A 72,089-nucleotide genomic window follows, 5' to 3' on the forward strand; every position below is an offset into this window, starting at 1 on the left:
TACAAACTCATTGCGTCATCTGGTTTATGGGGTAAGATCTTGTTTTAAAATGATTGATTGCTTTTTATTGAGTTCGATAAAAAAATTCAATGCATAATGCGTCTTGCAGAACAATTAACATTTCTTTAAGTCATATGGTTATAATTGAGCCGTTGCTTACTGGAACCTAGGGGGCGCTGTGTTAAGCCTATTGGAATTAGGGCGTGTTTATGCTCAACTTTTTCTGGCCAGAATCAGGCATCTGTTACGCGTTTAGTTTAAAACACGGTTGCGTCCTTTCTCACTTTTGTAGAATCACCGAAAAACGGCGATCCCGATCGCCGATCGTAAACTCACAAAAAGGTGCGTTTACAATTTGTAAACGCGTTTAAATGGGGTCAACGCACTGACCTCTAGTAGGGTCTACGTAGCATGCACAGTGAAGGTTTGCGAATCCAGCTGCAAGGCCAATTAAGGCCACCCAGAGAGAATTACCTGGAGGAGCCACAGAAGTGAGCATAAACAGTACACCGTGGAACTGCGATTACGATGAGTGTTTACGATGTGCGTTTCAAATCGCTCATTCTGCCTTCAAAATTGAGCTCAAACGCACCCTTAGATAATTCAGTAGCCAATGGGTTAATCCTGCATCATTCTAATTAATGACATGAAAGAGTGTGCTGTAAATCATTACCTACAGTAATGAAAAGTGAACCTCTTTAAAAGCTGGGCTTGAAGAAATGTATTCCAGAGAATATTGACAGTTCTACCATTCGAACGGGGGAGGAGTGCAGTCCCGTGCCGCCCCTGCCAAGAACTCCTAATAATATAGTAATGATAGCATTACTATTCAAGTGATGTTACGGTTAAAAGTGGCGGTACGTGGATCTAAAAAATAGGAGCGGGGCCTAAAAGAGAGAAACTTACATTTTGAGAGCCTAGACTGCTGGTTGAGATTATTTGTGTATGGATAATGCATTTTTATACTTGATCTTGGCTTCCACGGAGCGTGAAAGACAAGTGGCTGTTTTGGTGAAACGCGACCTGATTTTGCACAAAATTGCAAGCGATGAATGTCTGAGAACAACAAAAATATGATGAAACAAATAACTACACGTAATTCGAGCTTTGATGTAAATGAAGGTACAGACGTAATCCGTTTGCACAGCCGCAATGTATTGACGCGAGCGGAGAAGGTCCTACACCAACATTTCAGGTGATGTACAACAATGCGTCAGTTGATATCTTCTTTGAAAACGAAAACATTCCACAGTTTATCATGGTTAAAGGAAAATATCAACGTAAGGCCATGCTATTGATATGAGCTAATAAATATCTGTAGATTGAGTAAATTAGACCTGTGAAAAAAGAATGCGTCTGTTCTTATAGAGTCGTTGTCTATATCTAGATAAACAGGAATGTTGAATGTCCCGTGACTGGCGCGCTCAATTAAAACTTCTTTCTTCGATTGCGTTATCAACTGCGCTAATTGAGCTCAGAGAGGCAATCATTGTGAATCATTGTTTGCATCGGTAAGCCTTTGCACTGTTCATTTTGCATACACATTGTGTGCGATCTCAGCTCACTCACTCTCACGTGGCGCATCTAAAGTATGTGCCAGCCGCTGACTGACGCAGTTCTGCCTCAGCAAAGGGCGCTTTGTGTGCAACATGCATAAGGTAGCTAGTTGTTGAGATGGTATGGCCATGTGTTTAGGAGAAAGGAAAGCCATTAGCTTCAGAGAGCAATCAAAATCCAGGTTGCGGGATCAAAACCCATTGGCAGACCTCGGTAGACCTGGAAGGAGACACTAGAAGAAGTCTTGAGAGTAACTGGCCCCATCCGTGCGGATGCTGAAGACCAGAAGGTTTGGAGAAGGGCCATCAGGGAAGTGTGACGTCCAACCACACGCTAAACGATGGCGATGATGATGATGATGATTGTTGACTGATACCTCATCTTCTTGTCGTCAATTCAATATTTGGTTGCAGCTTTATTCTTTTTTATTCAGAAATTCGAGTATAAGCGACAACAAAACGGCACAGGTAAGAATAAGGACAAGCGTGAATACCATTTTGTCGACCACCCTCGCTAAAAGCCTCCATTCCTCAATGACTACATCCCGCTTGAAACTAGCAGACTGACGCCTTCTCCCATTAGACTGAAGTGTTCTTTTCTCTTTTGTCTTTGTCTGACTCTCCAGTTCAGCATTATTCTCATTGTCGACATCCGACTTATTAATCTGGGTCTCCTCCACGTCCGCATCTTCTTTCGACGCCGATGACGTGTTATCGCTCTTGTGTTCTGATTGGCCGTTGTGGGATAAGCGCATCGCGCGCATGGTGCTGACGCGGTGCAGGAGTCTGCGATGCGCGACTGGATGCGAGAGGAGAATGAGCTTTCGTAAGCAAGCGGGAACCGGCTTCTCGCCTTTCTTGTTGTAGAGTTGCAAGCTGAGAATACTGAAGGCGATCGAGAAACAGCTGCACATTACCATGAAGAGAAAGAAGATTCCTGTGGTAATAAATGAAATAAAATGTAAAAGAAATGAGTGAGTGGGAGAGGGCCGTGGGAGAGATAAAGCGAATGTTTATAAGCTTCACGGATAAATTAATTATAGAACATTGGCCAATTTTTCAAACATCTGTAATGAGTAATGTACTTCAAGGAGGAAAATCCATTTACTAATGCTGAGCTGGTCCTGCAATTACCCAGAGGGTCTCAGTCAAATATTAAAAAAGTGACCAAGAAAACGCGTATATATAAAGGGGGGGGGGTGGAGGGGTTTATAGTGGACGCGCTCCTCGCGATCCCGTGTAAAGGGGTTTAAAAAAACCGTAAAATTTCAAGAAAAAGGGTAGTTTTTCAAAATCCTGCTGTATGCGTTAATTTTTTTCTTCTAGATCCCGACTCCGAATTGAAAACTGGTCGGGAAGCCGGTAGTCTATAACTTTCGGTTACGTCAGCTTGCTCATGTAAAACCACATAAAGAAGCCCTATACTTTGCGTACCAGCATGTGAATTGTTTTTTTACGACCAGGGTTTCAATACGGCGACGACGAAATGAAATTCTGTTTTTTCAAAGAAAGGAATTATGACGGCTGTGTATTGTACTAATATGGAAGTGTACAGGTTGATGCTATTGCTTTTCTATTGAAATATAGTTTTACATTGTGAATTTCACTTCAGAAACGCAATTTGATTTATTTTAAATTGTCAACAACTTAAATGGCAATCCCTATATAGCACTTCAAAATCCTCAAGGGGCTACAAATATCCGTTTAGGGTGTGAATTTGGGAAAAAAACACTCGAAATCTTCAATAAGGTTTTATTTTGGCTGCAGAAGAAATGCTTATTTAGGGGGTGTCCGGAAAACCTGTGGTCAAGCATGCTTTCAGTATTTCTACATGACTGAGACCCTGGGGGAATTACGTTCCTACGAAAGAAATGTGGCACTTATTATATTTAGTGTGAAGTCACAGCTCACTTTGCATCTAAAATGTCATTGATTCATCCTAGACAGGGATTAATGATGAACCGTCATATCAGTTTCCCTTTGAGGTTTGAAATTAAAATGACAGCATTGAAACATTGTTGGTGTTCTAAACCCATCTAAAAAATGCCCATTGCACACACTGCTTTTCTGTAATGACATCTTAAAACTTTGTATAAAAAATGAACAGTGCAAATATTACAGTGATTATTGGCGCATGACCTATTTGCTTTGGTAGGCTGGACATATGGCTCCGTTTAGTCTCATTTCACAACGCCACCTATCGTCAGAGCATGGTCAGATTCAGCAGCCTAACATGTTAGCCTATGGACGTTTTTTTTTTAAATCGTTAAAAATTCATTTTTTGTTTAAACGAAAAGCACATCCATCCCGACGTACGTTATCACTAGCTCTTTCATTGGAGCCCTCATGTCTCATTGACTTTTGAAAGTTCACCCACCGTAATTTTTCAAAATAGGTTGCAAGCTCGTCATTGCCTATAATACACATGTGAAACAAGTCTAACTTTGTACTCAGTTGAAGATTATAGGTCGAGCACACGAAACATAAAAAGCATGAATTATCATAGATCACTTCTGCCCATTTCGTTTTGTCCATTTCATCCAACCCCCCACCGTAATTTTTCCATTTAGTAAAAGCAAACATTTTGCCGAGTTTAGCAAAAACATGAATATTCATGAACGGTCAGACAATACAGCCTTTCAGTACGTAACGTATAGTGAATGGGAATGTGCGATGATCCATGTAGGAGGTAGAGGTCAGTGGTTTGTGCTGGCAATGTTCACGCGAGCGAAAATGAGACAATCGGAGCAATATGTTCGTGCAGGTCACAGCGACGCATCGTGACGCAACCTGCACAGTGTGTTAGCAATGTTTGCATTGTTCATTTTGCATTCATTCATATTTTGTACGATACCAATCTGACATGGCGTATCAAAGATCGCGCCAGTCACTGACGCAGTCGTGCGTTAGGCAAATGACGCCTCGCGCGCATAGGGCATATTGCAGTACTCCGCACAACCATACGAAGCTCTTACCTAACAGCGGGAGCTCATCACCCAAGGGCGGCATGGTGGTGGCTATGAGCTGCTGGAACAAGATGGAGGCCAGGAGGTTGCTGACGGCAAACTGGACCTTCTCACCCGACTCCGGAGGAATAAGGTACACCAGGGTGTTGGTCAAACAGAGGGTAATACTTGGGATGATCATGTTGAAGAGATAGAAGGCATAGGTCCGAGTTAGCACAATGGTGTAGACGACCGACATATATTGGGCTGGACAGCAGTCGTATTTGTGGAACTTCTGCGTCCGGAGTACCTTGGCCAGGTTCCAGACGCCATTACCCATGAAAATATTCTTTAAAAAGAGAGAGAGAGAGAGAGAGAGAGAGAGAGAGAAAGTGTTATCGTCAAATTGATTACACGGACCTAATGGAACCGTCGAATCCAAAGCGATCCAGGGAAAAAGCTAAGAAAGATAATATTGAGCAGCTGACCCGAGCCAAGAACAATTACCTAGGGCCATACAAATTAACTGTGCATCCTTTTACAATATAAGCGTGGGTGTTATTCCCTGTTGCAGCCTTACCAGGTTAACTGGCAGATTTGGAAGCAAAACCGGCCCGTGCCTTCCTTTTTAAAACTCATTGTCAGATCTTAAAAACAAAAAAGAAAAAGAAATGTGGCCATTCTAGTTGTGTTTTAATAATTGTGTCCCCAGTCACAAAATTTAGAGCCCAAAAGGCTCCTCTCCTCCTTCCTCTTTCTCTCCCCTCTCTGTCTCTCACACACAAACACACACACATACACACCCATACACGTCCCCTTCTACTTCTCTCTTTCTGTCTCCCCTCTCACCCTTTCCCCTCCCACAGACCAACCTGAGTAGCTTCCGTTTTGTTGGAGAGGTACAGCTTCATTTGGTCCATGGTGTACACCCAGGAGCTGAAGGAGAGGTTGCACTTCTGGGTGTCGAAGGGGAAGTACCTGACATTAACACGGCAGGAACTTGTCGAGATCATCGGCGCGTACCACGTCACATAGCCCTCGTGATCTACCAGAAGCTTCGTCTCTGACAATCGAAGGAATTCCTTGTTGACGCTGTTACGAGATCAAAGAGAAAATGCAAATTAAGAGTGAGGAAAAAAACATATCTTGAGCATCGTATCGTTCAGTTTTCGCGTTATCACTTGGTAATATTTCATTAGAGAATACAGATTTATTTCTTTACCATTCTTTATTCCGAAGATGGGTATCCGTAGGGACAACTGCACCCTTGACAATAAACGCTCTACATTTACACACTAGGAAAATTCACCCGGAAAAAATGTCCTTCACAGATTAGAAAACAACAACGGGAGAAGTTGTCCTCAAGGGTACATGTAGTTGTCCAAGTGGACAGTTTTCCAAGTGGATAGCTTTTGGTTAGTTTTCCATGGGGCAATTATTCCAGGGTACTTGTCTATGAGAGTAGTGTTTTTTTAAAAGTATAGTGGTCTTAGGGGTAGATTCCAGAGAGTATAGTTGTCCCCAATGGAAGTTATATCTGGGCAGTTGTACGGGGTTTATTGTCCGGGGTCATTGGCTCATGGGGTATTTGTCATGAGGATACCTGTCCAGGGTGATAGTCCGTGAAAATGGTTGTTATACTAGTTACAATAAAGAATATGCTTTCATAATAATACAAATATTAACGGCATACGTACTTTTCATATAGTTGGATATCGGGCTTCCAAATTATCGCTTCGGGAATCTCTAACTTTGTGACGTCAGAATAGTTCTTTGGATCCCATACCAAGAATTCATCTCTCCAATCCTGTGTGGAGAAAATGAATAAAAGGCACATAACAAATAATAACAAAATAAGCTCTCAAAGACTTTAGAGAAATGGACTTGAGGGAAATTTCAATAACCCCGTTGAAAATATACTACACAAATCATGTTTGGATAATTTAATAACTCAATGTAATGTTCGCAAAGGTTATAGACAAGGTTACTGAAAATGATGAGCTTGATTTTTCGAAAAGTCTCTGCGACATTTTTGTAAGTAGTAGACCTATTCCTACGGCACACTTACTGATATAACGATACTCAGGGGCGGCGATTCCTATTCATGACCCGTTGGGGGGGGGGGGGGACGAAATGCGAGATTTTCTACAAAATGACTTATACATAATGAAGGATGTAATGCAAGGGATCGTAGCAACCGAGCGAAAAGATTTTTGTATTAATATAAACGCTGCACTCTTGGCCCTCCAGAGCCTAAACGTGTGTTGCAGTCTTTAGTCAGTATTTGCCGGGGGGGGGGGGGGGGGGAGGGGTGAGACGATAACACATTAAGCACTTTACTATTATTAAACCGTCATTAGCCGAGCTGCCCTGATAAGGCGCACTAGCATTCGAGATGTATTCTTTCTACCGGGTACCAATTTACATCACCTTGATAAAGAGTGACAAATCCAGTTTAATGTTTTTCCGAAGGACATTGTAGTGCCGCGGCGGGACTCGAACCGCGGACCATGTGATCCATAGTCCGTTGACGTATCCGCTAGACCGCGACACGTCTACCATCTCTACCACCGAATGAGCCCCGAAGCAGTACACTTCTGTACAATTCTAGAAAGAGAGCTTCTTTTTGTTGTAACCCGGTCATTATTTCCGTTGTTTCTATATACAAGGGCACACAAACAAACAGAAAAAATATTCCGAATTTTGTTTCACATGCATGACCTACCGGAGCTTGTCCTTGACGATAACTTTCAAAACGGTTCTTCTACTAAACTGCTACCCGACGACACATTAAATGCACTTGGTAATGTTAAATCAAACTTGACATCCAGACTATACTAATGAAGGAAAATCGGTTATGCACTTACTCTAGGGAAATCAAAAAGGGTCAATATATTATCACATGAACACGTGATAGTAAGAGCGATCATGTGACAATTTCGACGTCAGGCCACGGGGGAATAACAAATTATACACGAGTAACATGATGTCAAAATGATGATTTGATTGTCTGCTGTTTTTTTATTCTTCAAAATTAACGATATTGATTTTAATCTACTTTCTATATTCCTTATCAGATAATCACTAAAATGACGGGTCCAGAGAGTTGAAGGGATCACACGCCCTCCCCGCGAAACCATCGGGTCGGGAGGAGAATGTTACACGGTCTAGCAGCATAATGTCCGCTCTGTCTTCGCCTACGAGCTGACTCTGCTATGTTCTACAGCACACCTGAATGACAAAGCTTGTCGCCCTGTTTCCACGCATACCGGCCCCCTTTTTGTAAAGAGCGGGGGGGGGGGGGGTGGGGGGCTCGTACTTTTTCTTTAAAGACCTGTGCCCTCAAATACTGGATCTGCTAACGGCGCCTTTATATACATCCTTGGTCATCGATATCGAGATAATATGTAATGTTCCATTTGTACCTCCTCTCGCTTACATTATGTATTTTTGTCAATTACCAGAATAACTGGTTTCGGAAATTTCAATTTTGTCTCTAAAGTCCTCAGAATTATGGGGAAGAAAACCCAAAAGGAAGTTGATAAAATGTTGCCCCTTTAAATGTATATCACACAGCACAGTACAAGAGGTAAATATGGCGGCATAAATATCCCAAGAAAAACAGATTTACAAACTGTTTAAATCATATTGCTTTCTCCTTCTCTTCCAATTTTCTTACTCTCTCGTTCTAATTCGGGGAGGATATTGAACTATATTCACACTATATATGTCCAAGCCCAAAACTCAATCCAAACTCAATCCTTTATAATGCCAACCAGAAATGTGGTATGAGTTGTCAAGGTCTGGCAATAAAATGAAGTTGATATATCATGCTAGTATGCATATGCTATATCTAACTGTGGAGTTGAACATTGTCAAATATTATTAACAGGACATGTTTACATGCTACAATTTAGTGTCTTCAACAAATGGCCATGCTGTTAGAGACTTCAAATGAGCTATGCACACGTATATTTTCCATCTGTAAATTGATATATATATATATTAGATAGCTTAGACAGATACCGAGATGTGATTGGTCCAGAGCTCGTCACGTGATATCAATTGCGAGGATCCAAATTGTTATATTTTCCTGGCCGGTCACTTTTCAGTGTTATATTATACCGGCTGGTGAAATGAATATATTTTTAATCAATGCATGTCGCCCTCTTGAGGACTGTATGTCACCAACTACATACATTACACCATTATCGAGGGCCATTTTATTTTTTCAATATTTTTTTTTTCATGAATTTTTTTCCCCCCAAAAAATGCTTTTTTTCCCCCAAAAAAATGCTTTTTTGGGTAATTTTTTTTTTTAATAATTTTTTTTGTTTCCCGAAAAATGCTTTTTTGGGTAAGAATTTTTTTTTTTCCCCCAAATTCTTTTTAATTTTTTTTAATTTTTTTTTTAAAGGTAATCTCGACAAATTATTTTTCCGTAATTTTGATTGTCCCCGAAAAAAAAAATAAAAAATTTCGGGCTAAAAAAAAATATGGACCCCCCCCCCCCCCCCCACAAAAAAAAAAAACCAAGGCTATCTAATATAACAGTTATTGACTGGCAGGGGGTATATAACATTCTTTGGACCTGAAGGGAGTTATATTTTCCCTCGTGACCATATTTTCCCTCAGCGCTGCGCGCTTCGGGAAAATATAACCACTTGGGAAATATAACTCCCTTCAGCGGTCCAAATAATGTTATATTACACCCCCTGCCAGTCAATAACTGTATAATATGAAGAAAATAACAGGAAATCTAGGGTGAGTTTAACTGATGAATGTATTTGAAGGAAAAATGTGTCCAGGATGTACTTAAGCGCTGGGGAATGGAAAACGAAAGGTAGTTTGCCACATCAAGCATGTTCTATATAATAGGCCCTAGTTTCTATTTATCAATTTAATTGTCTTCCATTAGACATGAACAACTATGATATTAGTTTTCCATTAGGAGCTCTCTAGGTTCTATTTCCATCTCACCTTTCAAGAGTGAATCTGCATGGTTACGTGCGACAGTGTTTGCTATGTCTGACTATGACGCCGATATCAGAAAACAGTTCCTCACGAAACATTTCATATCAAAGTACTCTGAAATGTATCCATTACAAACTGCTTGGAGGAATCTCAGATTTCAGATTGGTATGGAGAAACATGGCTCTCCATACGTAGACAAAACTATTGTAGTCTGGAAAAGCATTTATAAAATGATATCTATCGTCCTTTTTTCACAAAATGATATGGCCAATGTAGTTATATTTTGTTTAACCTCCACAGTACAAAATGTTGCAATTAAGTTTAAATTATACTTTAAAGGTTCCGAATACAGAAGCGTGGCAACGGGGGGGGGGGGGGGGGGAGGGGGCACGGGCATGACGAGAAAAAAAAAGAAAAAAAGGGAAACAAAAAGAAAGAAAAAAGTGCAAGGGGAATCACAATTTGCTCCTTACACCAAAATATATTAGAGCATGTAGAAGAAACAGCGAATCATTTTATTTCAAAAGAGCCGAAAGAGTAAAGAAGAAGAGGAAGAAGAAGATTAAGAAGAAGAAGAAGAAGAAGAAGAAGAAGAAGAAGAAGAAGAAGAAGAAGAAGAAGAAGAAGAAGAAGAAGAAGAAGAAACCAACCAGAAAACAGACTTAAGATGTCAAGGTCGTAGGTTCGAGCACCAGCGCGGCACTGGTGTCCTTTGACAAGACAATAATCTACATCTGCCCCTCTCTTCCCAAGTGTTAAATGGCTACCGCAGCACAAGTCCGATCTTTAAACATGTTTTAAAAAACAGAAAATTCTACTCGTCTTAAAAGTGAAAGAAAAGACCATTTAATAGAGAGACTAGGAACTATATGAAGATTATGAAAAAGGTGGGGGTTTTTTCTTTAGGAGAGACTGATGATAGAGGTAACATAAAATCATTATGAATATGTCTTCTTCTAAAGATCGAGTTTACTAGGGTGGAGACAAAAAATAATTTGACATATATACAGTGCGACCCAGAAAAAACGAAACCGAGAATTGTCGATGTTTTATCATAACTTAGTCACATTTATAATTGATAAATGACACATATTTGTAAAGCTGAGATCCTCTTCTTTCATTTGATGCAACTCATATGATGCATATTTCACGCATGAGTGATTAAAATGAATTAGAAGACAGGAAACCAAAAAGTCATTTGGCGGATGTTATCTGAATTTCAAAGAGAAAATCACATTTCCAGAAATTTGAGTTTCTGCCCTTTCATATGACACCTCAATCAGGAAAAATGAGCCAGGAATAACAAAGTTATGTTTGTTTAAAGTAGTGCTTGCATTTCCATACTTTTAAACGAATTCGTTTTCACTGGCTGCCTTTCGTAGCAACAAACGGAATTAACAAAAGACTTAACTCCGTTTCGTTGACAATCAGCCGTAGACGAAGGACTTCATGCATGGCTGATTGTCAACGAAACGGAGTTTAGTCTTTTGTCAACGGTTCACATGTACTTTTGATAACATGTTTTTGTTATACTGGTAGTACATCCATTATATTTAATTATCAATGCCCCTATTAATTTTGCATGGTCAGCTAGAACAAACACATGCACCCGACATGTGACACAACTATATCCCAGCCTGACGATAAATATAACAATTTTATAGATAAAATTCTACGAGCTGCTGGAAAAAAATTATGGATATTAATGGAGGCAATCAATTAGCAGACTAAACCACGATATATGTATGAAACACGGTGGGGAGTTGTACTCCTGAAGGCCGAAATCGCAGTAGACATAAAGAATAACTCACGCTATAATGGTCCGTCATACACTAGAATTTTAACATGATACTGGGTTTAAAGCCCCACTGCAATACTTATAGCTACTTGCGCCCTCTATATAGCAAGCAATGACTAATCGGTGCCTGTTGGTTCCCCATGATTCCTTTTTCTTATGTTAATTGAGAGCTGATTTGATGCAATAACAACCTATCAGTGACCTTGCAGGGAGATCTAATCCCCCTGGCCAAACTAGTACAGACGGGCTTTCAGTAGAGTTTGATACAACAGGAGATAGACCGAGGTCTAAGTGTTTATCTTTGTTCAGCAAAACTTCGTCCCTGTGCTTTAGACCCGCTCGGCAAGCATTATGACAAGATTATTGAAAATATGGTCGAGTTTCTATACATAAATCATTAGAGCAACGTGTGACGTACAGGTACCTGTGCAGTATATCCATATAACAATGACGAAACACATAAGTATATGGACGATTTGCACAATACAGCCCTACATGAACATATTAATGAGCTATACCCATGAACAGCTCTCTCATCTGTATAGTGTCAGTAATGCTATGGTCACAAATCTGAGCAGCGACCGACCGATCAGTAGCCTGCTCGGTCGCTGCTCGAATTTAGGCATCGCCCAGCAATTAGGTCGGTGCCCGGGCGGCGACCGCCCAGGCACCGAGCGTATTTTGGGCGGCGAGTGAAAAGTGAGCAGGCGCCGCCCAAATTTGAACTCCGCCCTAAAACTTCAGCGGCGACCGAGCGATGCCCTAAAAACGAGCGGTGACTGGGCGGCCGCCGCTTGGTGGCCGGGCAGCCGCCGGGCAGAATTGGTTAAAAACTCGCCGCTCGGCCGCCGAGCAGGCTACTTTTGGGTTATGTGACCATAGCACTAGAGAGGGTCGGGAAGAGAATGTAGGCATTATTTAATCAGTTATAGATGCATGTTTCTAAAGAATAGCACTAACGTAATGTAGCTAATTTGCACACAATGTTTTGCATACACTGTGCGGCAGGTATGGTTAGGGTTAGGGCTGGGGTTACGTTAGTAGCTATGTTAGAACCTGCCTCTGCGACTGATTCAATAATGCTACCGTTGGGAGTGGGGGGGGGGGGTGGTTCTTAGTCGTGAATAGATATGCGCAGTGAGAGTTCTGCTGTACACGTCTTTGAAATGCCGCCAATTTCACTCTATCTGCATTTGAATGTAATGATCGATTTCAATCATGCTCGCCTCTGAGGAAAAATGACGTCATAATGATAATTCGCTGGTAAAGAAGTTCGCGGTGGCAAATGACAAGAAATGGGAGAAAATATAGGAATTGCATGAGGGAGATAAAAAGAGAAAGAAAGAGAGAGAAGAGGAGGGGAGGCAAACTTGAAGAAAAGGTGAACGATCCTTCCCGCACACTCCCCCTATAAATCGAAGACATTCTTTTATCGCATAAGAAGGTCGCCCCCCTCCCCATAGTGCCCCATCGATGACTCAAACCAGGTACCCCACGCCTATGACCGTGTTGGCCTGAGTAATATATACTGAGTAAGATCACTCCCCACCCTTCGCCCCTCATGGTTCTAGTTTCCCCTCAAAACCTGCTTGTCCTCCAAACCATGTATTCATATCAATGAATTATTGGTCATAAACTTCCATAGCTTTTTTCGTATAATATGTAATTAGGGGGTGATGTAAGGGTAAGGGTTGGTTGGAAGATTACGTTAAACTTAATTTCAAACCCCTCACAGTTCCTCAACATGCAGAACAAAATATATATCCCCCTATAAATCGAAGACATTCTTTTATCGCATATCAGGAAATAATTATTGTAGCGCAGAAAAAATGCTTCCTTGTTTTCACGAAGTGACGGTAGTGAGAAAAATCGTCATGCAAAGTGAAAGCAATTTTTTTTTCACTACCGTCACTTCGTGAAAACAGCGACGAATGATGTGAAGATGCAATAAGAGAGGTCCAAATGAAATTCGAGGAAAACAGTAATCACCTATTCCCATGACTGACCCTAAGACGATTTGTTAATTACAGGGTGGTAGTGATGCGAGTCTGTCCGAGCTAAGAAAACAATAATAGAAATAGCAATTCACAGCAATTTAGAAATGACTTTGAAGGAGGGAGAAATGGCAGAAGTTATGAATGATTATTACGTGCGCTGACCCTTACCATCGACTGGTTCCGTATGATGTAGTCTCAGGACGTTGTTTTGTAAGACCATGGATAGTGATGACAAGGGTCATTAAAGATACTATGTCCTTTTTGCAGCCAACACCAAATTCTGTAGAATTTTGCAGGAATTATGAACATGTCACGTACTGTGGTATGTCCTATCTGTGAAATTTAAACGTTAGCAGTCTCCTAGTATTCAAATTATGCAAGGAAACCCGTTTACCTTCTAGGCATCACTGTCAGACACTATTGAGTGACTGATTGACCTTTTTTGTGGAAATAACAAACATAAAATGAGCTGTTAAGTGTACATGAGCATTTGTCTGCATCAATAACCCAATTCTTGTAATGGCCCAAATCAAACTGATTGAATCTTTGCGCAGCACAAAACGTACGAACATTCGGTACAAGGGTCCGAAAATCAAGACTATTACTTCAATGATTGCAATCACTAAAGTCGATTTGACAAGTAATGGTCGTTATTTTCCCACTAAAAGACATTTTTTAAGCCCTTTCGTATTGAGAAAATTTCTAATTTAGTATTATCTTTCAAATGCCGTTGGAATTTAACCATTTCCTTTTTTGTTGGCCTGCAAATGAGATATAGTACCTCTAAATAATCGGCTGACAGCCAGAAGGGCTTTAGGTTATCAAACTTCCACCCTTCTGGCACTCAGTGGGCACTACGCAAGGATATACCATGTGAACCTATTTATCTTTTGGACAACTTCCTCAATGACTTTTATTTAAAATCCACTTTGGAAAGATAATCAAAACAGGGGTTACGAAAAACAAAAATAAAGCATTAGCCATTAGCTAATTGGGGTTTTCGTGTATTGGATAATAATCTTAAGTACACAGTTGCGATTAATTTTAAGTTGCAATCAATTTGAATCAATCGCAACTCTCTTTATAAAACAGGTCTCTTAATTTACAATTGAAATTAATAAATCTTCGAATTCTCCCAGATGACAAGATGAAATTATGATGCTTTATGTAATTCTAGTCCCGAGTGTGTCCGGAGAAAATGACTTCAACTTTTTAAAACCGAATACGAATAACGAGGTCGTCATAGAGATTGCAGGTATTCGTTCTCCCCCAAGTGGAAGGAGATTTATCTGTGTCACGCTCCCTTCAAGATTAATTATTGATGACCTACATCCTTACCTCAGATCAAAGGCGTATCCAGATTTTTTTTTTTAAGGGGGGGGGGGGGTAACATTTCCAAAAAATGTACCTTTTTACTCCACTTTTCCTCTCCAAAAATTCAATGACAAGTATTTGGGTTTCGGGGGAGGGGGCACGACCAGCCTTACCCCCTGTTTTGCCATTGATCTGATAGAATGGGGTAACACGTTTGAAACATGCGAAAGTCCGCGATATCTGGGTATAGCGCAACTTACAGAGCGTCTGTGTAATTTCTTATTTTTGTGTCGGTAGGGGGAGGGGGTGGGCATTTTTTCCTCTGGGTAGATTTATCTATGCCATGGATTGAATACACACTACTATATGGCGTCGCGGAATATAACATAATCTACTGCTTCATCTAAACAAGACCGCAAAGTGAGCAAAGGATAACAAAAATGTAAAATGATCTTCTAGTACAGTACTGTGATTAATATACAAGTAGTGGTATAGCCCACATGAAATCACAGTGAAAAACACAAAATATTTCTAGCTCACTTCAGTATAGAGTGCATCTTAGTTTTCAATTCATCATTCCTTTCGAGAGCTTTGCGCGTGGGAACAAACCGAATTCCCATTTGTAAATATTCTTTGCGGCTTGTTTTCCCGCTTGTTTTGCAATAGCTCATCTTTAAGTAGTACATTGTCACATTATGACGAGTAATTAAGTGTCCATCCTATTGTCAGCATGCAAAAAAATTCAAGAAATAGACGAAAAAGCCTACATCATAAGATTGAAAATGATTGAAGACCATTCTTTAGAAGTTATTTTTATGAGGGTATTTTTCTGCACATAGTTTGGAGACATTGTATCAGTTGTTTTTAATTTAATATTCTTATTTAATTCCACAACACCTTTGTTCTACCTTACTTTTTCTTTTTCGCCAAAATATTGATATCAGAGCTTGCCAATTTTGCCACCATTAACCTGTCAAGTCTCAACAGGCTCTCATATTACAGATGCCCCCCCCCTTTTTTTCTTACTTTATATGAATTTATTTGGTATACGTTGTATTTTATCTGTAAAGTTAAAGACCAGTTCTGGCCATGCGATTGCATTGTGAAAGAAACGTTGTGGAATCGATCAGAAAAGGTTGATCATCTAGTATATAAGGTTCTGGAATCAAAAATTATAAGAAATTTAGCCAAGTCTTGGTAAAGTTACAAGCACTGTACACAGAAAGATGTATCAACACGTGCGCGATATCTATCAGGTCCAAATAGATATAATAATTCACCAAATAAATCAATTAGTAGGCGGTTTCCCGGCAAAATTTGTATCATCACGTATTAGTCAAAACATATTCTTTCACATGATTGGTAATAAGAGCTTCTATTTTATTTTTTGAGAAGGGGTAGTTTTCAAGGGGGTCTTTACCTTTAAATGCTTTGTGTATATTTTAATTTTTGCATGTTTTTTAAACTGAAGATTGAAAAAAAAAATGAACTGAGCTGCATTGAACATGTCTAAAACAAACAAATATATCCATTTACAAATTGACGACCCGTATGTGTATGCAAATATTCATTGTATTAAAGCTATAGAGACAGTTACACTTGAACGTAATTAGATCTATCAAGGACCATTAGGAAGTTTTTTTCCCTAAATAAACAGAAACGACCATATTTTCAGTGAATTACGGCCTCATATAAATTCAAAGAGCTACATCTGTTTCAATTAACATTAATTTTGTGAACCTGATATTCTGTTAGTGCTACTACAAACATGAATATCACTACGCGAACAAAGAGATAATTCACTTAGTACTCTTGTCTGACATTGATATTCTTATTTTAAGTTTGAGCCTATTTCTGGTTCAATTTTAATAAATTTGCCAACCAAATAATTTTCCATCACTCTAAAAAACATGACGGTCATTACAAGCAAATGAAGACAGGAAAGTAATTCAATGAAATACTTTTGTTTCAGTCGTGCGTCTGTGTGAACCATGATGTTTGAGCCTAAATGAATAAAAAGTCAAGGGTACTCTACTTGTTTCCATTCATGGTAAATGCAAACCAAATATCTTGCTATTACGACGCAGACATGGATATCTGTAAGCAAACAAAGAGTAAACTCAATTAGTTCTCTTTTTTGTAACGATCTCCAGTAGATATGAACATGTAAGACCAGCGTTTTCAACCTTTTTCAGTCACGGCTCCCTTTTAAGAAATAAAAAGTTTCACGTCACCTTTATCACAGACTCATCACAAAATATTACTTGTACATCACTCTGAAACTCGTCAAACACTTGTGCATACTCGTTGCTAACTTTTGAGAGAGAGCGAAGCGAGCGACCCCAAAAATGACATTATTAATATGTTGAAAAAATATTTTGTCATCAAGGCACTAGATAAGATATGAAATAATGTATGCGGGCACCCCGCCGCCGAATATTAATGAACATGAGGATATTCGGCCGATATTTGTTGCCTGAACTTATCTCGTTAGAGAGTGATAGCAATTTGTTCGAAAGTCGGGTCGCAAGATGTGTATAGTTGTATGTATATATATGACATCCTTCACGATATCGAGGATGTTATTGAATTAAATTAATTTGAACAAGTGCCCTATGCATTGCATGATTACCTTTGGCATTGAAGTATGATGATTTTTTTCATATGAAATATGCCTGACTGCCTGCCCCCACTACTGTGTAGGCCTATATAAGCCTATTTAATTATTAACAAGGCTCTCCTGTGCACGGTACGAGCACGGTGACTTAAGTATTTCAATATATTTCATTTCATTCATCTCTCTCTCTCTCTCTCTCTCTCTCTCTCTTTCAGTCTTTTGTTGGCCAACCGCTCTTCCATTAAGCATTGTTTATATATCATGTATATAATATTTTTATATAATTATTATATGAACATTATCATTTTACTTATGACAAGGTCGTTAGCTCAAGCTGCGCTAATGACGACCCCTTTTGTCTATGTATGACTGAATGTGACATATATAAGTTCATATATTTGTGATGAAATATATGGAAAATAAATAAAAAATCAAACAAATATCAACCAAGTTTTTATTTTTGCGCTGTGGTTGATTATGCAGACCATAATGGCGCCTCATAGCCACTGTTGAATGCGCATGTGGCTCGACTGTCGGACAAGACATATGGAAATGAATTTCTGCTTTTAAAAGTACGCTATAGCATTGCATAAAGTAGCATTTCATAACAGGAATTTTGTAAAAAGTACATAGGTTTTATAGTCCTTCAACTGGCAACACTTTGAGAAGGTAAACAATTTTCTTTTTCGATTAAAACTGGCATTTTGTCAACTTTAAGACCCTAACCCACATCGCATTTTATTACAACAATGTAGCATTACAAGAAATATCTAATTGTGGCCAGTTTGAAGAACATTAAGTGAGTAATGTAGCCCTTAAAAAAGCCCTATCCTGAAACGGTAAAGCAAAATGTGTAGCAGGCATCAACTATTACCAGTTATACTATCAGACTAAAAGCACTTTCAGACCAAGGATGTTCGTGATTACTCTAAAGATATCACTATCTAGGTCATATCCTCCCCGCCTCACTAATCGAAATAATTACTCCTATGACACGAGATCGTATAGTTGGGATTCGGGGATGTACTTAGCTTCGGGGATAGTTATTGCAATTTTCAAATAGTCTTTCGTGATCATGATTATCTTTTGGGTTAGTAAATGTACCTTTATAATCAACTTTTGACAAAACCCTTCCCTGTGTACATGACTGTTATAGAATAATGTAGCATCACAAGAAATTGTTGCCAATTTGAAAAACATTGTGTGTTTAATTTAGCCCTTAAAAAACACCTATCCTGAAAGGGTTAAGCAAAAATGTGTAGCAGGTATCACATATTACCAGTTACTATCAAGGTAAAAGCGCTTTCAGACCAAGGATGTTCGTGATTACTCTAAAGATATCACTTTCTATAGGCGTAAGTTTCCCCGCTTCAATAATCGTAATAATTACTCCAATGACATGAAATCGTTTGATTGGGATTCGGGGATGTACTTAGGTTTCGGGAATAATTATTGCAATTTTCAGATAGTCTTTCGTGATCACGATTTTTAGTGTTTTGGGTAAATTGGTCTATGGCTGGGTAGTCATTAAATGTAATATGTGTACCCCCTGCCCCCGCTCCCCACCCCCAGCCTAACCCCGCCCACCTCATCCATCCACATCTAGTTCTCATTAAACCATTCTATTCCCTCTTTCATCTCTTCAGCGAATATCTTCACCGGACTCACATGCACTCCTCTTTGTCTGGATATAAAATGTGAGATAACCTATTTTTTTTTAAATCCTCGACATCAGGTAAACTTCTATATTTTTGCGAGAAATCCGTTGTTTGAGATGGGTTTGTTATTTTGTACTTGTACTTTGTAATGTTACAATATTTTGTCAAATTTGGGATATGAATATATGGAATGTACTTTATGTTTCTGTCATAATTTAAAAACAAAATATCATTAACTTGAATCGTATCAAATAGTGTGCCAGGATGATGTACATGAAATCGACTTCTTTAGATCTTTAATCCTAAAATAAGTCAATTATAACTAATCTTCAATTCATTTATTTCCAATTCTCGTTAAAAACACATTCAACAATACATTATACATATAAGCAAATATATAAACAATACAAAGAATATACAAAATGCCTTCTTTAATTGAAGATTTTTTTCTTACACATGTGCTTTTAGCAACGCGTGTGTCGTGTTTGTCTACTCGCGTAAATAACATAGAAAACTAAAAAGGCTCGGATTTTTAGCTGTTAATAATTTATAAAGATGAGAGATGGGCTGGAGAGCGCAATTAATTATTCATTCTGGGGTAGCGAGGAAGACATTATGATGACAGAAGGTTACCACTTAATGTCTTTAATTATATTGAATGATTTACGCTTGCTGCGGAGAGACAGCGATTGTACGTCCCTGGGGGAAAGCGACGAAAGCTTTCAAGTGTTCTGCGATTCTAAAGCGAGCGACATTATGTTTCATTTTGGAAAAAAGGACGTTTTATGTTCAATTTTCCTGTCAACTCTGTTATGTTTTTCATTTCATGTGATACGTCCTTCACACTACATTTTTCTAAAAATAATCCAGACTTACTCTGTATTTTTTTGTTCCGTATCTATTAAATCCCCACTGCACTAGTTTAGACAGGAGGGATTAGACCTCCCTGTATGGTCTCTGACAGGTGGTTATCTCATCAAATCAGCTCTCAATTAACATAAGAAAAAGAGGATCATGGGGGACCAATGGATACCGATTAGGCACTGTTTGCTATATAGAGGGCGCAAGTATATAGCTATTAGTAGTGCAGTGGGAATTTAAAGATGGTTCATCTCTGGAATGCAGGGGTATAACCTAAGGTCACGTCTGCTAAAGGAGGGGCAATGTTACCTCTGGAAGGAAAGTTATTCACATTAACTTCTTCTTGATTTCAGAAGGTGCCGGGTATTTGAAAGTCTGTATTTGGGGGTGTGTACTTTCAAGAAAGGAAAGGGGCAAAGTGGATAGGACTGATTTTCCTCATACAGACTTGTAATCTGGAACAACAATATCACACGAGGATCATGAGGAAGCAGAGGTTTGCATACAGCAAGGGTAACTATGAGCCTAAGACGGTGCATATAATTATGCAGCCTGGACGAATCCTGTATTTAGGACGGGTACAACAATAACGAGCGAACAACCACAAGCATGTCAAGAGGGGGCAAATGGGTACCTAGAGGGGGTCAAAATCTAGTTGAACCCTGAAATGTTTCAATCATATCCCTCTTATTTAGAATCAAATTGTGTTCATTTCTCAATGTTTATTACTACATTTTCGCGCACTGATGCACTATCATTCTCTGAAAGCAAAAATTAAGGAACTTAACATTTGTACTCCATGTTGACACTTAAAGGAGATCTGCACTAGTTTGGCCAGAATGGATTAGACCTCCCTGCATGGTCACCGACAGGTAGTTATCTCATCAAATCAGCTCTCAATTAACATGAGAAAAAGGGGACCATGAGGGATCAACGGTTCCGCTTAGGCATTGTTTGCTATATAGAGGGCGCAAGTAGCTATAAGTAGTGCAGTGGGGACTTAAACAAAAAATAGCTCAAGGGACCAGACAGAATGAACATACATGTCTTTATGACGGAGGAGAAGAATACATCTTTATGACTTTTATCTAAAGAGCAGCTGTTCACAGATGAGTTCTTCATCAAGATCAAGAACATGTGAGATTTTGTGGGTCCAAACACTGTAAGCTTTACAACACCGGCACGAAGATGAAAGAGCCCGCGTTAAAGATTTACATTTTTCGTCATCAAAAGAGCGGGATAAAGAGGATCAGGTGGACTTACCATACGTTGCCAGGAACTCAACGTTAATGTTTGTAGTGGCTCATCCTGTACACCAGAAGACATCAGAAGATGAGGAGGAATACAGACGGGAAGCGAGAGAGAGAGAGAGAGAGTGAGAGAGGGAGAGAGAGAGAAAAAAAAGTAAGAGAGGAGATAGACAGACAGGAAAAAAAATGAGAGAGAGAAAAGGGAGAGGGGAAAGAGCGAGAGAGGTGGAAAGGGAGGAGACAAAGGAGAGAAAGAGGAAGAGAGAGAGAGAGAGAGAGAGAGAGAGGGAGATAGAGAGGAGGAGATGAAAGAGTAAGAGTAGGAGGATATGGAAAGGCTTGAATTTGATAAGTGATTGGAAGAGGGCGGGGGAGGGGGTAACGGGAGAGAAAAAATAGAGGAAGGTTAATGTTTGAAGGATATGGAACACAAAATGAATAAGCATTGGAAACAATGATTCTTTTGAAACATTATTTTTTAACTCATTAACTTGGTGGCTCGTTATGAACATGGTTTGATATCATTTTTCTCGGCAATTCTGTTTTTCATTTTTCAATTCACAAATTGAATAAAAAAGATACGTCTATCAATATCGGTCACAATGTAACTTGCAGGTACTATAATTTACCGTTAATACACAATATATCATTTGAATAATACATACCAAATAAGTATAGTGAAATATATGTCTATATTGACCTGTACAAAATTCGTCACACACAGAGTAAGGGGCAGGGGGAGATGAGAGAGTGAGGGGGGGGGGGGGGTACTCACAGAATCGATAATTTGTGAGATAAGAAGATGGCGATAGACAGTAGTTGGTCGTAAAATGTTAGATATGATTTTGTTTTCTATCTATTTTTGCTTTACAGAGCAAAACATTAAAAAATCAATCCCGTCAGAGAGAGGAAGAGAAAGAGAGGGAGAGAGAGGGGCGGAGGGGGAGACCTGTATAGAATCTGATACATGAACAAATCTGTGATTTAAGATAGTTGTTGTAGTATTTGAGAGAGAGAGAGAGAGAGAAAGAGAAAGAGAATAAAGAGAGAAAAAGAAAGAAAGAGAGAGAGAGAGAAGTAGAAATCGGGCAGAGGGGAGGGTTCGAGAGTGGGTGGTACTTACAAAATCGATTATTTGTGAGATGAGAAGCCGGTGAGAGCCTACGGTTGGATGTGATAGGTTAACGACAGGTCGGATAGCCGGAGAACCGTAGTCATCCATTAACTTCTGATAAAGCAGCTTCGACGGATTTGTCAGCGGGTCCGCCAAGGCTTAAGGGTGAATTAGAAGAAAGGAAATGATTTGGTTGCTCTCTCTATATATAATCCCTTAATCCTTGTGCAGCTCAATTTCATTTCATTATAAAATCACGACATTATGTAATTGACTTTTCTCTAGTTTGTTTTCTAATGGACAGGTTAACAACATGAAAACTAAAACAGGAGGAACATTGTGGCACCATATCATGGGGGCTCATGGCTAAATTTATTTTTGTGGCGGAAATGCTTAATTCATATACATTTGTTCGTGTAGTCGCGATGGGGTGACATAGATTATAAGTTATACTAATAGATCATGAGATTTATAGATCAAGATATTATGACTTTAAATCTTGAGATTGATGCTTGTCAGTCTAAACCCGTTCTGAACTATTTGTACCTCGTTCCCAATACGTCCAACCCATTCTAACTAGTTCGCAACTAGTTCTAGCTAGTTTGTAACCCAACCACTCCGTTCAGAGACGGTTCAACTCGTCCTCATCTCGTTCTTATTGCGTTCGAACGCGCTCCTTTAGTGCGTGTGCAATCCCGTCCTGGCTCGAGGGCTAAATAACCCTACGCGTTCTTGCTCATTGATGCTAGATCATGTCACGTTGTAACACGTTTCTAGTATCATCGAAGTACGTCCATCTCGTTTTAAGTACGTTGTCACTCCGTGTAATTGCAGGACGGGGAACATTTTGAACAGGCTCAAAATTCTAGAGCACCCTTCCCGTCCAGGCCGGTCCGAGCACGTCTATGAAGTTCTAATACAGATCGTAAACAGTTGCTACTACGTTCACTCCGTTCGCACACAGTTTTCATTTTTCAGAACGTAGTGAGAACCAGTTTGGTGTGATGGGGGCTTTAACCAAGAATTATCTGAATCATGAGGTTTAAATCATGATTTCAAATCTGAGATTTTGACCGTAGGAATTTTTAATCCGAGATCTTTATCATTAGATTCAAATCCAATTTAAATCTCATTTGAATCTCACGATTTGATAAAGATATTTAACTCGTGATTTAAACAATTCCAAATTAAATCTCAGAGCTTATTCTGGGATCTAATCACGAGATTTAAATCATGAGTTCATACCATGATCTCAAACATCACCCGATCCTCCCACCCTCCAGTGTGAGTCATAACAGTGAATCAAAACGGGAGACAGTGACCACTTCGGAAGGGTTTCAAGGAGCAACAGTGCTTCTACAGGAGATGCGAACGGTAGCTTGATTATCATGCAGCCATCATGCATGTCGAATCGATTAGCACATTAGCTAACTAAGCTATTGTCTATGCCCTATTGCCCTTTGATATGAGGAGGGGTAGACAGGGGTCTGATTGAGATGACTCGGATCATCACGACTGGTATAGAATTGGATGATAATTATAATAACTGGAGTACTGGTGGTAGCGCTTGGGTCCTGTTGCCCCCGTCCTATGCCCCCTCCTCCTGCCAAAGTTTCACGAACACAAAGGAGGAAGAAAGAGGGAAAAGGAAACAGAAAGCAAGATCAAAAGAGGAAGAGAAGGATTCTTTTCCACATTATTTTGTTTTACTTCGCGACCTCGTAAAATAAAATACATTATTTACCAAGGGTGCATTAAGATACAAACTTATTATTACTGAAAACAAATTATTCAGGCTTCTTATGGGGGAGGATTGAAACAAGAATTGTGTCAAAGTGTTCCTATAGTGCTTTAGCAAATATTCAAATTCTTACTGGCTCAGCCCCCTCAAAAATGTTGAGTAATTAGGCCGGTCGACCAGATCCATGTCAAAAAATCTCATTTTGTATTCATTCTCACACGAGCAGAAACGTGACTGTTTCAAGTTTACATTTCACCACGCTACAGGTATTACATTTTACTGATGGGTGATGTCATAGAAACGAATATTAGAGAATGGGAAGAGAGAGGGAGAGAGAGAGAGAGAGAGAGAGAGAGGGAGAGATAGAGAGAGAGAGAGAGAGAGATAGAGATAGAGAGAGAGATGGAGAGAGAGAGATAGAGAGAGAGAGATAGAGAGAGAGAGAGAGAGAAAGAGAGATAGAGATAGAGAGAGAGAGAGAGAGAGAGAGAGAGATGGCGAAAGTGGGTGCAGATTAAATGGGTGGCAGGGAGAAGTTGAAGGACAGGGAGAGGACATATAACAGAGGGTGAAAAGAGAAAGACAAACAATAAAGCGCACAAATGAAGATAAAGAGATGAGGGAGAAAGGGGAGAGGTATGGAGAAAGAAAGAAATAAGGACACAATCATGTAGAAACCGAAGATAGAGGTAGGAATGGGGATGGACACATGAGAAAAAAAGATATAGACATAGAAAGAGAGAGAGAGAGAGAGAGAGAGAGAGGGTAGGGGGAGGGAAACATATGTGTGTGCTCGTGCGTAAGTGGATGTGTGTGTTTGTGTAAGAGAAAGAGATAAAGAGGGAGAGAGAAAATGAGAGAGAGAGAGAGAGAGAGGAGAGAGAGAGAGGGAGATAAACTGGAGAAAAAGGAGAGAGATTCAAAGGGAGATAAAAAAATAAAAAAAGTTACAGATAGAGATAGAGTGAGGGGCTAAGAGAGGGAATGGACAGAGGAAGGTGAGATATGCGTACCTAGGTGCGGGTGGGTGTGTTTGTGTAAGAGAGAGAGAGGAGGGAAGCAGAGGGTTTTCAACTGGCTCGATAAAAGCCCGCAAGCCAAATGAATTCACTCTGAGAACATAATTTAAAACCGAAGGACATTCGTAGCGATGATAAAAGAAAAACAAGGTAGGCAACGCTGACTAGATAGTCAATCACAAATTCGAAAAAAAAAGCCTTTAGAAAAATTACATGTAAATTTGATTCACCGAGGCGGCAGTAAATACAAGTAAAACATGCGTGCACAGGAGAAATGAGCTAAATTGAATTAGATTTTCTTATCAACTTAATGAAATTCAAATAATTCCATCCTTTGTCAGCTTTCCATGTTTGACAGATTGAAATATGAAATTAGAATGAGGGAACACTAGATGTAACAGTGTAGTACAAACGAGCTTTCTAGAGACTCTGTAACAACAAAGTGAATGACATCGGAACTTTTTGCATTTGTTATTAACAAGAATGTTAGAATAAAGTATCAGAGTTCAATTTCATCGAAATTATTGCATTAGTATGTTTTAGTCAAACAAATTAGGTATACCAGAAGATTGAGAGAGGGAACTTTGATTCAACGATTAGTGGATATCGTTTATTATTTTGTTTACTTACTTTTACTTTAAAAAAAAAGTAATACATAATGCAACCTGTTTTCCCCCACCTGCCTTAAAAACCATCTGTCTATAAAGACCATATTTTTCGTTTCCCTTGAACATCGTTCAAATATAATCAATCTGTACCCGAAGACCACCTGACTACAAAAACAACTTCTCTTGTCTCGTTTGATCGATCTTTCTACTTCTTGCATTGCTATAATTCACGAATATGACGTACCCCTAGATATATTGGCTAAAGCTTTGATACATCTAGTGCCCTCTTGGATGGACAAGCTTCAACTGAAGTAATATGTTGGAAAGTTACCGATCATTTAAGGTAATAATTACTTAGCAAAATATTTACTCCTAAAACATGACAAAAACAAACTTTCAAAATGATGTTGCATATATAGTAAAGTGGCCTCATAAGATACATTTTACCCATTATTTAAAGAATAACAGCTGAGAAAGAAGGTTAGACGTCTAAGGTTTGGTGAATCTCGAATTTCCCAAATGACATAAAGAGCTGTCTAATAATATTATTTAATGCGACACATTACCAGCATTTGTTTGTGGGGCTCTGCCTATGGTCCCATTGAATTTTAATAGCAACCAAGGCTAAAAAAAAATATTAAAAAATACAGTTTCCCTTCCAAATCGCAAACACCCCCACACTAAGAACCAACGGAAAACGCATGTGACCTGTAATGGGACATGACTATAGCTTTCGCTTTTTTTTGGCTCCATTAATTTTGCTAATAAATGAAATAGATGAAATGGAAACTTTTAAAGTAATTGAGGCGTCTTTTGTTTGACTTAGAACTAGATCAGTGACTCCTCCTGTCTTTGATGAGCCATGAACGAGTAGTGATTTCGTACACGGATTGATATAGTCTAGAATAAATCAGTGATGTCGTATCGAGTGATTAAGCACTTGACTTAAAAGGCAAATGTCGTGGGTACAATCCCAGACCTGTTAAGTGCTTTGAGACGGCATTTCGTATAAAGAGCTATGTAAATGCAGACTGTTATCATTAGAATGAACAGTGCAAACACTGCGTTGAATCACGAATGTCTATTGCCCTAGCAGTCGTGGTTAGCGGAGGTAATAGGGACTTTTAGATTTGCACGACGAGAACGTGGACTGCTATGTGTGACATCCTTTTAAGGCACTGCCGAGCACTGCCAGTGCCCTTTTTAAAAAAAAAGACGTCACATTGCCTTAAAAGGATGTCACGCGTGGCAGCCCACGTTCTCGTCGTGTAAATCTCAAAGTCCCTTATGACGGAACCGCAATGACGCCTCATGTGCAATAAGCACGATATTTGGGTATGAAGCGCTATTTTTTTTATTAGTATATCCGGTATTTCTGATAAAAGATTGAGAAGTCCATCTATCCCATCTGAAGATGATGCAAATAAGATAATGCGTAACATGGTATTTTATGGACATAGTTTCTGATGAGGAAGCCTTTGATTATTAGTCAACTGAATAAACAATTTTATCAATCTATTTTTTCATAAGTTATTTATGCATCTGTTTATTTATATATTCATCTATTAATTCATGTATATATTCATTCATTCATTTATTCATTCATTCATAAATTCACTCAGAATACTTTAAACAAGGTAACCTCACAACTTGGCTTTCATAACTCGTCTAACCAAAGACAATAGAATATGGGGCACATCATCTAACAGAAGGGTAACAAACTGGTCAGTTGCTTGGAAAACGGATGGGAAGAAAACAAGAAGATAATGTATCAAATACACAGGTTATTTAGGATTAAGTGGTAATGGAGAACTGCCAGCAAATTGAAATCACCAGATATCACACCTGGATTGCCATTCAGCCTTGATCGTCTTACCTGTTGTACATGTATGTGCAATGAAGCAGGGTACCTATATGTATCAGCATTCATAAAGATAGAAAAGGTACACCATTTCACACCTAGGAATATCAATTTGACGCCATCTTAATCTCTTAATAGGGACTTTTAGATTGAGTGGGCGAGAACACGACGAACGCCGACTGATCATGCGTGTTGACGTACTCAACTGCCCATGTTGACTACAATTAGAAATCTTTTAGATTGCTTTCGACGATATACATGCATGCAGGAAGTAACACTATGAACATGTCAGAAAAAGAAAGAGGACAAAATATACAGTTCCTCATTCTACCCTTAACAATAGGCCATTTTCGTAATGTAACCAAATTTAATGCATAGGTCTTTGTGAAGTGCACAATACAAATTATTTCATTCACCTGATAGGAATAATAGTATTTCAATAGTCAGAATGCAACTGCATATATTAAGTGTTGCTAGGTAGGTCAAGCCATAATGTTTGTCCAACCTGGAAACAACTAATGTATGCAGTTAGGATTCTGTCTATTGAAATACTATTATTCTTATCAGGTGAATGAAATAGTTTGTATTGAGGCACTTCACAAAGACCTATGCATTCAATTTGGTTACATTACGAAAATGGCATATTGCTGTGGTAGAACATTCCTTCACTGCTATTATGTAACAATGTGTAGAACAGGTGGATAGCAGGGAAGGGATGTTCCTTTGTCTACCTGAGGAACTGTATATTTTATGCGCACGTGGCATATATACTAGTACCGTACTAGATTTAGGAAAATCAAGGTTGACGCATTTTCGATCGCTGACTGAGACGACGTGACGCATGCGCAGTGCCTTAAAATGACGTCACACGTTGCAGTCAAAGCTGTCAACGTGCAAATCTAAAAGTCCCTAATAACGCCTCATGTACAACGTCAACGGGCTTAAACATTGAACAATGTACACATTTGTCCATAACATTAGAATATATTTAACTTTAATACCCCTTTTCAAGAAATGATTGTAACACTTGTTGATATCTTTTCAGAAACCTCATAAATCAATCTCTACGAATTGATCATTAAAATGAGTATGTGTAGAATGTGCTGTATGCATATATTTGTACCGGTCTTAATTAAAATCTTTGAAGAAGGATTCCAGGTACAAAATTATCCAGCTGTCTTCTCCCCGTCTCAATCTTCAAGAGAAAATTAGCGCTTTCGTGACGGTGAAAGATAATTAATGCGCTTTCTGACGTGGAAGATTATTGTTATAGAAATATCCTTAAAGAAAGTGAATGCTCTTGAAGTTGAAGTGCTCTTATATATTAAATAGAACTTGAAATGGTTCAAAACTTTTAACCAACGTCATATGTCACAGGTTCGTGTACTCCCATGCACGTATATGACAATGATTTTCAACAATATTTTGCTCAACCTGTTCCTACTTAATACATAATCAACCACTCCGGATAACTCTAAACTGCTTATTTCACAGTGAAATCCACCAGCTCTCAATATCACCTCTAATCTTTGAAGGATACGATCAGTAATAAATTCCAGCGCACACGATGAATCGTTCTGATATACAAATGTATCTTCATATCACATGTATTTACACTTAACTCTAAATATAATACTTTTGTTCTTTCCATTTAGATTTATGGGAAAATCCAGGGTATTTGCTCTTTCTGAGCTTTATACGTTAACAAGTATCATGAAATTTAAGAACAAAACGACGTGTAATACATACGTTCACATGTTTTTAAAATGATGGAAGTAAATCATATCAATATCATGAATAACGTAATTTAAAATGCTTTTTAGAACAATGTGAAATTTAGCCTACTGACATTACGATTGCAACCATTAGAGCCCTTCACTTAAAACGTGAAAAACCAGATCATGTACTAAAGTAACACATGTAGTCATTATCTAAGACTGAGTCATCACAATTGTGTAGCTAATTAAACCTTAATCTGGGAATTGTATTTTGTATCACGGTTTTTTTTTTTAATTCAACGTTTGCTCATAGTATGATCATAGTATTGCTTCCAACTAACCGTATGATATATTTTGTTCATATTTGCGACTAGATGTCCATTTTTTGCCACCCTATATAATATATATGCAGAGTTTGACTAAGTGTGATTAAAATTGTACATAATTTCAGTAAATGTATGAAGACGACCGTGAAAAATCTCTCCAATCTGATAAGCTAGATTAAATTTGAAAGTTATTTCTTACCTCGGCATGATGGCGTTGGGTTAAGGATAGTCCACAAGAAACAGGCGACGGATACCATACGTACTGGATAAGAAATTTGTTCCATTCTGCTCCGCTGCTTTCCCGCCACTAGTTGGCAAAAGGAAACAAATTGAATGATCGAAAACAAAAAGCGTTCCGCACCGGCAAAATTCCAGGTTGTCAACACAAGCTCTGGGTTTTAAAATCGATGGATTGAAGCGTATTCATGTCTCGAGTATGTAGTTATGTATGGTTAGTATTTCAGGTTTTGTTCGAGCACAATTTGCGAAATCTCCGTGTAGTTTCATTTATTATTCACGGTACAGACTTGGGTAGACGGGAGTAATGACATGCACAGAAGTATTGAGGGTTGGTGAACATGTAGAGTGGATGTATGGAGAGAGAGAGAGAGAGAGAGAGAGAGAGAGATGGCGCTGTTGACAACAAGCAGGAGCAAGATGTTGAGCTGATCCCTGAAAATATACCCCATTGGGAGCAACTTGTAAATAGGTGAGAGGGACGAAGACAGATGGAGAGAGAGGGGGTGGGTCGTGGAGACAGAGGGGAAAGGAAATGAGAAACAAAGAATGAGATAGGTGGTAGAGAGAGCTAGATAGTTGGAGAGGGAAAGAGAGAGAGGGAAGAGAGAGAGGGAGGGAGAGAGAGAGGGGTGAGGGAGAGAGTGAGAGAGTGAGAGAGAGAGAGAGAGAGAGAGAGAGAGAGAAGGGGTAGAAGAAAGAATGTGAGGGTAATACTAGGAGAAAAATAAGAATGAGAGAGATTTAGAGACAGAGAGTAAGAGTGGGTGATATGGAAATAGAGAGTAAGATAGAGTAAAGGAAAGACGAAAATAGATAACGGAGAGAGAGGAGGTTGAATATGACAAAGGGGGATCGAGTGGGAAAAGAGAGAAAGTGAGAGATAGAGAGAGAGAGAGAGAGAGAGAGAGAGAGAGAGAGAGAGAGAGAGAGGCGGAAAGTGAGAGAGAGAGAGAGAGAGAGAGAGAGAGAGAGAGGGTGGACGAGTAATAGATTAAATGATTTAAAAAAATGATATATACTTGCAAATTATTTCATTAAATTATAAAAAATTACTCCTTCTAGGTACAGAGACAATCCAAAATATAACCAGAACGTGAATAGTATTGCTATTTTATAGATACTCGAAAATAGTATTGTATTACGAATTCTGTATCCCTTGGTTTCAATGATTAAATCAAATATCTATATTTAAGAATAATCAGAACGTAAATAATATTTATATTAATGGATACCCGTGTTATTTCAAAATTCCACACTCTTTATGAATACATCATATAAATGTACCTTTCCGAAATATAGGGTTAGGGGACTTATATTATTGTTATCGTACGTCATATACGTAGTACATGCATTTCATTCCAAATTCTTAACCCCATTGTGTCAACTGATTGCACTTAATATCTACCGAGGAATAATCAGAATAATCAAAATTGTCGCTATTATCATACCGATATTAGATTGCCCCTCAAATTCTTTTCCCATCTTCCTCATGATCATGTTAAGACAGTATTCAATCATTTTGCTCATTTTTTCCGTTATCCTTTCCGACATTTTCTTTCTCGGGCTGATTATGAAAATAACTTGTTGAATGATAAAACCACTGCATCTCATATAAATCCTTCCGAAAGCCTCTGACTCTTATTTTCGTGGGCAAGGTGATTAGCATAAAATAGAGTAAATACTGCCAGAAATATATATCAAAACATATTCATTGGCGATTGATCCCTCATGAATATTCCTGCGTATTAAACATTGTATCCTGATAGTACGAATCAGTAAACAATTTTCTTGCCTCGTTAGAATCCCATTTGAGAACTGATAGATAATTCCTTAAAAAAAATTATCATTCGATATCCATAAATAATGTGGTAGGACTTTAAAACGTTTTTCTCCCGTGAGTGATTGTTCTAATCGAAAAAGTCACGATGGTAACTTTTGGAGGGGGTCTAGATATGTTTCGATAGTGTTACAAAATGTAGACGAATGTCTTGTCAATGAACTTCAGTGCCGTGCCAGGGACTCGAACCCCGTCCCTTTTAATCTGTCATTTGTTTCTGATGCCCCTCAATACCGAAGCTCGCTACCACTAAAGGGTTTTTAGTCATAGTTGTGCCAATGTTTGCCGGTCAGTCACACATCCATTATTTTAATCATTTTTGTGTTGGTATGGTTAGATTGAGATGGAAGGCTCTCCTGCGGAACATTTGAATGAGATAAAATAATGCGAAACAATCTGAATAATTGATTGACGTAATTAGACTAATTAGTTGTGCCTATGTTTGCTTGTCATTTACACATCTGTTATTTTAATCGTTTTTTTTTTTTTTTTTTTTTTTTTTTTGATGTGGTTAGATTGAGATGGGAGGCTCTCCTGCGGAACATTTAAACTACAAAAGGGAATGCGTAACAATCTGAATAATTGATTGACGTAATTAGACTAATTTGATTCACGCGTATATTTGTGGATCCAGGGTTCAGTATTAGTGATAGGGAGGATCCATGTAAAACAAACAAAAGATCCACAGTGGAAAGACAAAACAATGATTAAATTTGGAAGGATATCTTTGCCTCTAAAATATCTGACGAAAAAACGGTTATCACTTCATTCAGAGGCATTTAACATAATATCACTTTTGAAATAACTGGGAAAAAAAATGAAAAAAAAAAGGAAGAGAGAAAAAAACCAGATAAATAAATGAAATATGAAGTTAATCAATCAATTAATAGATTAACAAATAAATAAATAAATGAATAAATAAATAAGTGTTTATATGAAAATAAACGAATCATGATAATAATAAGGTTTTCATTTTGGGCAGGGAGAGCACATATCTAGAAGCCCTCAAGTAGGTATAAAGCACAGGAGATTTAGGGCTGAGGAGCATGCCCCTTAAACCCCACCCAGCCAGGATCCGCCAAAGACTCTGTTGGCAGAATCGTTAAAGCCGAGAGAGCGGGAATAGGCCTACACTTTTCGACGACCATACCATCTCCGTAACGGACGTGCGGCGAATTTACCTCGAACTCGTTCAACCTATGAAAGGGAACGCGCGCGCTTTTGAAAAGTACCGTGCATGATCTAATACTCGGATAAATATATCGCATCAAGAATCCTTTGTGAAAAGCTATCATCCGATAGAACTAGTGTAGTCGGATAAGAGGATAATAACGTTATGTCTCATTCTGTTTCTGTCTTAGCATCTTATTAATCACAGTTTCTTCTTTATACTGGAGCAAGGAGTGATTACGACAATGTTGAAACTCACCCTTTTTGGATTTCTCGTCTTCAACGCATGCGGGTCAACAATTGGAGCTTCTGGCACGGACCTTGGTACGAATGAAAGCATTTTGTATTTGAGTTTTATTTATGTTTAATGATATGATATTTGTTCTTTATAATAATGACTGTTTAGTTTTTATAGCTTCTGTTTAACACAAGAATTGAGTCAGAGTTTCGTCCAATATTCGGCAATACAAGACATGTGCATTCGTATTGACCGCGATCGTAAAAGACTTAACAAAACAAAAAAACAAAAAAAATCATCTTTAGACGATTTCGATAGCCTTGTCAATAAGCTCGATGTATTCAATGACGTAATCCAAACGTGTTTATTTATTGGGCAATACAGTCAGGTAATGAAATTAGCATTGACGTGATTTCTTGAAAGTCTTTGTGATCGTGGTAGCAAATCTTTTGTATATCCGTAGAACATCGTGAATACAGGGGCGGATCCAGCCGGCGGCGAGGGCGGGGCCCAATTCGTGAGAAAATATTTAGCGTTGAAAACGGGGGGGGGGGGGGGGGGGGGTGGAAGGGGGGTAATGTTAACACAAAAAAACAAGGGTATATTGTGGTTATCAACTTTGTTTGCCAGGGATGTGGGCCCGGGCCCCCGTGCCCCCACCCTGGATCCGCTACTGCTCTTTTGGGGGGAATTTACAATTACCTAATGAATGACATGATTCGACTTTGCATGTATATTCGAAGAACATCTTTTGCATATCCTTAGAACATCGTGCCATTCGTAGAGCATAGTAATAATAATAATAATAATAATAATAATAATAATAATAATAATAATGATAGCCTAATAGTTCACTCCAAATTTTATTAAACCGAAACGGAAATTCTTTTTGCCCAATTGATCGTGAGCCCGGCAGCCACTGAGCAGCGCCAGATCGACGTTGCTCTATCCCTTATTGTTGAACGCCAAACAAGGTAGCAACAACTCCCATCTTTTTACGTCTTTTAGTAGACCTTTGAAATGTTTGATATTGAACATATGAAGTGGGAATCTATGATTAGCGCGTGGATTAGACCATTCCTGATTCGGAGATGAAAAGAGCTTATAAGAATATTCGTAATACCTTTAATCAACACCTGTCTAATACATAACTACGTCAAAGCTGCGCCAGTTTTTACTTTTGACGTAGTCCTACGTCAGAAAAACGGCTCTTCGAGTGTAACGATTATTATGTAATAAGTCAACCTATAGGAATCAGACTTTTATATCGTCGTGGCAAAATGCGTGATGCGTGGTGTAATAACTCAAACCGTATAGCTATGAACATGTTTAATTAGATGACAAATCAAGGGCCAAAGATGTATGCCGTATCACGGACCTCCATGGTCGTATTAATCTAAAGGAAATGATGAGTGTAATTAGGTCCACCTTTACGTCAAATTACGATCACCATCAAAATATTGAGGGAAAGCCATCATATCACAGAGTTTTATATTTATTCATTTAGAAATATCCATGACTGCTGCTGCATTAGCTATTGCAAACGAGGCATCATTTCGTTTAGATTATTACCTGCGTTAACCAAGCATGCTTATCATACTGCCAGTGCCTATATACGCCGGATATCCAAATGAATGTTTGCAATGTTCAGTTTGCCTTTAATGTTGTGTACGTTATTTCGCTTACATTGCGCGTCAATGCAGTGCCACTCACTGACGCAATCCTACGTCAAACAAATAACGCCTCGTGTACCTCTAACCCCTAACACCCCCGCAGTACAGTTGTTAGCGGCGGACTGGTGGCGCGTAAGACGAATGGGTAGGCCTATAGAAATCGTCCATACCATCGAAAATGAATAACGTTGATAAGAGACTCATATGAAATGATAAACCGCGGTAATATTTTTTTGACCTTTGACCTTAGAAAACTACAAAATCAAGTTGCATGCACAACCATGAATGTAAAACACTCTCCTCAGTCGTTATTGCTATAGCTGACAATTTTGGCGATTCTTCACAAATAACAGAATTACAGACCGTTGCCTTATACCTGTACCGGTTCTTCGTAAGTCGCTTATTCTATATTCCCGTCGTTCATAAAGTAGCATCACAAGTTGCTCATACGTCTCATCACTTTTGATGTAATCGCATATAACTCTTCGGACAAGCAATAAGACCAAATTTGAGCTCGAAATGTCATTTCCCTCGCCGGATCGATTCGAAATGACATTTTTATTACATACAAACTGTCCTAGGACACGTTTTTGGCAACTTGTTTATTTGAAATTGTCCATTACTTCATGCTCCATGCTGCCGAGTTATACGAGTCTCTCTCTTTTATTGTGTCTGTTTACCTTTCTCTCAAGATTTTTGTATGTTTACTCCTTTATGAATTAGGTTGGGTTTCTATGTACTTCACGACTGTCTCTTTGCTTATCTATAAATCTGTATTCAACCTCTGTGCCTCCATAAATATAGGATTTCCCGGCCAAATTCGCGTGTTTGTCATTCGAATTCATTTACTTTGCATTTAAGTTAGCGCAGATCGGCTTTGCCATGCCAATTATCATTCAATTTTCCAGTTTTTTTATTTAATTTAGGATTTTGGTCGAAGGGTTTCATAGATCTGTCATTCAATTTAGAAACTGCTCAACTAGCATTCAAATTAATATTCACTTGTCGAAGCGTAATTTTTATCATTCAAATTAACACCTGTCATTCGTATTCGTAATATTTTTTATTCAAGTTAGGAATGTTAGGGGGAAGAATTGCAACAAACTTTTACAGTTTTTAAATAATGCAGTTAAAATGCATGATTTGCCATTGGGGTCTAAGCTGTTATTCCATTTATTTATTTTTAGGACAATGCAGATGGGTGTAGTCAGACATAAAGTAAAGAAGGGGCGAAATCAAGGGATATGGCATTTCTGCCTTGACATGTTCATATACCCGGGAAAGGTGGGGGTACCCTCAATCGCCCCTTTTTACTACAGACTCGGAATTTTACAAAAGTAATTCACATCGTCTCTTATACCCAGTACACCCCTCTGTTTTTCTTAAAGAGTTTCATAGTTTACTTGCCCGCCAGCAGATCGATGGCTAAAGACATGGCTAAATAATGAATCATGTTCAAATTGTTGACTCTAGTCCCTACCCCAGTCACAATATAGTACCATTCTTCCATAATGAAATTATGATGAAATTATGATAAATTTATGATGAAACATAAGACAAACAACTTCTTTACATGAACATTTACAAATATACTGAGACCATCAGGTCCGTAGATGCAAGTCGTTTTTTTCTTCTTAACAATGAAACTGAAATGCTGTAAGTATAAATATGTAAATGCAAGAAAATGAAATATGATGAAATACACATGAAAAAACAATCTTGAAAGAAAAAGTGTGTAATAAACGAGAAATGTATATTGACCATCAATTTAAGTGCACAAAGTGCTAATTTGAATGCTACAAATGAATTAGAATGCTAAAAGTACATCGTCGCGTTGTCAGAAGATCGTGTTGAGCCAAATCGAATGACCAAATAGCGAAAGAAGCACATTGTTCATTAATTTGAATGAAACATACATAGATTCTAACGAAAATTCCATAGATTTGAAAACTGGAAAAGGGAATATAAACCCGAGATGTACCTGACTGCACTAAAACCGTCGAATTTGAACGCAAGACAAATTAATTTGAATGACAAACTCGCGAATTTGGCCGGGAAATCCTATATAAAACGTCATTTTTAGTTAATGCATCTTAATGGCTCACTCTCTCTCTCTCTCTCTCTGTATCTGTCTCTGTCTCTTTCTCTTTCTCTGCCACTCTTTCTCTCTCTCTCTCTCTCTCTTCCCTCTCTCTCTCTCTCTACCTCTCTCTCTCTCTCTCTCTTCCCTCTCTCTCTCTCTCTCTCTCTCTCTCTTCCCCCTCTCTCTCTCTCTCTTCCCTCTCTCTCTTCCCCTTCTCTCTATCTCTCTCTCTCTCTCTCCCTCTCTCTCTGGTATAGTAAACCGTTGTTAATCCATTATCTTGATTATTATTTTTGTCGTTATTTCTTAGCATGACAGCTTCAATCCATTTCCAACTGACTTTATTACCCATTTTTTCATTTCAATTTACGATAACGGACTGTAAATAATTTTCATTCCGCCTCTGTCCGATCGTAAATGGTTATGGGTCTAGAGAAGATATAATAAAAGAAACCTTCGCATTTCATGTAGATCGAGCACTATACATCCTATTATTGCTTAACGCTTCCATTTTATTTCTGTCTTTGTCATAGTCTGAGCAAATTTTCATCCCTCTCTGTCTAATCGTATTAGGTGAGATAAAATCCAACGGTCTTCTTGCAGACAGTCGACGAATTACAATGTAAAATCTTTATCGAGCTATAAATCAGGAACGTTACTTTCTTTTTTCACTAGGCACGTTTGTACAGAGGCATGTTCTTTGTTTAAACTCTCGTTTGTCCTCTAATCGAATTGAACGACAAATATAAACATTTGAAATCACGATTGCCTATTGTTGATGTACGGCATTGAATTTCGTGATTATCTGAGGCCTTTTGGATGTCATTTTCCCCATTTAATCGTAGCTGTGAGCACTAAGATGATAAAATAAGAAGAACGTTTTGTTTCTTTGGAGGTCGACTGATTCTTCTCATCGAGTCAAATCTGTGAAAACTGACGATATGAACAAAGTTTGTTAATCTTTCGGACAAGTTCGAGGCCGACCTTTTCTTTCCATGCATGCCATTAAAGGCCCGGTCACACAGCCTTTCGCGTCTGTATCGCGGGTAAAATTTCGCGATTTTTTTTTGCCCGCGGTTGCCCGTGGTGGAAAATGTGCAAAATTGGCTTACCCGCGGTTTACCCGTGGTATGCCCGCGGAACAGACGCCGGCGACTGTTCCGCGTCCTTATCGCGGGTGAAGCGCGGCGGTACCGCGGCCTACCACGCTTACACGCGGTACACACGCTAATGCACGTGATAACAACGCGGTACAGACGCGGAACAAACGTGCTATGACCGTGCTCCACCCGCGATTACCCGCTAAAATTTCGCGTCCAATTCCGCGTGTAACCACGTCTTAACCGCGGCCGTAGCACGTCCTAGCACGTTCGTTCCGCGTCTGTACCGCGTCTTTACCGCGTGTGTACCACGTGTACCACGTGCACCGCCCGCGATTACCCGCGGTCTAAATTTTTGGGCAGCCCAAAACTTTTTCGCGCGGCCAACCTCGTGTGAATTTCTTACCGCGTGTAACGACGGGTAAAGTACGGCTGTATCGCGTCTTTATCGCGACCTCTAAGCGTCCAACAGCGTCTGCTTCACGGGCAGAAATTTTTGGCCGTGATTCTGCCGCGATACGCCCGTGGAGGGCTGTGTGACCGGGCCTTTAGTCAAGTTTGTGAGCATGGATGACACGAACAACACCTTGGGTACTTTTGGATATCGACTGAAACCTTTATTCGTTTTTTTCTTTCGTATCAAACAAGAGAGCACCGATGATATGAAGAAAGAAGAAAGTTGACGTTTCTTTAAACGAAGTCAAAATTTAAAGCGCTTAGATGATAATTAAACAAGTGTTGTTCTTTGGGAGGTTGACTGATTCTTTTCAGTGTGTCAAGATTAATGAGCACGAGTGACATGAACAAAGATTTGAGGTCTTTTGGGGGTCAACTGTTTGTGCTTTTGAGTCAAAACTAAGAGCACTGACAGTGACTGAAAATATGAAGAAAGTCTATTAGCTACTCAGTACTTTGTAAACTTATACCCTTAATACAACACAATTATGCAATGACGTTTATTTAGTGCGACAACGACGTTTTGTTTGTCTTTTATCGTATGATTAATTTCTGCGCTTATTAGCTTTTATATCAGGAAATTTGAGTCAACCTAGCGCCTTTCAATAGTACCACCCTTCTCCGGTGTCACTGGTTACGTGGTCATGTAATACTTCAAGTACACAACGTGATGAATGCTTTAATTTGAAAAGAGGAGTCTAGAGTCAGACACTCTCAAATATACTTTGAAAAAACAAGAGATGCCAATCACATACTTTGGGGGAACAAACATTTGATCTGCATTATTTACAAATGAATTAATCTCGGAAAAAAATAATTCTTAATGTTCTCAAATATAACATGAAGATAGGTGATGCCATTTATTTTTTTCGGACAGAAAAGTTCTTATCGATCTAGAATATTAATACAACACAGTAGCAAGTACTTACGAACAAATTAACCCAGGGGTGAATACAAGACCCTAGTGAATATATCCCATACAAATCATATTCACGTTACATAGTATGTCAAAGTCATGTTCGCACATTCAAACGGGGGATGGACAACACTGCTGAAATTGTCTTAAGTTGATTTTTCGGATTCTCTTTGCAATCTTGTTTAATATAAATAATACTTTACTCTCGTAGAGCGCAAATTATACTTTTTGTTTCTTTTTGTTTAATCTGACTAATAATAGGCATGTGTATGCTTGTAAGTAAACATGGGGCCGGCGGCTTTGAGTCTTTTAGAGGGGCTGGATATTAAATGAGGATTAATGCCTTACCAAAGGGCACTAGCGCTTCGACTTGGTTTCGAACCCGGGACTTTCCGGTTACGAGACCACTGCTCTACCACTGAGCCATCCCACCTCCTAATGGACTTTGAACACCCCCCCCCCCTAGTGAACTTTGACGGTAAGAGATGTCAGTCACATATCATATGGGAAGACATATTTCTATTTACTACAACATTCATTAAAAGCATGAGTCGGTATCGCCACTTACATCGAAAAGTCGAGGAAAAAACTCTTACATGGTCGAACACCATTAATGTGTTTACACTTCCAGAAACCTCTTCATATTTGAAGGAAAAGCTAAGTTTGAACGTCTTCTTGTTATCATAGCAGCGACATCGCATTGTAATCTAATCTGTCTATTATTAACAGTACATTGCTGATCGTGTCATTAATGGCTATTTTATCACGTTGGGGGTGTTAAAACCAGGAAAACGTTATCGACATCCTGTCGAAAAATTACAAACACTGTATAAAGAAAGTCAGATGCCGATATTGGATATGGTTATTTATTCATTAAGTTTGATAGACAATGAAGAGTTACGATCAGAAGCGTTTTGTTTTTAATTCAAAGTAATTTAATAGCAGGCAGGTCATGGATAGGGAGGGAATGCTAGGTCCTCAACACTTACTTGCAGCTTAACTTTTTAGCTGGGGTGTTAAAACCAGTAAAATGTTATCGACATCCTGTCGAAAAAATTACTCTGTAAAGAAAGTCCGATGTCGATATTGGATATGGTTATTTATTCATTAAGTTCGATAGACAATGAAGAGTTACGATCAGAAGTGTTTTGTTTTTAATTCAAAGTAATTTAATAGCAGGTCATGGGTGGGAGGGAATGCTACATGTAGGTCCTCAACACCTGTAGCTTTACTTTTTGTAATCTTTTAAGACTGTGCTGCCCCCCCCCCCCTCCCCTCCCCTTGTCGTCATAGACCTGGGGGGGGGGGGCGTTTCACAAAACTTGTCATCAATGACAAATGACAGTTTTTGTTATAAGCTACTGAAATCCTTGCTTCTGATTGGTTATCAGCAGATTTGTCACTGATTTCTGTCATTTGTCATTGAAAAAAGGCTTTGTGAAACGGGTCCCTGATCTACCGATATGATCGTAAAGCTGGGAAAGAAGGATATTACACGCGGTTGCATGAACAGACATAGATGGAGAGAGAGTGAGAGAGAGGGGGGGAGGGAGAGAGAGAAGGAGAGAGAGAGAGAGAGAGAGAGAGAGAGAGAGAGAGAGAGATTAAATGAAATGAAAATGACATTCATAATAATGTTCGCCATGAAGCCAAATGCTCGCGAGACATTGATTAGTTCAAATCGTCCTCTTTCTCAATGGATACCACTGCCAACATGATGTTATTACGTCTCTTCCAAAATGTTAGCTCTTTCGTGCAATGGTCCCGAAATGTTGGACGTGTCGTGTCGCTAATACCGTTGAACGCCTACTTAGGCAGAAGGCCTAGTTAAAGGGATTGGGTATCTTTGCCTCAGATTCTAAACAAAATCCTGGATTTTGCTCATGTTGCAATGATAATTATACACCTTTAGGTCAGTCAGGGATCTAATAATTTATACAGCTGATTACCTGTCTAATTATCAAGATATTTATAATTGGAAATCGACATTTAAAACACCGTTTTCCTAACGGTTTTTATAACACTACAGTCAATTTTGTTAGGGCTTCAATATCACACCATATCACAGGCACTAATACACGTAGGACCATGCATCTCAGATTTAACATTATTAAACGATGCCATTAACGTTAAGTGGGCTAGCGCATGATTTTGGGAAAAATATACCGGTAATCATCGCAACTCATGCAACATCATTTCCCTTAATTGACCGACATTTATATTTTTCAATAAAAATCGATCCGGGCTTAATGGATTAGACGAATGATGAGGAACTCTTTACGAGACACTGCATTCAGGGTTGAATGATCTATTGCAATAAAAAGTGATTCACGGGAAGGCAAGACAGACCATAATTATATCAGATTGAGATACACATGTATGATAGTTGGAATATAAGTAATGGTCATGTAGGAATAAAGATGGTACACTTATCTATTAGGATTTGCAATTACATAAAAAATGTTGGTTCTTTAGTTTAGTTCAGTTCAGATCGGATTACTTTCATATTCTTCATTTCACGTTTCACATTATCGGTTTGTTTACAAAAAAATAGCAAAAACATATTTAGAATAAACAAACGCTTCATAATCTCATTTCGGCAGAAATTGTTTATAATTTCCAACTTGAAGGCATTTTTGAATGAAATTTGTGTAAACGAATCAAAGAATTTCTGGGTCGTTATAATTTTAACGAACCTGTTTTGGACACGATTGCCGCCTCATGCTGCCACCCACCCCCATCACAGAGCGAGGTCAAATGGCCCCAGCAAAAAAATTGTTTACTGCGTCCAAAGCCCCTAAAACATTAAACTTTTATCATATTGAATATATACATTACTTGAACTATAATACTACCGTCATCGTTATCAAATTACTCGCGCTATTCGGTAGGGGGCGAGAACTAAGCGTGCGTTATAATGTTGCAGTACTTTTGAGAAAGGCTTGGCATCGCTTGCTTCATGAATGTGATAACAGCTTCATTTTTATTGCAATAGCCCACGCAATGATACACTACCAGTTAAAAAAATATAACAAACAACTTGTCATTACAGGTAGTGACTTTGATTAATGATTATATTGGTATAAGTGACAGCGGATTGGTTTACACTCTAAACTGAAGATCAGAATGTATTATTTACAAGTACCCTCAACATTTTCACAATTAAAGCCACATTAGTGCACATTTATTTTTAGAGGTGAAATATCTGTGACAGTCTGGACAATCCATCTTTCTTTCTCTTCCTATACCATTTTGTATAGTAAAGGTGTTGTAGTCGAGTGGTTTTGAACATTAAACTAGAAATGCAAGGTCGTGGGTTCGATCCCCGCACAAGTCCTCGACTAAGGCATTTTTTAAAACCTACATTGCTTCTCCTAAAACAGGTGTTACATACCCGGTAGAATGTGAACGCCTTTGCGATTCCTTCAGAATTGAGTTCGCCTCAAACTGGCGCCTGGTTTGAATGCTTCCAAAGGTGTGGAAAGTGTTCAAATATTCATGGGATAACATTGGTTATAATTATTTAAAGCGCTCAGAGACATCGTAGATGTAGTGAATAATTACATACATTAAGACTAATAAAATTATCATGATTATCATTAGCATCTTTTGTTATCATTGTCATTATACTTTTCAGACTCAAACTTTACACCTATCACCAATATTTGTAGGCTTCCATGTTTCCTGATACTTATTGTCGTTGTTGCTTCGAGTCGTTTGATTAATTGTTGACTGCTTTAAAGGCATTGTTTAACAACGTTTCCAGTTTTACACATCTTAGATGCAAGGCCCTACGTGTTATCAGCGCCTGTGATATGGTGTGATATTGAAGTCCTAAAAAAATTGCGCTTCAAAATGACCATGAAGTGACTCAAAAAAGTAAAACTCTTTGAGTGACCGGTTTTACCATACTCATTTTTCCCAATAGACTGTAGTGTTATAAAAACCGTTAAGAAAACGATTTTTGAAATTTCAATTTCCAATCATAAGTATCTTGATAATCAGACAGGCGATCGGTTTGTAAAAGGCATGGGATTCCTGACTGGCCAAAAGGTTTATAATTATGATTGCAGCATGAGCTAATTCCAGGATTTTTTTTAGAAAAGGAGGCAAAGATACCCAATCCGTTTAAAGCCTTGACCAACCCTCATATTTCTGCCACATGACCAGTAATTCTCTTGTTATTGTGAAGTATCGTATTAATTTCTCGATTGATTACAGTTCCGGGTGGTAGGGTCATTTGAAGGACAAGTTGCATGTTGGGTGGGGCTTGTCCGTAAGCTATGGATATATAATAATATTGATGATAATAATAATAATAAGATGATAATAATAGCATTAATAATAGCAATAATAATAATGAAAATAATAATATTATTAGTAATAACAAAATAATAAGGATAATAATAATAATAATAACAAATTATTATTATTATAATGATGAGTAGAAGAGGCTGAAAAAGACAAAAAGAAGGAAAAGAGGAACAGGAAGAACAAACAGAAGAAAACGAACAACAACAACAACAACAACAACAACAACAACAACAACAAGAAAAGAAGAAGAATCAGAAGAAGAAAAAAAAGAAAAATTAGATTAAGAAGAAGAAGAATAAAAAGAAGAGGAAGGAGGCGAAGAAGAAGTAGAAGAAAAAAAAAAGAAGAAGGATAACGATGACCATGATGGAGTGATGTAATGAGTCCACATCTACTACAGATAAACATTACAATTGTCTTGGGAGAAATTTTGGCACAATTCCCTTATAATTCATGAAATCTATGACATGAATGTTTAAATCATGACCTAGTGATATATCAACATTTTAGAAGTAGTTGTCGACGTCATCGTCGGCATCTTTGTAGAATTATTCGTAGTCTTTGTACTAGTACTAGTTTTATTTGGGGGTTTTGGTAGTATATTATAGAAGTAATAGTAGCAGCAGCAGCCTGTATATCCTCCCCTCACCCTCCCTTCCTCTCCCTCCCCCTCAGTCTCTCTCTCTCTCTCCCCCTCTCTCTCTCTCTCTCTCTCTCACACACACACACACGCACACAGACCTGCATTGAAACAAACACACAATCAAACAACAATGGCAAAATATACGCTTTTGATACATAACCATTGACACCATTTTGTGAAGAAATAGAAATAAGAAAGCTTCTTTAGGCCTACTAAGCTGTTATTAGGTTCAACTTTCTTTCTAGCCTTTCGCTCAGACGTGTATGTATATCACGATGACCTTTCATTTGCTGAGGTCATAGCGCCTCAATATCTTACATCTATAGCCATGCGTCATTTTTTTTTTAAACGTAAATTGTTGGCGACACTAATTACATCCTTTCCAAGGAACCCAAGAACTATGAAGAGGAAGATGAAAGTTGGTCTGGGGCACGTTCACTGTCTTGGTCAGCTCTCTGTCTTCGCCTACAAACTCGCTCAGGCGACCCGTTAGGAACTGAGTCACATTTTTGGATGGTGACGTTACAGGTCGGTCTCTGACGTAAATAATCATATCTGAATAATGTAAAAACCTAATTACACATAATTATCTATGAAGGATAATTTTGCCTTGTCAGCTATATGAAGATTTTGACCAGTAAAGCTAATGAAGTACGACTTAAAGTATGTAGCTCAGCGGACAACTAATCAGTTTGAATAATAAAAAAATGAATTGACGCATCGTTTGCAATCCGTAAAATCGACCCCTCTCCCCCTTCTTTGAATGTCCTACTCATTATTGTTTCACTATCTCTCTGTTAAAAGTTATTTCAGTATAGACATACATTTTAGTGGCGCCGTAAATCGCGTATTTGAACCCTGTACCATAGGGAAAAAAGAGTTTGTAGTCACGTAACTCTTTATAATAATTCGATCGTCCTGGCCTTTTAAGCAATGTTCGTATTAAAACTATTCTTTGAAGATATTGTTTCGAGAACTGTCAAAAAGATTAATAAATTTCCCGAACCTAATCATGTTCTGTCTGTCTGATCATAGTTCGTCTATGGGATGACGTGCACGTATTACATTCGTTGAGTTTCTTGCAATGTTCTGTGTTTGCGAAGTACTCAACAAGGAGTGTATTTCTCCAGGCGTAACCACGTGCATCTATCATTCAATCTGCCTCTCCACCATCTGTCGACGTGTATCCCCGGAAGATACTTTATCCTCGCAGAGAGAAATAGACAAGATGAACATTCAGTTCATGATGGATAACGCCAGAGTTATTTCCCTTGCTGTTGTCCCTTTCAATTTGTTTCAGCTCATGTTTGCCAAAGTTGTACGACGCGGAGCCCCGCATGTTCAACAACAAATACGACTTCCCCCCCCCCCCAACGGCATATATCTCATTACTAGGTTTAATGCAGGCCTGAACATTTATTTTGACATGACCCACAGTTGATAGATTGTACTTCAGACATCAGACATAATTTATACACTATCGCAACTACTTTTGAAAAAGCGACCTAAGGCAATTGTCATGGCTTTGTACGTCTTCTTTGGAAATGTGCAAACATTACAATAACACATTTCGTGATCCTTACATAATTTCTACGAGGCATACAATAGGTATTAAATTTGCTTCTGAGATGATTTATCGAAAGTAGTGTCACATCGATCGTGTCACATGATAATCGTGATTACGATCCATAAGAGATTAGCTCCTGGCTACAATCCTTCTCTAAAGTCCCAAATCACATTATAGCAAACAAAATGAGCAGCAGATTCAGAGATTGTTTCCGCCTTGTAGTTTGTTTACCACCTGAAATAGAAATACCATTTTTCAATCCGTCACAATCATCGCGATGAGATCTTGCTTGCTGTCTTCAAGTACAATGAAGAAATTTTAAAGGAAATGCATACAGGGACTTTTAATACTGTCCCTGGCGTAATGAATAGGTAAATAATATTGTACATGTTCCCTTCTTCAAGTTCTATATTGAGTTTTTGACATGCAATATTTTGTAAACAGATTAAATGCTATAATTTATACAGTTGCAAAATGTTATTACGTCACCCGTTTCTATATGGACCTACTAGTAGTATGTTCTATGTATCATTATCATAACTATTATGGCGTAAAAATAAAATAATCGCCTAGTAGCAGTCATTTATGTTGTCTGGAGTCATGATAATAGCAAGCAAGATCTTCATAACTTGAGTAGTAAATGCATAAATCGTCATTCCCGTCTAACATGAACATGCTATAGAAGAAGAGGCAGTTTCCCCGATTCATAGGGGGGAGGGGGGGGGGGGTTGTGAAAGGAGCACTTGTCTTTTTTATGGGGGGGGGGGGGGGGAGTGGGGCAACTCCCATTTAATAGTGCATGTACATAATTATATAAGACTGACATTTACAAGCATTCAGTCTTCATGAATCTAGCCCCATATTGATATACATTTAATATTTTGGCGCCCTTTTATATCAACATTCTGAATCTGCCTCTGAAGACGCGACACTATCATACCAAGCAAGAGGCCTCGTATTAATTGAACCAAAGTGCTTTTTGTATACATTTTTAAAAAGGTCTTTTGCTATGTTCACTGGAAGAATGAAATAAAAGGCGAAAAACAAGAAATCATGAATGTTACAAAAGATAGGAAAGTCAGTCAAATATTTATATGACCAGAAAGCACATGTTTTTACCAAAAGAGTTGTTACGTGTTAATATCAACACAATTCTTTTTAAAATGATGAATCAAATGCTTTGCAAAACAAAAGTTAATTTCAATTATATGTTTTGCCAATGATGATGCTTTTGTGATTATGTAATTATGATTTGTATCATTGTTTTTTAATGTAAACCATGTATAACTAATCAATCCTCTGATGAGGCAAAGACAACAAAAAATAATGTGCTATCCTCTTTAAAAGAAAGAAGCCTGACTACAGTTTGGCCTCTGAGTATACATGTCGACCACTACAAACAAGAAGATAGAGCATATGCTATAATATAGGATGGGCGGGTGTTGGTAGATATTTAATGTCTTGTGATATTATTGATGTTATGGCTGTGAAGCTGAGCGGTTGCAATCATGTTTTCATGGCCCATTAATATCTCATTAGAGTCTAGACGATCAATTTCCTACCGGCCAGAAATCTTCGGTTATTAAACTTCTCGTGGTCTGGTAAACCCACTCCGTCCCTCTCCATGCACATCTCCTATGACGATAATGCTCACTCAAAATAGATCCCAGAAGTTATTAAGTTTCTTTACCTAGAAGAACCTGCTGAAAGCCAAATGGTATTAGGTCAATCAAGATTATTTAAGAAATATGTCGCTATTGTAATATGACTAGAATCTCTTTATCTATTCTTCTTTTTCGTCGTCTTCTTCTTCTTCTTCTTCTTCTTCCTCCTCCTCTTCTTCTTCTTCTTCTTCTTCTTCTCCTTCTTCTTCTTCTTCTTCTTCTTCTCCTTCTTCTCCTTTTTCTTCTTCTTCTCCTTCTTCTCCTTCTTCTTCTTCTTCTTCTTCTTCTCCTTCTTCTCCTTCTTCTCCTTTTTCTTCTTCTTCTCCTTCTTCTTCTTCTTCTTCTTCTTCTTCTTCTTCTTCTTCTTCTCCTTCTTTTTCTTCTTCTTCTTTTTCTCCTTCTCCTTCTTCTTCTTCTTCTTCTTCTTCTTCTTCTTCTTCTCCTTCTTCTCCTTCTTCTTCTTCTTCTTCTTCTTCTTCTTCTTCTTCTTCTTCTTCTTCTTCTTCTTCTTCTTCTTCTTCTTCTTCTTCTTCTTCTTCTTCTTCACTTGTACTACTGATTACAGGAAAAGCTACATTCGAAGAGATTTTTTTTTCTTCGGCAAAATCCTCAAACATTATCGAGAGGAAAGAAGAAGTGATTAGCGTGGGCGTGGCAGCGTGGATGCAAGACTATTTTGAATGTGCGAGGAGGCAAATTTCCCGACAAGTTTGCATATCATTTTCCAACAACCAGACATAAAAATGCCCCATTTTTTGTCTTTATTTCACTGCATACAGTCATGTATTAAAGTTTCAAACTACGTATTTCAACGAAGGTTGGAGATTTGCCGACTTTTATCGGGAAAGTGTTTAAATACCCCCCCCCCCCACCCGCACTCCCTCTCTAAGCTTGCTGTTATAGGGGGGAAAACAAAGTACAGTCCTAATTGTGCCCCTATTTTCTCCAATGAGCATGCACTAAATTGAACAAATTAGTAATTACCTTTGTATTTCAGTATACAAATACAACTGTATGTACATTAAGGACGTTAAGAGGGAAGTCTGATACGTGTTTCAGTTTATGGAAACCGTGTTGCAATACATGTACATTGACACGAACTCTCGGACTTAGTCACGATGTTTATCAATCCTTGCACTTAGCAGGGAACAACGAACGTTGGTGAGAGTTTAAGGTTGAATTAAATAATCATTTATCTCTAAGCTCGTGCCCTTTTACTCGGCATCTCGGTAATCAATACGAAATTTGGATTTTCGAGGCAATGATGCCATTATCTAGTGAGCTGCTGTGAGATTGAGTTAAGAGTCGAGGAAACTTTTAAGGATAAATAACGATCATGATTTTGCAGTGTAGGTCAAGTAGATGGATGCACGGATAGGTAAATTAATGGTCCATGAAATTGGAATTGAACTTGTTCTCTCCGTTGTACTATCTCGGACACAGTAATAGTTGTAATTTGGAGATGCCAGAAGATATCAACACGAGATAAGATTTGTAATGAAGGTGGCGCCAACTTTACACTTCAACATGTTTATTCTCTATTGCAAGGCCCTCCGACAAATCAAATACAAACCCCAATTTATTTCTACATTCTATACCGGGGTTCATCGACGTTATCCCCAGAGCCTTACAGAAGGGGTGGAGGAGGGAAGAGGGACATAGGATTCTCAAACACTGTCGTTTCTTTTCTATTTTTACTAGTTTTTACCCAATGGATTTAATTCACCGATGTATTTACTTAGCTCAGCACAAAGCAAACCCGCTTCTACTTTATGATCTACCTCGTTAATCATTATGATATCAAATGGCAACATTTTTCCGTTCCTAACGATGTTTCTACCATAGCTGGAACATTTGGCACGGGAGCGCATACAACCTGATTTTATTTCTCTCTCTCTGCCTGTCAGTGATTTTTTTTTTACCAGCCCCCCATTATCCTGGACTGACCGAACATGAGATGTCGTTCGTTGCTTAGCAAAAGACAAACACTTGGGGCTAAGAATCATTTCTTTCAATATATTTCTTTCAATATAAAAACAAGACTTTTTAGTATTTTTGCATCCTCTCATCATGACCAATAAGTTGAAGTTTACATTAACGATGACGTGTTCGACACATAGCTACTTTAGACAGGAATACATAATCATGTCTGCGGCAGGCTATGTACATGTCATCAATCAAAATTCAAGTACCTTTCAATAAAATATATGAATACCAAAAAATGAAGTACCTTTTCAACAAACTCTCGATGAAATGGCTACGAAGGAACATTTTATAGCTAGTTAACACACTAATAACACCGGAGATACTTGAAACAAATATGCCTACACATTTTTTTTCGGATGTACATTATCTTCAGATGACCTTTCGTTTTAAGTATGGCCATCGGTAAAGTATTTGTTTTATACACGCCGCATAAGAGGCCAAAAGTGAGAAAAAGATTTTAAAAACACACGCATGATAGCCATGTGATACAACAACAAAAAGGAGAGAAAATTCTCTCTTTGATGAAGTGAAGGACATTGTAAGTCAGAAAGAAACATAATGATACGTTGGAATCAGAAAAGAATTAAAACCCCAAAAGAAAAAGGCTTTTTTCTTCTTCTTATTCCTATACCGGTATTCAAATGTTATTGTTATTACCATATGATTGGTACAAGAAGATGGCAGACATGTGCATATCCTAACACTTTTATTACCCATTTTCAATTTCTTATCCCTAGCTTTGCACAAACACATTTCTCCTTGCAAACTCCTAAAGGCTCGTTCCAAGCTAAAATCAATTATCACCTTCCCCAATATCTAATTAGAAATATGTTGTTTTTAAGTGCAAGCGCTTGGAGAGATAAGTCGTCCATGTTGTATTTATATTCGTATCATGCTTCCTGCTTAATACTAATAGTAATAGCCTGAGTCAAAATCCATTACGAGAAATCCGATAGTCGAAATATGATGTGAAGTTCGGGTGGGATGAGAGGAAGCGAACGATATTACATTGTCACTTTTGCTATAACAAAAGATCTATGATATTAATGTTCCTGACATGGTTTTGGCATGTTGTAAATCGAATATCTCAAAGCTTATAGAAAATTGTGTAGCTCAATTTAAAACCGCACTACGCCACAATCTAGATTGGAGCAGATAAAATCGTGTTACAAGCGTCAATATTTAACCCTCCACTACAATTCAGCTTTATCTACTTCTATAAATGCACGCTTTGCCAGCAGTCACAGAAGCGTATCGGGTTTAGAAATCATGAAAGTTGCTTTATTTTACAGAAACTACGAGATATTGTTTCGAGTACCTCAAAATGTCAGAGTCATTATAAATTTTAAAAAAGAGAAACGCATCGCTAGTGACATTTACAGTACATGCAATCCGCATTGGTTCTGGTTCTATCCCTATCAAATAAAAATTAGTTAAAAAAATATCCACAATCCGATAAATCACTTGGTCAACAACAATTCGTTTTAACATTAGCTCTATTGATACCCGATCCACATATTTCAAGCATGCTTGCTGCGAGCGATGCGTCATTTGCCTGACGTACGGCTGCGTCAGCGTCTGACATAGCCTTGACTGACGAGCCATGTGAGAGGGACATCCTACAATGATATTGACGCTGATATTGACGCAATATAAATGACGCTTCGTGTGCAACAATCATGCGTGAAATATGTGGATCAGGTATCCATAGGCCTAATAGTCTATGTAAATGATATTCAAAGTCTACAGGTCTGTCGCCTCTTTATAAAGGCACACTCATTTTCCCCGGGGCATTTAAAGACCTTTGCCTGTTCTCTCATGTGCACTTCTTAATTAGAATGAATCGAGTGCAATACTTCGTAAAATGAGAACGAGGTACATGTGTACTCCTCGCTGTTCATGGATGGAGTTACGAAAGGCCGTGGGTTCGAGTCCCAGTACGTCAGTCATACCCATGTGAAAAGACTCATTTATTTTCACGCGCCACCTTGCACACTGGATAGAGATGAGGTTTCAAGAAAATGTTGAGTATAAATCCAACAAGAACATTAACAACTTATTTTTTCAAATTGTATAATTTGCCATCAAGTAGGCCTATTAGAAGTTGTCAAAAATGTCCCACAATAATTTTGGGGAAGGGGAGCATCAAAATTCCTTTTGGATAATTTGCGGATAGATTTGCAATTAAACTTTTGCTACTGATACAACGAAAAAATATGCAACAGTGGGGTTCAAATTGTATCATTCGTCTAGAAGAATAAGTTTCCAAGTCGGCCGTCCATCCGACAAAAGTGCCAGAAACCACCGACAATTATTGAGAACACAGAAAATGGGGGAGGAGGCGTTGGGGGCAGACAACATAATTTCCTCTTTAGCAACACCGCTGGTTGTAATAAACATTAGATTTCCATGATCATATAGATCATTTTTTATGGATTTTATGTCAAATGCTCCAAGAACTGATATGTTGTTTATGAGAGCACCTGCTGTAAAGGGAAATTATTTTACATTTTCGGTCCATAATTTCCTTTTATTACAGTTGAAGTACCTCTTCAACCTACGCATTGCTGAATTTCAACAGGAACCCTTTCAGGCACTTAAGGTTAATGTAGCATGTATGGCTCCTTAATGGATGTCTGAGTACAATATAAATTTCAGATCTAGGATTCTGTGGCCGGGACGAAGTAAGAATCCGAAAGCTATCAAACAACCACCCCTGCCCCCCCCCCCCCCCCCAAAAAAAAGAAACTCAAAAACTCAAAAACTCAAAAACTCAAAAACTCAAAAACTCAAAATTTCTCTGCCAACAACAACAAGAAACTTGTACATTTTCAGGTGCCTTTATCGGAAGGAGATGCTTAAATTTCATCAAGGGGAACGATTAAGAATAAAGGGGGACATTTTCTTTATGTTCTCAATGTGTTCAGAATGTTTGTTTCGACCCCTCCTCCTCACCCCCCCCCCTCTTGGTCTCCTGAAACCGCCACCAAATATCATTTTCTATTTTCATTTTCAATCATAATTCCCATCATGCGTCATCTCCTAAATACATTCCCATAATGGCTAGCAATCGAAGGGGACACCAGTGGCAGATCCAGGGGGGGGGCCCCCCCCCCCCCCATGAGAAAAAAATCATGCAAAATCACGCAATTTTTACCTTTTTTGAGGGTTGGGCCCCCCCCCTCCCTCCTGGCGCTCAAGGGGGGGGGTGCAAATTTTCAAATTTTCGGGAGCAAAAAAAAAAAAAAAGTTGGGCCCCCTCCCCTATTAAAGAAATCCTGGATCCGCGCCTGGGGGACACTGCAATATAGGAGACGCAGAATAATCAGTGACGACATACTTACTAGCCTTCTCTACTGCTCGTCATGCGAGATAATGCACTTGACCTTCGAATTTGAGAGTGTGAATTTTAAATTCCCTAAAGGCCTTTTTACTAAAAATTCCATTATGTTTATTTTCATGGTTATTTATGAAGACAAATTGAAAGACATTTTTGATCTTTTAAATAGAAAACGTACGTCAGAGATTTGTCAATTGGTGTTTGTCGATTGCAAGTTTTAAAATGTATAACTTTCTCAAAAGTTTTACAGATCTACTTCTCTCTTTATGCTTTTATATAGTCATCTTGATATCAGAGTGGACTTTCCCTTTAATATGGGATTAAAAGCTCAATCTCTCTGAGGAACAATGGATTATATTCAATGGTTGATATACTTTTGTAATAAATATCAAATACATTTTATAACATATTTTTTAAATATCCATTTCTCCCTTTATATGATGCTCATAATAAAAACACTTAAATCAGCCACAGATTATGGAGCCTTTTTAACGAGTAGATATAATGTAAACTGTATATATATCGAACATGTTCCTGCTCTGCTAAGCTTTAACAAAATGTTCGCCACTTTGGGGGCACTAAAGCTCTTAAAGTATATGTTCATGGTTCGTTCCTCTGGTTTATTGGAGTAATTTATACGAGTGAAAATCAAGTATTTTAAGTACACCACTGGTTTAATTAGTACTGGGAAAGGGAAAGAGAGAGGGAGAGAGAGAGAGAGAGAGAAAGACAGTTTCTATTTAAAACAAATTAGGGGAAGTGCCTCTTTGAAACAACAGCCTCCCCCCCCCCCCCAAAAAAAAAAAAAAAAAAATCCCAATTACGTGTATTGCCCTCTTTCCACGTGAGAGATGAGATGATGAACCAAGAAGATGAATTACGGCACAGTTCGGCACGAGACAGGCATCCCTGATCCGACGACTTTGATCAATTATCACTCCCAGCCAATACCTGAACAGAGATAGCTTAAGTGCAAATGTAAGAGCTCTCGGAGATAAAATTTGACCCGTGATAACTCCTCCCGTCGTGTAATCGTATACACCTCCTGCCTCAAACGCTCAGAGTCCCGTCCCACGCAAGGCGACATTTTGATTGCGTTAATAACTTGGCCCGTATACACCGGCAATTCGCCCCTGTGCGTCTACTGTTCCTTTGCATTCATTTATGTAACGCCCGTTGCAGAAGAAATGTCGTCTTCCAGGATTGCATCAGTATGAAAAAAGAGCAAAACAAATATTGCACAGACAGTGAGCACTGTCAGTATTTGTTAACCGGTATATTTGGTGATTGCCTTCACATGCTCGATTAGTGCAGGTGTTGATGCAGTCTTATTGACGCAACAGGCGTGACACATCAAAGACTGCGACAGTCGCTGACGCAGTCTTACGTCAGACAAATGACGCCTCGTGTACGACTAGCATTACCGAAATCGCTTCCCAGGATACGAATTTACAAATGCAATGTGATGTTTGATTAAAATCGTGTTCGAGAGCCTCGGAAATGAGCAATACTCGTATTTTCATGGCTCTACTCAAACAAAACGTTAAAACAAAGACTGCAAAAGTGGCTGGCTGGCGGAGTTCTACGTCAGGCAGATGGCGCTTCATGTGCGACGGACACTGCCTATAAATCTTTTCATATGATATAAATTGATGTAGTGAAAGACGAGAAATGGGCGAAATCTCGTTCGAGAGCCGAGTAAATGAGCAATTCTCGTATTTGCATGCCTCTACTGACAAACAAAAGGTCAAAACAATGCACACTGCGGAAGACAGTCCTTGGCAGATATTAAATGTAATGCTTAGAAGGTTGACGTGTCTCCGGAGAAATTTTCATTTCACTTTCCATTACCCATGGGCATTGGACTCGCTTTGAACTTCCGTGCGACATGAATGTATTATCACTTGACGGTATCACCTAATCAGAATTATGCAGTTTAAGTGCTTGCTTTGTCTGCTGACACAGATGTAAAGATGTTTATAAATCCTGATTACTTGTCATGCCTGTATATCCTACATTGAAGCTTACGTGCTCATGACTTTATTCATTCATTCATGCGATCTTAGCAGATACCATTACGTGAAGTTCAAGAAATAATAATGATTAGTTAAAAAAAATAATGGATTTCAAATTATGAGTCTTTTTTTAAATTTTATAGTAGAGCTTCTTTCCTTCAATAGGCCTATCCATCCTTGTTCGTATCAAAAACTGTTTGGGGGTTTGTTTGTTTTTGTTCCCGTTACCATGACTACTTTGTTAAACTTATGACTGTACAACCAACAGAGCAACAAAGCTTTTTATTTAGGCTCCATCATATCCTCATTTCCAATTTTACCAGTTATTACATGTATATACAAGCAATCCAAAGGGATTGAATATATTTTATGTACTTTTGTTCATTCAAAATACCTACGTATTGTTGCATTATTATCATTGCATGTTCTTGGAAACAGCACATAAAATATTTACGGTGACATATGAAATATGATATGAATAATCCAAGATCCAATAGTCATGTATCATGCATGTAATTTAACATGACCAGCAATAAAAGCTAGATTATTCGTGAAGAAGGACAGAGTGGTTAAGATGAGTTATTTTCAGCCTTCCCGATTGCCCTAATAAATGTATATAGGTGAATTATAAATAGCACTCTAGAATCTACAACCCATGTACCATCTCTTTCTCGAGCACATATTAATCAGAATTCATCAAGTATAATTACTCTTCAGTTAAGACAGACGAAGGTAGTAATTATCATATATAGTGTCTCTATGTCTAGAGAGAATTTCACTGCTGGAATGTCAGTTAATATCGGCTGACAATTAAAAAGATTTAAGGTACATGTTAAACTCTTAGAACCGTTTAAAGAAGGAACCATATTATTCAGACCGTCATAAAGAGGTGATTATTTCCTCTCGTATTTTCATGAGAATTTTCGATGCCACATTTTCCCAACAAGAACAACTTCATCTCTTATGTTTCAAGGTTCGGCATTCATTTATCATGTTTATTTCCCCATATTTTCTTCTAAATACATTACTAAACATTTAGACAAATTGTCATTAGAAACGCTCATGTATCAAACCAAAGTATAATATACAGTGGGTTTAAGTAGTGATGAAGAAAATACAATCATCAGATGTAATCAAATTTAGTTTATCTGACAAAGTTTAATAGGCTTTCACATGGCTATCATTATTTGTTTTTAAACTTGCCATCGCAAATAAAAAATAAAATTAGGATATTCATAAACCAAATCAGTCCAAGTACAATTTCATTTCAAACCGTGCGATAAATCTTAATCAATACCGAAGAATTAATAACTGAATTGTCAGCGAAAATCACCCTCGTCTCAACTATTTAACAAAACCAAATTATGGAATCACTGTAAATTATGTTTTAAAAATGTAATCAATCTGAATTTGTATTGGATTATTTATTGAAATGTCGACAAGCGGAAGAGAAGTAGGGCATTTATAATTACGAAAATAAATCAAGTAAATATATTCTCGACGCGGGGCTTAAGGAGACCATCAATCCTGTTCTCATGACAATATTATCCGTCATTAATTTGTACGATTTTCATATTTCCCTGGACCATACTTTTCTCGGAAGAGAACATATTTCATAGATAATCAAATCGATCATAAATAACCCTCTCAGGCAATCTTTATGCTGATTTAAAATATATACACAAATAATTTGGGATGAGATGTCTAAAACTGATGCGAGAAGGAGAAGAACCTCTCATCAATCATAATTGGGTATTCCAGGCATCAAGTTCCTTTTTTTAATGTCATATCGCTTGGTCTTCATTTATGCATCATTATCGTGATTATCTAACATTTTTGCTTGCAGTTCATATTTCTAAAGGCTACAAATTTTATGATGTATTGTGCCTTTTGGACTACCGTTCTGATGCGATTTAAAAATGTATTTCGGGCGTTGGAAGTGTGGCGCCTCAAGCCCAGAACTGCAGAAGATTAGTAGAAAAGATATATTAATTATCTTCAAACATCGAATATTTTGGTGTGAAAACCTCTTTTTTTTGTATCCACCATTTTTCTTGTTTGTTGCTCTGTTTACATTTTTTTCTTTTTCTGTTTGTTTGTTTGTTTGTTGGTTTTTTTTGTTTGTAAAATTGAATTTAAAGGAATCGGAATTCAATGTAAAAGATTCATAGTTTTCAAGAAAATGTATATTCAGAGGTTTTGTCAATTAAAAAAAATACAAATGGGAAAACTAACTCTCAATGAAACGCATTATAAAATGAATATAACTAGATAAAGAAGATACAAATTGCATTTTCTCCTTACAAATGGGTAATACAGGACGATATAGGCTATCACAAACTAAGGAGTAACATTGTAAGAGAAATGAAACATGAACTGAGGAGGGAAAAACAATGTACAAGATATATATATCGAATCGTAGATAAGAGGATGCCGCGGATTTACAACAAATCAATAACCATTCGAGGGGACATTTTAAAACGTGCAATCACGGATGGGTTGAAAATCAATAAATGCCAAGTCAATTCTTCCCAAATGGATCGCATGAAGGTCAAATTTATTCCTTTATCCCCTATCGGGTCCAACCACGAGTATACCAAATGCGACGCCGACGTGATTTTGAAATATTGTGTGATAAATTGGCGTGATAAATTGGCCATGTTTCTGCGCGCCATTTAACTTTTACAGTAGATTATGCATGTTCAGGGTCATTTCCGAGGCGAAACAAAAATAGAGACGGAATGCTCTCTAAATGCATAGAAGTAAAAATCCACCATTACTCTTTGGGGGGGGGGGGGAGGAGAGGGGGTCATAGCAAGGATCACTTCGTTTATGAGGGACGAGTCCTCATTTATATTGGGTGCATTTGTAATGATTTGAAGAGTGAAATCGACCCTCACAGAGTAATTCAACCATTAATTTCAAGTGGATTTCACTCTAATCTGAAGTGGATTCCTAAATCAAGTTGATTATCACTCCTCTTTCTTTAAAGGGGACATTCATCGCTTCATTAATGAAAATCGACTTTTGGGGGAGTCATGTAAAAAAAATCCCTGCGTTTGGTATGGGATTCGCGCTCTACATAATGAAAATCCGTCCCAAAAGAGCAATCCAGGTACTACTTCGGAGTAGATCTCACCATGAGATGGAGTGGATCCCTTCATAAGACTCCTAATATATCAAATGAATTCTACTTCTCTGCATTAAGGGAATAACCTACCCTTCTTAATTTTGATTTGGTCAGAGGGCTTTGCAAGGCGCAACGGGATTTTCGAAAATAAATAGAGCAGGTCGTGGTCATTTCATCTCGTACTTTGAATTTAGGATTAGACTGAGAGGCCTTGGGTTGTTTTGCTTAGTTTGGCTAAGAGAAATCGTGTCCAGCTTTGGTTTATTTTTCTTTCATAAATGGCAGATATTGATTTGTCCTTTCCCTCAAGGGAAGAAGCATTGTCATTCATTTCTGAAGAACACTCACCGGGCGCCAGTTGTGCAGATTATGTGACCCGGTGACAGTATATATCTAGGTTCAACAGGGGGAAATACGGTCATGGAAGTGGAATTAATTATTGTACAAACCTGGGGGGGGGGGGGTGTTTCACAAAGACTAAGATCAACTTTAAGTTGGACTTAACTATGGCAGGTCATTCATCCCACTGGTTGCTCTCTCCATTTGTCTCTCAATGATGAACTATAGATAACATTTTTTCCTTCAATGATAAATGGTACTTATCAAAAAATGTAAATTCTCTAGATTTGTGACCACGATCTGTACGTCCCTTGAGAAACCGATGTCAGTAAATGATGAGAGAAAATAGTGGCATGAACAGCCTACCATAGTTAAGTCCAACTTAAAGTCGATCTTAGTCTTTGTGAAACACTCCCCTGCACGGACGTGGAATTACTCTAGATTTTTTTCTTCCAATATTTAAGATGTATCTAAAGAGAAGCGCAAAGCATCAGAAAAGTAACGTATGTCATTTAGTTGGTGTCACATCTTTTTTTCCTTCTCTGTGCCATTCATTGAAGTACGTACTAGGCAAGGTGAAAATAACGAAGAGTCCACCATGCCTTTTTAATATAAAAAAGAATATCCTTAAAAACCTGTAGATATCAATTTAGATATCAAACATCCCCTTTATATATCAAATAAATTATATTCTTTTATATTAAGTGTTAGTGTTAATTAGATCCGGGGTACTTGTCTTAGGGTAAATTTTCACGAGGGCGGTGTCCGGAGTCCTAATCCTCAAGATAGTTGGCCGAGAAGCATACATTTCTAAATGTTGGTTGACGCACTCATTAAGCTTGGTTGCATTTCTTACTAAATCAAAATTACGAGATGAATCTCAAAGCATGATGTACCCAATTATATCTTCATTACTAATACAGTCTTGAAGATGATGTCCTTCTAATAAAAACGCACACCGTGTCATATATAGGGAACGGGGTAATTCAGAGAGGGTCGGCAGGATCTTCTAAATCTGCCCCCCCCCCCTCTTCTCCTTTTTTATGACAATCATGGATCTGCCCTGGTATAAGCTACAAATTGAGAATGGCTCATGATGTTGTTGTCAAAACAAGGTAGCAAAATGGCTTTTATTTCATAGAGTAATTGGGTGTGAGGGAGCTAGGGAACTGTCACAAAAAAAAGTGCATCAAAATGAAAGTATTCTAAAATTACAAAAAGGGCAACCTCTAAAATGAAGGGGATAAGATACTGTAATAATATTAGGAGCACATAAGAAAAAGGGTAAGTTTTATCATGAGAAGGGACACTTTTTACATGTCCTCTTTTCTTTTAAATCGCAGGGGGGGGGGGGGAACCTGATAGGCTTGCCCCTTCCTCCCTCCCCGCTCCATTGCCCATGCATATTTCCTGGACTGGACTACCCCAAAAGTTCATTCACATTGCGTTCGCTTTAATACAGGGTATTGATATCATGGAAAGTGCTACAGGGTACAAGTAAATCAACCAGGCCTTCGGGAGTAATATACATTTGATGATGGGGGAGACATAAATTCAAAGAAATCCAAAACAGCACGAATATTGCCCAAATCAAGCTCAATGATTTTTGGAAAAAGCCATGTTCGATCGACGACATGAATATCACTTAAAGATACGATTTGACGATGCACTTTTCTCCTCTGTCATGTTCATGTCGATTCGACATAGAACCTGATTCATTATTTCTCTATCTTCATTTGTGATGTTACCTGTACGACATAATTTCTAAAATTATTAATTTGTTGTCAGTTACAGTTTTTGAGAAAGACTATTTTCCCCTGTGCCCAGAAATGAAATTCTATAACGAATCATTCTCCGATGATTATTTGTCTTGCTATAAACTATCTGATTATTCACATTTCGTCGGAAATGATAGCAGTTTTGTCGGGAAAATAAACATGGAATAAATGTGATTAGAGAAAATATGTGCACAAATAATTTGGGTTACATAGTGAATATCAAAATTCATCTTTAACATTATAATTCTAGATAGGTTTTTGGAAAATATTTGTGCTCCGGAGTACGAGTGTGTATTACAAATTACATTCACATGAAAACATTGCTCTTGTAAGGTCATTACAGAAAAAACAAAACAATTGGGAAAAAATAAAAACAAAAAAGGGAATATGGCACGTACCATTCAGATCATGAGGCGCCCACTGTCTAAATGATATCGAAACTATAGGACTCTACGCATAAACTTGAAGAAAAACAATTATTGGTTAATCAACTGGTATATTTCTTTTCTCAGTTAGTAATTCTATTCACACACAAAAACAGACTCTCTCTCTCTCTCTCTCTCTCTCTGTCACAAATTACTCTCTTGACAATCTCAATGACAAATAGCCTTGTTTATGTAGGTCATTGCAATTTCAAATAGATCAGGCATGACATACATAAATCATATCAATAATTCATGCACCTTGTAAAATCTTCTGTGACTGTAGAGTTTGGAATAATGATCGGTATATACTTCGGATATGAAAAACGTGCAATCACGGAGGAATTGAAAATCATAATTTTTAAACTAAAAGGGAAGGCTCCATGCACAGCGTAGAGGTAATAGAATTGATTGAAATATATGAGTCAGAAACAGTCTGGTGTTTGATCTCTTATCATGGTACTTTGCAAGGTATTTTTTCTGTGGGTCGGGATGGGGTGGGGAGAATTTCATTCTTCGGGCCTGTTAGGACATCGGGATAACCAATGTTTAAAAAATTACCATGCACTGAAATATTTTTCTCAAATAAACATTTAAAGTTTTCGTTTTCCATCCCTTCAAGTACGTAATCAAATGAAAATGATATTACGACATGATAATTTCATATCCATCTCTGTAGTGGCTCCAATTGTTTGTACTTAACCTAACAACAATGTTCTCTATCAAGGCATTAATCTGTATTTGCCACTCGTAACTCAGGTTTAGGTAAACAAATGGCATGAATGATAACTTTTGATGGTTTGTAAATGACATATCACTTATCATAAGGGGGTAAAGCAAATGTAATTTTATTGTATAAATCTGTCAAGTGTTTTGATTTCTTTTAGTTGTGAAAGAATTCCCAGGATATTATTATACCACCAAATTTCAAGAATGTTGCACTTCATAATCGTTAATTACACTTGGAAAAGGGTAAATGCAACACATCATTTGTATGGTAATACCAACTTCATTCATGCAATATGTTTTTTAGTATATTTTCATGAAATTTTGTATAAAGTAGCTCAATTTGACGACACGGATAAAGGGTGAACACCTGTCATATTAATATGTAATTGTGAGGCGCTTTCGTATCTTCAGAGTCAGGAGGTCGTCAACTCTATGGAGAAAAAAAGGTGTGAGTAAACGCCCTTCTGATGCTTTGATCTTGAACCACCTGTTTTATCTCTTTGTGGATGCCGTTACGATGACGTCATGGCAACAAGGATATGAATATTACATGTTCTTGAGTGACTAGTATGCAACGAGATAAAAGACATACACCCGAGTCACCACCCCCCCCCCCCCCCCCCCATTAAGCACCTTAGTTAATGAAAAGCTCATTAGCGTTTTGAATTAAAGGTACTTTGTCCCATTTGCAGGCCAAAATAATGAAAAGGCTCAATTCTAACGACATTTGGAAGACAATAATAATTTAGAATTTCCCTTAGAATAAAAGGGCTTGAAAATGGCTTTTAGTGGGAAAATACGAATCTACTTAAGTGATTGTTAATACCTAAGTAATAGTCTGATTTTCAGACCCTTTTACCGAATGATCGTACGTTTTGTGCTGGGCAAAGATTCAGTCAGTTAAATTATGGCCATTAAAGGTAGTGAGTTATTGATGTAGACAAATGCTCATGTACCTGTTACCGCTCTTTGTATGTATGTTTTTTATTGCCAATCAAAAAGTGTCAGTCAGTGACTCAATATGGCAATGAAGTCTAAAAGATAAACGGGTTTCCTTGCATAATTTGAATACTAGGACACTGCTAGTGTTTAAATTTCACAGATAGGAAATACATGACATACTCATAATTCATACAAAGTTCTACAGAATTTGAAGTTGGATGCAAAAGGGACATAGTATCTTTAATACACAAGTAAATTCGATTTCCACTCATTTATGGATCTATCTATAAAGTACTCGTATTTGCTGATGAGAGTTCGCGATTTACAAAAAAATATGATTTTAAATTCGTCTGCAGATTCTTCATTATTGAACGGTTTGAGGGCTCAGTAGTATGATGACTCAGTAATGTCTCGTAATCGGAATGTCCCGGGTTTAAATCTAAAGCGATGCATTCGTACCATATAATAATTCGTACCATTTATAATTCTCAATGACCTGGGGCGTTTCATAAAACTTGTCATCAGTGACAAATGACAGTTTTTGTTATAAGCTACTGAAATCCTTGCTTCTGATTGGTTATCAGCACATTTGTTACTGAATTTTGTCATTTGTCATTGAAAAAAGGCTTTGTGAAACGCCCCCAGATGACAAATCCCTCGGGATAGTCCACTGGCTGTTCATTGGTTGCTTCCTACAAACGTAGTTGTACTAATTTCCTTTATATCATACATTCATATCAAATAATGAACAGTATGAAAGGTTTGATTTAGGAACCATAGATTTTGTAGCTGTACATAATATTGGTCATATATACCCTAAGGATTATTTTTCTCACCCTCCCACACTTAAGTGTCACTTACCATTTAAATGACCTTGCAAGGTGAAAAGAGCACAAATGAAGTGTTTATCCTCGGATTAAGTTACGAAAAAGGCTTATTGTTACGGGTAGTTACTGTACTGCGTTAATTTTGGGGCTCATTTCCATATGTTTAAAGATACAAGTCAACTTTTCGACACGGTCGTCAAACTGTTGATCCGACATAATGTAGCGCAATCGCAAACACTTTCGAGAACTCAATTCAGGGGTCATTTCAAAGGCATACTGCAATGCATTTGAAAATATTGTTCATATTACGTGATATGTCACTGTAATAGGTGAAGCACTAGGCTGTTGAAGTTACCTAAGGGTCGAGTTTTCGAAAGTCTTTGCGATCACATTCGATTGTATGTTCCAGCGAAAAACTGAGCCGGGAGTTATTTCGTTAAAGATATACATGTATAGGATTAGGATTAGGATTAGGATTAGAGTTCTTCACCCATACAATATGACTTTCCTTTGCCTTTTGAACTGATATTTCATCATGCATTTTTAAATGAAGAATAGAACCTTTTTGATTTAATAATTGCTTATTAACAGTCTCGTGGAGCTAAACAATATAGCGCTGTGTAAAAATGCCTTTGTATGAAAATATGCAATATTCACCCGACTAATTAACAAAAAGGTTATTCAATGAAAGCTTTTCAGACGGAACGCTTTCATTAATTTCATTTCATTAGGGGGAAAAAATAAAAATGAACAAGGCGTGAAATCTAGCAAACATTACGTGAGGCGCTGTATGTGGCTGGGGGAAAGCAAGTCGACCAAATCATTTTAAAGAGTGTTATTATGCAGCAAAAAAATATTCATTAGTATAGCTTATCTGTATCTTATTTTGTTCTTGCAAATTACAAAGCAAAAACATAATAAAACATAGTTATGAGTATCGTCCTTTCTATGTTTATTTGTTTATTGTTGATGATTCTTTACGTCATTTGTACGTATTGGGAGCAAAATCTCATCACTGGGATAAGTTTATAAATCATTTACGTGTCATGATTATAAAAAAGGAAAATATGCTTTAAATGCGGATTGAAATTATCTTTGACGGTTCTTTGAAAGTAATTCGATTAATATACAGACATATTTACTAAACCTTGATACCACTCTTACACTTTAAATTGATAAAGAAGAGCCCCAAGAATTGTTTTATTCAATATTAATACTCAGCTCTGTACTCACATTTCCTGATCAGTAAATTTCACTACTAGTGTTGGGCAATAGACATCAGTCTTGTGTTGGGTAATTTGGTTGCTTCTAGTTTGAACAAATACATTCCTTACCTTGTAAACACAACCAAATTCGAACAAACGCTGTCCGCCCAATTCAAATGTTGGGCACTTTCTCAAGTTGGGAATTCAATCGCGCATCACCTGCAGCCCAACCGGATTTGTACTCAAATTTCGGTTCGTTAACGAAATGAGCTATAATTGCCTAACTTTATTGAGTTTTTATTGAGTTCATTGAGTTTATTGGTTTCACATTTCACATGCAGATATAATACAGATAACAAAATGTACACCAGACTACACATTTACATGTCATCACATTTCTTTGACAACTAATATCATTTAAAGGAAACCCAGGCAAAAGTACAAACTGTGAAATGTGCGGGGACCTATGGAAAAGCAGAGCTTGTAAATAATAGGTTCTTGGGAGACTTGAAAAAAATGACAGGGACAGAATATGTTTATTGTAGAGAGAAGTACACAATTGTGCTCAGAGCATTACCAGAAAGATGGACCAGTATATACACAATTGTTTTTTGAGAAAATGTAGGGCGTAAACGGGGGATGTGAAATTCATTCCTTTTCCTGATAGGGTATGAATAAATATCCAAATTCTTAGTGAAAAGAGAAGCAATATAATCAGGCAATTTATTTGTTGTAAGTTGATACATGAAAATACCCAAATTATAGAGAAATATATCGGACACATGTAAACGTAATACCGAACTTATCTTTCCTCCAACACTTTTCTTGCTGAGAGCCAGAGGATGGATGATAATTGCCCAGCACATCTTAATCAAAGGCAAACAAAAACAATCTCTATTCTCTCATTAATCAGGTACTTATACCCAAATTTAATTTTCGAATATCTTTTAAGATTACAGTAGGCTCTGGTCGAGAGAGAGAGGGGAGGGGTCTTAGAAAGTGCTGACAAGCAAGCAAAGAAACGGTGATGTTTAGCGTTGATATACCCCCAATTTGTGACAATTGTTGTTGGACCAAACACCAATTCAGTGGTCATCATCATCTTTGTATATGGTCGGTTTCACATGATCAGTGATCCTTGATATGATATCTGTCTACAGCTTCTCTCCATCAAAGGTGATGTCTATCCTACATTTCTCATTAGAATTATTAATTAAAGCTACCTAATGATGAGCTATGGCATTCTTTTCTTAATTAGGCAGTTGGTCAACTGAAACCGGCCAGTGTATCTGATTGCATCTCATTTTCCCTACTCATGACTGGTTCCAAGCATCATTGTGGCCCTATAACCACCAGTTGGACCTACAAAACATTGGGCCTACAGGTTCTATATCAAATCGGTCCTGCGCACCACTGGTCCTAGCTAGCCACCAGCATCAGAAGCCCCACATGTATAACCTAGTAATAATTAATAAACTAGTCCCAACAATATCAGTGCTCATCATCATCTACACATGGTCAAGGTCGTTAGATTCAGGTGGTCAGCTATCCATGATTTGATGTCCACAGGCTCTGGGGTCGTGATAATCTCATATTTCTAATTAGAATTGCTGTGCTGGAGCATTATTTCATATAAGTAATCGTCATGTGATACCTTCAAAGATTTTTTGTTCTTCTTCTTTTTTTTTTTTTATTTGTTTTATTTTTTCATTTTATATTATTACGTCCCGGTTCTTTCACACCTTTTGTTCTACGCACACTTGGTCTAATTACTTCAGCTAACTGGCATGAGATATAACTGTAATCTACATCAATTGAAAACTAGCCCCGTGATATCAGTGCTCATCACCGTATATGGTCACGGTCGTTAAATTCACGTGTCCTGCGTTACAAATCATAATGTCTCTTCATCATCGGTCGTGTCCATTTTCATTTTTAATCAGAATTAATGAGTTTTAAGGTTACCTCATGCTGTGCTAGCCAGGGCATTTCCTTAATGCTTTTCGATATTCATCCTAGTTCGTCATATATACTCCATTGGCCCTTCGCGCAATTAGTCTTTTACGCACCACGGGGCCTACTTCGTTAGCATTCGAATAGAAGGCGCTCAAGTGAAGATGAAAAGTGACCCAAAATCAAAAGACCATCAATGACTCCATGGTATGGTCAAGGCGGTTAGGATCACGTGACCCCCAATCTATGACCAAACGTCCATAGCATCATTGGTCAGATCACGTCCATCTCATCCATTTCTAATTAGAATTAATGAGCTTTGACGATATTCTCGTTCTATTTCTTGGCATTTCCAACTAGTAGTTGATCAACTGTAACCTCCCAGAGTTTTCGATTGCACACAGTTTGTCTAATGCATTATTAATCATACACGCTCTGTTGGTCCTACGATAACATGTGTTGCTTTGATACTGTGGGTTGTATGACACTTGTGCCTGCGACAATTGCTCCCCAATATTTTTCTACACAAACCGAATTTCTAACTTAAGTCCTAGAACCAACACTTAACGTAACGTAACAAAGTCCTTTTCTTTCATTTCTCTTCCCATTTCTATATTCTCCATGCGATGGGGTTGGTCATTTACTCCCTCCCCCCCCCCCCCGGCACCCCTGTAGCTACACCATTCCTCCTTCTCTCTATTTGTATAATCTCTTTATAATACATTCTCGCACCATTTCACCTGAGCACATTTCCATATGTGTGCATTAGACCGACTGTTGTTTCATTAACAAAAGGTGGATGGATTATCAATAATACATAGTCTGATAATAATGTTGACGTTACCAAGAGAAAGAACGGCACACAGTTTTTTCCAACGGATTATTGGTCCTACACACTCTGTTGGTATGTACTACGATAACATTAATTATTACTTCTAGATTTTAGGTTGTACGACACATGCTTCCTGCGACAATAATTGCTCCGCTATAATTTCCAACATTAACCAAATTTCTAACTTAAACCCCGGATCCACCACTAAACGTAACCCCAACGCTTACCCTAAACCAACCTAAAACTGAATTGCAACCCTAACCTATACTTTTTGACGGAATAAAGCTCGGAGCAATTGTCGCCGGTGCAAATATCGGACTACCGTATCATGCCCCCTTTATGGATTAAGAAGTGAGGGCTAGGGTAACTCTAACCCCAACCCTAAACCTAATATAATCACAAAAGTAATCCTCAACCTAACCCTAACCCTCAACCAATCACCATAACGGTTATACATGCTGTCTTTTAGAAGGTCCGTAATTCCGACGGTTCGTAATTAAGAAATGGCGTATGGAACCCCGCCATGTCGTTTTTTCCGGAATTACAGTCCTTGTGAATATTAAACCTATATGTCATTTTTTGAATTATGAACCCAAATTAATTTTCGGATTAGGAGCCTACAGAAAAATTAATCCTATTTAATCTAATTTAATTAATCCCAACCATTGGTTGCTGGTGTGTATTTTAAATTCAATGTTAAATATGATATTGTCCCATTTTACGTTTCTAGAATCACATAAATGGAAATGTTATTCTAAAATGAATAAATGGCGGATTGATATAAACGATACACCATTACCCACATTGGATTTTATCCTTCAAAATGATACATTTTCACTTCCTGACAATCGAAGATAATCAAACAAAATAAAGTGCCTTGATAAATGAATCGGAACGACCATGGTCGATACATTTCACTAGCTTTCGTTCGCTATCTAATTCCCAAGAGTCTGAGCTAGAAGTAATTTATTTCAAAACGAGAATCAAATCCAATTCCCACACAATCGGATTCACTACAAGATACAGAATCCAGTGGGATTTGGAAGGACTAGAAATAATTACATTTCAAAATATTCGTTAAATCAAGCATAGCCGACCACCTTTGTTTGTTCTTGTTGTTGTATTTATTTGGCGCAGGAATTTGAAAAGCAGATGAAAATCTCATTTAGGAATCGGAATACTTTTCTACGACTGTATAGGACAAAATAACGTTGATGGTCAGTTATTCTCGTCTTGTTTTGTCTGGAAGATAGGCCTACTGAATAATAAACGACTCGAAGTGTCTCTCGACGTGCAGACCATCATGCAGACGCTGCATGCATTGCTTGAGTTTTAATATCATCGATTTAAAATCAATGTAGCCAGATCAGCGGCATTCTTTAAAAACTGCATTATTGAATAAACAAATAATCATTGAATAAATAAAAACATCAGTTATATTATTAATTGCTTGACGCGGAGAATGAGGATGTTATCAATAAGTTACGTCAACATTAAAAATGTTAATTGAATTTGTTTCCAAAAATTCTTGCTGCAAGTCGGCGATTCTGAAAATATGCTTTTGATCATATCACAATACTGTTCTTACGTACTTCTTCACATGGCCTGAAATTTCATTTCAGGTACGACCAGAAGGGTAGTTCAGACTCGTTGGAAAGAACTTGTTAGGGACCTACTCGATAATTTCAGTTCTATGTTATAGATCTTATGCTACGTTTACACTATGTTCCCGGCGGCCACGGCAACCACGTTTCAGGCCACCGTGGACGAAACGGGATTGACGTGACGCAACGCGGGGGACCGTATGGGCAAACGTGACAGGCCGTGATTGCCGTGTCAGATTTTTAAACTGTCAAAAAATTTGCCACGACAGTCACGGTGCGGATGAGAAACCTAGTAGGCCGTAATAAACCGGGGTGAACGTAACAAAACGTGACAGTCCGTAATAGGCCGTAACAAAACTTGGGGGTAGTCCGTAGTGGGACGGTTTAATCGCCCGGAACGCTACGGCGCGTTGCGTTCTACTACGGTCTGACACAACGCGAGGTCTCAGGATACCATGATTGCTATTGCTTGGGAGACCTTCTTTTTATACCGCCGGCACAAACGTGCTCCAAAGCTGCCCTGCGTCCACGTTTCATCCGTACAAAGGCTTGACGAAACGTGAAAAACGTGGTAGACCTTGATCAGAACGTGAGAAATGTGAGGGACCCCATCAGAACGTGACGGACCGGGAGGGAACGTTCTGGCATCCGTGGTAGAACGCGGGCCGAACCGTAGTGCGCCTTGGAGCCTCCGGGACTCAGCATCCCCTTACCCCCACGGCCCGTCACGGATACCGTGGTAGACCGTGAGAAAACTTGGCAAGACGTAACAAAACTTGAATCCAGAGATAAAATTGGTCTAAATCCCACGGCGCACTACGTTTCGGGCAAACGGGGCTGCCGTGGCCGCCGGGAACATAGTGTAAACGTAGCATTAGACCTACTGTAGCACAAGCGTGACATAATATATCTACAGATGTAAATATAGATAACCAACCAATATTGTAAAGAGATTTATTTTCTATTTAATTTCAGGTACGACCAGAAGGGTAGTGCGGACTCCTCAGAAGGAACTATCTCGGGACCTACTCGAAAACTACGGTTCGGTTTCTCTGAGACCGGTCGCTAATATCTCTCAATCCATCCAAGTCTACTTCCGGATACTCATCGCTCAAGTCATTAGTTTTGTAAGTACCTGTACTCATGACGAAACGGGAAGGGAGTTATGGGAGAGGGGGAGGGGGAGGGGGAGAAGGGAGACGGGAGAAGGGGGGGGGGAGGTGGCGAAAGAAAGGGGAGAAGGAGCGAGGAGTAAACTGGAAATTGAGGGAACAGGCAAATTTTGATAAACAGAGCGAGAAAGAAACGGGAAGAAAACAAAAGAACATAAATGGTTTCAAAAGGTGATTAATGCACACACGAGATTGAGAGAGAGAGAGAGAGAAAGAAAGAGATAAATAAAAAGAGAGAAAGAGAGGGAAAAGAGAGTGAGAAAGAGAGAGAGAGAGAGAGAGAGAGAGAGAAGGAGATGGAAAGTCAGAGCTGACAGTCAAAGGCCAGCAATAATTAAAAAGATGCAAATGGGGTATAACGCGAGGGAGAGAAGGAGAACCGAGTGAAAGAGAGAATTAATAAATTAAAGGGAAAACAATTGCTTCAATCATTTTGATTAAATCCTGTGATTTGCGACCGCTTTAGATACATGGTTTATTTTAGTATTCAGCTTTAGAGCCAATATGCATTATGAATTTTGATGCCGATAAAATAAAAATTAATAGCCTTCCATTCTTAATAATCTGTATTTAAGATAATCAAGTCTTCATTGATGTTACTTTTTCGTAATCTTAGAAAAAATAATGTACTGTAATAGCTGACGATGTCATGATGCGTCATTCGTGCATCTCGCGCTACCTAATTACATCATTATATTGGTCTAAATTGGAATTTTATGAAATGGGGGAGGGAAATCTAGATCATCATCTCGAATAACACGACCGTGGTTCCGATTATGACCTCATTTTATTAAATATTTACGACCGGATAAAAGGGGGTGCGATCATCCAAAAATTGGAGCAGGAGTCATTTAGCGATGCCGCATTGAAGATGGTTAATTCATTGATGATTAAATTCACATTAACGTATTCTCTTTGACCGTTGACTTGATTTAGGAGATGATAGTGAAACATGGATGTTGATCATATATTTGTATATTTGTATTTGCATTTATGTTCATTTTCCTTTTTCACCCTACTCTTTTCTCTACCCCCCCCCCCCACCTCCCCCGCCCCCTCTGCCCCCCCCCCCGCCGGTCACTCTCTGTCTGTCTGTCTGTCTGTCTCTTTCTCTCCTCTCTCATCTCTCTCTGTCTCACTCAATCTCCTCCTCTTTCTCTCCTTCTCTCTCTCTCTCTCTCTCTTTCGCTCTCACTTTCCTTCTCTCTCCTCTCATTCTCTCTCTCTCTTTATCTTTACAATTGTATTACTATATATTGTATATCATAATTACTATGTAATGTATACATATATCCGGGGGTTTTGAGTGACCACACCACAAGCATCGTGCTTTTAGGGAATGTTGCTTCTTTCCTGCATTGTAATTTCATATTTCATTGTATGTTCATTTTGATTTTAAGAAAAAAAATAAACATTTATCGATTGAACAAAAAATATTGAATTGATGACATGTTGCCATATTTTGCAACTTATTGATAATCACCAATTGCTGAAATGAAAAACGGTTGTAGCATTAGACATAGTGCATACATATATACATGTTTATGTAGAGCTTCGCGATCCTTCTGCTATTGTAGTGTATCTATCTCAACTCGTAAGCCCCGAATACGATGCGAAGTTATAATGATATGCGAACTACTGTATGATATGTATATTTGTAGAGCGAGAGTGGTCATTATTTTATCGTAGTTACAGGTTGTTGCACAGAAGTCATGCTTCGCCAAACACGCCAAACAGTTTGTATCATTAATGCCTCGGGAACTATATCCCAAATCATAATGATCATGTGAGAATCGCTTTTCGAAACGAATGGGGTATACATATGGTAGGGGCACCGTGATATATTGGAGAAGGCTCTCTCGAGAGTTCCCGGGTTCGATACTTGCTCAGTACTTACATCCTCGGACAATGCATTTTCCCCACGTTTGTCTCTTTCGACCCAGGTGTTCTTCATGGGTACCTGTCAATGCTTGGGGAGGGGTAATGATGATTGCAGGGTCCACAGGAAGAGCAGTATACATACAGGGGGAGGGGGGGTGTGTTTCACAAAGATCCTAAGTTGAACTTTTCTCTAAGTTGGACCCTGAGTACATAAGAATAAGTTAGTTATATTAATTACCATCATCTCCATATACATTCCAAGAATATGTACCATATTGACTTTCATGATGGTAATACTTCTTAAAATTCAGCGCATCATCATGATAAAGGTAACAATTTGCTGTGGAAAACTTATTCAAAATTCATCATATCAAAGATGTTATTGCTCTGGTAACATCAAAAAATTATTAGATTATGCATTACTGATCATCCATCCACCTTTTGTTAATGGAATAAACAGTCGGTCTAATGGAGACATGAACTGGTACTCAGGTGAGATGGTGCGAGAATGAAACAGGGAGATTGTTATGTAGACAAAGCAGCTGCAGGGGTGCCGGGGGTGGGAGGGGGGGGGGGGTAAATGACCCACCCCATCGAAACAAATGGTGGAAATAAAAGAAAGGGTATTAGACAAAGATGATATGGAAGCAACATGACAAGAACATTAATCCTATCT

General features: G+C 38.3%; 2 protein-coding genes across 2 annotated transcripts in view; one reads left to right on the top strand and one right to left on the bottom strand.

Moving 5' to 3' along the window:
* Positions 1-366: 366 nt before the first annotated feature.
* Positions 367-29,953, bottom strand: LOC583397 (neuronal acetylcholine receptor subunit alpha-10). The gene is made up of 7 exons (XM_783306.5): positions 29,557-29,953; positions 22,094-22,242; positions 20,984-21,028; positions 6,199-6,308; positions 5,374-5,593; positions 4,532-4,850; positions 367-2,493 (listed from the first exon to the last, which is right to left on the bottom strand). The coding sequence occupies exons 1-7, from the start codon at positions 29,639-29,641 to the stop codon at positions 1,973-1,975; spliced, it is 1,449 nt and encodes a 482-aa protein (XP_788399.5). The 5' UTR covers positions 29,642-29,953; the 3' UTR covers positions 367-1,972.
* Positions 29,954-69,340: 39,387 nt separating this feature from the next.
* Positions 69,341-72,089, top strand: part of LOC583378 (neuronal acetylcholine receptor subunit alpha-10) — a 19,156-nt gene continuing 16,407 nt past the window's right edge. The window contains exon 1 of the mRNA XM_783291.5: positions 69,341-69,487. The gene's annotated coding sequence lies outside the window, so the exon portion shown is untranslated. The remainder of the gene's footprint in view (positions 69,488-72,089) is intronic.

The sequence above is a fragment of the Strongylocentrotus purpuratus genome, unplaced genomic scaffold (assembly GCF_000002235.5).
Source record: "Strongylocentrotus purpuratus isolate Spur 01 unplaced genomic scaffold, Spur_5.0 spur5_scaffold_2, whole genome shotgun sequence".
Taxonomy (NCBI): Eukaryota; Metazoa; Echinodermata; class Echinoidea; order Camarodonta; family Strongylocentrotidae; genus Strongylocentrotus; species Strongylocentrotus purpuratus.

What these genes read in the sequence shown, in the direction of transcription:
- LOC583397 (XM_783306.5), bottom strand. Translation starts at nt 29,641, where the DNA reads ATGGAACAAATTTCTTATCCAGTACGTATGGTATCCGTCGCCTGTTTC. An exon ending in TCTCACAAATAATCGATTTT is followed by an intron (nt 21,029 to 22,093) that starts GTAAGTACCACC and finishes TCTGGTGTACAG; the next exon opens with GATGAGCCACTACAAACATT. An exon ending in GATATCCAACTATATGAAAA is followed by an intron (nt 5,594 to 6,198) that starts GTACGTATGCCG and finishes ATCTCGTAACAG; the next exon opens with CGTCAACAAGGAATTCCTTC.